Below are 70,346 nucleotides of genomic sequence, written 5' to 3' on the forward strand. Positions count from 1 at the left end.
TCTATTTTTCACCGTTTTCAGGATCTCGAACAGACTATAAAAGGTATGTAAACCAAATAACCACATGACTCGTTCATTACGCCAGTAAGTAGTGATTTACAGTATTATATCACTTGTTGAATGTCAGTCACGTGGTTTTTTTTATTGCATTACCAAAGCATTCTTGAGAAGAAAGGACAGCCTGGGCTGGTAACACACGCTTATCTAAAATTCCAATGAAGTATCCGAAGTGTCATAGTTAACTGCTGAGCAACATGTGTTTCTGATTTAAATCTAATTATTTGCAAGTACAATTAATACATAGTGTTCAAAGTTGTCACTTCCAGTACCGTCATAATGGACTTATTCGGAACTCAGAATCATAACTAGTAACAGTAGGGTAAACAGCCCAAATCAAAGAGTTATTGATTGTATTGTAAGTGCCAATTTTAAGTACAATCAATCAATCAATCTTTATCCCTGTACATGTTTCACTATACACATATTCAGAATTAACACTTTCGCAACCAGGCAAAATTTCAAACAATACCCCAGAAACCGACAGTACTCGCTAGTCGGGCAACGACGTGCAACTCAATGCCGCACGCCGCGAACCCGCTAGTCGGGCAAGCGGCGGACGCTCAGGGCTGTGCCAAGTAACTTTCGTATAAGTACGTGAATAAAATTAAATCTGCTGTGTCATCTGTTTAGGCTCCCCGTTTTGTTCTTCTCCTAATTCTAACTCCTATTGATACATACCCGTGTATGCAATTTCACGTAACCAACTAATAAGAATTTTTATTTTGTAATCGCATTAGGTAAAGTAAATAAAAATACAAAGTGAAGTAATAAAATATAATAATCAACTGTACCAACTTTTCGACCACATAATAATCAGAAGACTTACAATTTTTTCTGTTAGTGGCAGTGGCAGCCCTGAGGTAGTGAAGATGCAATGCTTGCCCGCCTGTCGGGCACTTCGGCGTCGCGTGTAGGTTTATAGCTCTTGCCCGACTAGCGGGTATGCCGGCATCTGAGTAAAGTTTACGAGTGCCCGAGAGTCGGGTACGCGGTGTCGAATGTGTTAAAAAGAGTAAAATGACACCAGTGCCCTGTTTATCAAAAACCGGGCAAGTGCGAGTCGGACTCGCGCACGAAGGGTTCCGTACCATAATGCAAAAAAAAAAAAACAAAAAAAAAGCAAAAAAAAAAACGGTCACCCATCCAAATACTGACCACTCCCGACGTTGCTTAACTTTGGTCAAAAATCACGTTTGTTGTATGGGAGCCCCATTTAAATCTTTATTTTATTCTGTTTTTAGTATTTGTTGTTATAGCGGCAACAGAAATACATCATCTGTGAAAATTTCAACTGTCTAGCTATCACGGTTCGTGAGATACAGCCTGGTGACAGACGGACGGACGGACGGACGGACGGACGGACGGACGGACAGCGAAGTCTTAGTAATAGGGTCCCGTTTTACCCTTTGGGTACGGAACCCTAAAAACTTGTAACTTGTAATACAAGTGGAAGTCCCTTTTTGACAGCTTTTGTTAGAAAGGGACTTCCACTTGTATTACAAGTTACAAGCTTTTCATAAACAGGGCACTGTTCGAAATAATATTTGTTTGATTTAGACTTATTTATATACACAACATATGACTGAGAGGGCATGGGACTATGGTTATAAAAAGATCTATATGTGGTAACTGGTAATCTTATAAAAACACACGCTCTCAAACGCCAGTTTACTATTTCAAATTCAAGAATTATGTGGAATTTATTACTTAAATGTAGTACAGCTTAAAAATTTTCGATCCTTTATTTAAATAAGTAGTATACAATTGGATGTATTTGAAATAAAATATACCGGAAATTTAATCGCATTGTAGATTTAGTTCAGACATGTTTTTATCTGCAGATAATAAAGCTATTTTTTCCAAGTTTTTTTTTGTTTGTGTTGTACCCACCGATATAAATCTGTCCATCGAGTGCTCTTATAGATAACTTTTTGTTATAATCATTTATTTTGATCCCACACAAACAACTCGAGTAATAGGGATGTTGATATGAATCGCGAATATATAGCATGTTGTTTTTGCCATAGCAGGAACCCTTATAATTTCGCCGTGTCGTGTTAGTGCTAGAACTGCAATTTGATATGGGTATATAAATCAATCACTCTGACAAAGTGGTAAAAAATGGTTTTTAGATTTAAGTTTTGTATTGTTGTCATGAGTGACGCAGCTTTCTGCAAGATTTGTTATGAGAAGAGGTACGTGAGTAGATATATCGGTAGGTAGGGAGTTTCCGCAGTCGCTAGAGAATAGGCCATAAATCCATGGTAAGGGTAAAGGCGTACCAATGGTCGTCAATTAGTAGTACAATTCCTTCGATGATGGCGTTTTGCATGGTTTTACACACGAATAAATCAACTGTCTGTTCCTAACATCAATACTTACGATATTCATTTCTTTGTGTCCGATATGACTCTCAACTTAACTAATCGTAGTTCTACTTGGTATTTAACTCATTATAGAAAAGGAAAGATTTTGGAAAAAATCAAACTCCGACTTGCAATTTGGCTTTTATTTTAATACTTAATTACATATTATTGAGTACACTATACATTTGTTTCATTGCTATAAAATGCTATCTATTCAAAACTCCGGTAGGCATTTCACAAGAAAAATGATAATATAAATAATTTTAACTTTCGTTTTATAGAAAATTTCCTATATTCAAGATATTTTGCGTTTTATCATGATATTAAAGCAGTATCACTAAATTTATTATTTGGACAATTTAATTTTTATTCTGATGATATAGGTTGCTCAAACGTCTTAAAGGAGGTGGTAAACCTCCGTTACTGAAACAAGTAAAAAAATACATTAGGACGTAGCTCGGTAAACAATAAACTCTACCCAGATTACTATTCTATATCGCATTCAGCATGTTGGATACGTATATTACTGACTTTTACTCAATGCCTTTTAGGTATTGTACCTATAGTCACAGAATAAATAACAGTACTAAACTAACATACAGAAAGGAAGGAAGTATACTCTTTGAATTAAACTTTCTACAAAAGCGAAAATTTTCAGCGATTCAGGGACATATTATGTTGTCCCTTTCTAATGTATGGAACTATGCCTTTCGGCTATTTAGGGTTGTCAAAATTTACGTCATTGTCATTATCCTATCTGTGGTTGTATACGCAAGGGAACGTCAGGTTTTGCCAACCCTAGTAATTGCTCGTAGCAACGCTGAGCGGATCGGAGCCGAGAACGCCCGAACGCTCTAGCTTCCCCCCACTGGTATAGTTCTGTTAGTTGATATGTTGCTACCATGTTGTATAATGTATACGTTTACGGCACTGAGCAAAAGTTGGAAAACATGCCAACACTGAACGCGCTGTCAAGACGTGCGGTACTCACCAAAGATACAGTCCCGAAGAGCTTGTACCATCCTATAACAATATTGGAAAGGTTGAGGTCGTCTAACATAATCTGCGCCACGCCCATGAACACCTTCTTGCCTTCGATGCGCCCATAGTCGCCCCAAACGGTCACCTAGAACGAACATCGTTTGTATCGCAACTTGTATTAACCGGCAGACGGCTTTTGACGTTCAATGTGATTTGTCGCCATTGACACTAAACGTTTATCAATCTAGAATAACTAAGTAGGAGTTTACTAATACACTCACTTGCAATACACATCCTTTAAAATTTTCCCGAAACGTGAGCGTCTGCTGATAGAGGGGATCGAGGGTCCTCCGGGCGGTGCTGGTCTTCGCCTTAGCAACGCAACGCTTGCCGTTGACGAGGTATACCTTCACGTAAGGCGCTGGAAGAGTGCGGCAGCCCTGCCGGGCCTGAAGACCACGAGCGCGAATTACCTCCACCTGAATGTATAGAATTATTATGTAACCGTGCGCGTCCGTTGGCCTCTTTGGCAATCAAAGGATTAAGACGGACGCTTTATCAGAATATTCAGAGATTTTTGCGGAACAGCCTTATGTAGTAATTTCCATTCCACATAAACGTGTCATAACGGACGGGAACCGTACCTCAAGGAAGCCTTTTTGGTAGCACATGGAAAGTTGGACATCGCCCAACGTAGGCGCCCCGAGCAACTGGCGTCCAACTAGTTGTCCGGGACCTAGGCCGTCGATGAAGTCCGACAGGCCACCGCCGTCCGACGAGCCCGACCCACGCATGCCGGGTGACCATCTGCCAAAATGTATATTCGATAATATCTATTTTCGATATACTTACGTTTTTTACTCTCAAAGGTAGTTAATACGCTTACAAGGCGGGGAAATACGCAAAAATACTATAAATACGTTATTTAGATTTACACCTATCCACTAACATCTATATCGCATGCATAGGATTTTAGAATAATAGACAATTTTATTAAAATGAAGGGCGAAGCGATAACAAAGCTATAAGAATACCAATTTTAACTTAGGTAACAAACCTATATCGTCACAATCTCGCAGGAAGTGTGCCCTGTTTCATGTACCACTGGTACCACTTCTGTCTGGCATGCACTTTCAAACATCTAAATCAGCCTTTTACCGCGTGGTAAATTATCTTGTTTGAATAATCTGTCAAACAAGACTGGCCACAAAAATCGGCAAGATCGCAAGGTACCGTACCTTGAGATTGTGATTTTATAATTTGTTATGGTTTTCATCATGTTATAATACGATCACTGGCATTTACTGGTGCAAGGTCATATCATATCAATATCAAAACCATAAGGTTCCGGTGTGGGGCGAACACATCGCGTAACATACGCACGCCCCATTGTCTCTCGCTGCACATGCGTGCTACGAGGGCTACGCTGTAGCCTGTAGCATGTCTTTCCGCCATGTAGCGAACGCTCTGTGTAGCTGGCTCATTCTTCGATTTGGTATAAATTGGCAAGTCCACGGTAAAAAGTTAAAAAATATTTATTTTAGGTATTAGTTTGACCATAATCAAATGTTTAGGATACAATAATAAAAAAACGTCTTGGTCCTCTCTTGGTCCCTTTCTGTGAAACTTATCTGCGAAGATATAAACCTCGCAATTTGAAAGTGTCATGGTGATGACATTTTATGTGCTTAGTATGGCGTTAATACATGGTAATGACAACTAATCATTTTCGCCATATAAATAATTAATGATAGTTTTATCATTACCGTGGTAGTCATTACCACGGAACCACGGTATTTTTCCACCACGGTAATGACTATTCTTCCACGGTAAGAACATGAAACGCTTTTTTTATTGTTTATGTTCTCTTTTAACAAAATTTTCCGAAGGAGAGTTATTTTTTCTTTGTTGTATTTTATACAACAAATCATTATATTATCATTCTGTCTCTTAACCCTAAACATACTTAGGTAATGTTCCAGAACATTCTTCCAATTACATCATAAAAATTCGAATAAGTTATCATATCAAATAGGATTCGTATTAAAATGATTCCACTTACCGAGAAGTAAGACACACGGAACTGCATTTTTTTTGGACGAAACCACGGTAATCTACTTATTATTTAAAAATAAAATATATGTGGGCACAAATGTTGAAGTGTGTTCCCACTGTCGATTACTAGGCGACGAAGGGACCGCGGGGGCAGCGGCAGGATCTCAGCACGGCCTTCTATTGGACAGCTATATGATGTGCAAGTAGCATCCACGGAAGTGACGGTACCGCGAGGCCGGAAAAGTTTGATGTTGCCATTTAGTTCTGTACGACATAAATTAATTTGTGCAATCAATAATGAATGTAAGTACTAACCAATATAGTTTGAGGCACTTAGTAAATACTAGCCATAAAGTTACATTTAAATTGACTTTTAGCTCATGTTTTGATGAAATCTGGTCAGGCGACACGCGTTGGTAGTGACATTTTGATCCATTGGAGCCTTAAAAAACATAGATCTTCTGATATCGTGAAATGGAAAACGGCCTGTATTGATATTTTTTTATTTACTACTTATAAGTATAAGACACGGTAAAGATCCAACTTCGTTTAGTACCGAAAAACGCGAGCGACATGCGATTTACACCAAATCGAAGAATGACCCAGCTGTAAAGCATTGGTTCAACGTCGGTACTTCAGTGAAATGAATGGTTAGATTGTTTTAGAGTTTTGTTACTTGGTTTCTCAACCATCTAGGGACAAATGGGAATACACCATTTCCATAGGGATGTGTTTTGAAACAGTAGGTAGCTATCGGTTCGCCTTTTGTAATTATCAGGCCAATTCGAACGTTCATTGATATCAGAATGAGATCTAACTGATGTCGTTCAGTTATCGTGCTTATCGCTCGTACTTGTCCGTACATGTATTGGCGCAGGCGAGACGCACGATAACTAAATAACATGATTCAAAATATCATTCTGTCAGCTTACGTTAAAATTGGGCTGTAAGTTTAGTGAATTGTTAGTGCTTAGGTTTTGGGTACGGATTCAAGAAATTATATAGACATTAGTTATGTGTAAGTTATTCATTATATAAAATTTGCTATGCATTGGTTTTATATTATATAATGACCAGGGTGCATAGACAAGATGCCAAGCGCTTATTACGCTCCTTAGCGAACGAAACTGTCTCTGTCGCACTAATATGGAAGAGTGATAGAGAGACATAACTACGCTACGCTACGGAGTGTTAACGATTTGCATGTTGTCTGACGCATCCTGCTTAGTCACTTTTCAAGACGCAATGTTAGGAGTCACTTGAGTATTTTTTGTGTTACTATTACATTCTATTTATAATAAAATAAAGTCTGGAATGTGTTTTTCTTCAATACTCGCATGTCATAGCATAATAACTTTGTTAGAAAATACGTCATTAATATAATGACATGACATCACTCACAACAAAGTTTCGGCCACTGTTTAAGAACAAGCACGTGTGCGTGTGTGTTTCTGTGTAATGAACTTTGTGCGTTTAACCTCATCTGTCGCATTACTCGTAATGTGTGTAGGTGTAAGTATTTTACCAATGCATAACAAATTGAAAACCGAGGCTCAATAGTTAAGATTTCAGGTTTACTCAAAGTCACATTTCAATTAGCTTGCGTAAACTGATTTATTGAAATGAACACATATTGATGCGACACTGCTGTGAGTACTGTTTAAGTGCAATACTGTTACTATACATACCTATGTATAGTAAGTATTTACCTAAATATATCTCCACTTGTCATTTACATGTTGATTACTTTTATATTAGTGGGTAATGCGTTTAAATTAAATGACTTAGCATGAAAATGTATATCAATCAGTTTACAACGTAATTAAAAATACGACTTAATTTAATTGTTTGATAGTGAGTTACAACTGGGTAAAATGTAATACCAAAGCCTTTTTTTATCCACCATCAGACCTCGATTTTCAAAACTACCACAGGATCAGAATAATCATAAAAAAATTACAACATACAATGACAACATTGATACAATAGTGAAGAAGAGGGCGGTAGTCTTTCAGATGCATCGAGTGGTAAAAGTCAAGGTTCTTCCTATGTGGAAAGTACGGTAGAAAACTGAAAGAATCTAGGAGGAAAAACTGAGCAAGTGCTAGACAGTAACTAAAGCTTCGTAAACAATACAAGACGCCTTGATTGTGCGTTACTCCAAATAAAGGCTCTAAGATTATATTACTAAAGACAAAGGTAAAGTTACTAAATGTTTGTAACTATCTTCTTTCCCCTGCCCTTATCCCACGTTATGTGGGGTCGGCACAACATGTTTTTCTCTTCCATTCTCCTCTGTCTTTCGTCTCCTCAGGACTCACTCCTTTCTTTCTCATATCCTCTTTCACACAATTCATCCATCGTTTTTTGGGTCTACCATACGCTCTTCGTCCATCAACATTCATCCCTAACATTCTTTTGCCTATATGGCATTCATCCCTCCTCATTACATGCCCATACCACGCTAACCTAGTACTCCTCATTTTCTCCGTTACTGGAGCTACTTTCAAACTTCCTCTTATATACTCATTCTTAATACGATCCTTTCTCGTCACTCCACACATCCATCTCAGCATTCTCATTTCCGCTGCGTGCACTCTTCTTTCCTCCGCTACTTTCGTCGCCCAGCATTCTGATCCATACATTACAACAGGTCTCACGATCGTTCTGTATATTTCCCCCTTAAGTTTAAGGGGCATTCGTGGATCGCAAGTTGTTCCAGAGACCTGTCGCCATTTCATCCATCCCGCATTTATTCTATTTTTCACGTCTCGGTCGATGTTTCCGTCACTTTGGATCAATGACCCAAGGTACCGGAAGTCAGAGCAGACTGGTAGGGATACACCATCTAAGGCAATATGGGAAAAACTGGATAGACCACCGAAATCGCAGAACATGTGCTCCGTTTTGGTTCTGCTTATTTAGAGTCCCACACTTTCCAGCTTTTCTTGCCATTTTCCCAGCCTGCTCTGGACCTCAAGTGCATTTTCTCCGACAAGAACAATGTCGTCGGCAAACAGCATACACCAAGGTGCCTCCTCCTGTATGTTCGATGTCAGAGCATCCATAACCAGGAGGAACAAATACGGGCTTAAGGCCGACCCCTGGTGTAAGCCTACCGCCACATTGAACTTGTTGGTTACTCCTGCTTCCGACCTGACGTGAGTATTGGCTCTGTCATACATCGCCTGAACAAGCCGTACATACTTCTCTAGCATTCCTTTCTCTCTCATAGACCACCACAGAACCTTACGGGGGACTCTATCGTATGCCTTTGTAACTATATATTTTTATATATATTTATATATTTATAAGGGGCCTACCTACTATTAAATACTGGTACTGGATTTTACACAGGTACATAGTTTAAGAGTGGTACATATTAAATTATGACTAACTAGTATAATAGAACATCCGAAAATTAAAGTGGAGACTATGAAACCAGCCATTTGCCATAATTGTAAGAAGTTCAGAGGATTTACACTACAACAGCGCCCCAAACGTACTCCTTCTCATTATCAATGATTTATGAAATGTATATATCAATCATAGTGAAACATGCATGAAAATCAAGTAATAGGTGTGTGGTGTGAGTGGCGGTGAATGTAGGTACATTGATCAGACATAAATATAAAATATCTCAAATAATCTGAAATAATAAATTAGTGCAAACATCATAAGGCGTTTAGATCAGGCAACATTTAAATTCCAACGACACTCGTGCAACTTAAAGGTAGGAAGGATTTCCTGACCCCAGTAAACAGAGTTCTGTCTCGTTATCGACTCGGAAACTGTGCCACGAAGCTTGTGACAGGAGGGATTAATAAAAGTTCAAACGTATCACAATTTCGAAAGTGTGCGTTGCCTAAGCGAGAGAAGACTGATGCGTGCTGAACGTGAAAGAAAAGAATGAATTGAGAAACACCAACACAGTCCCAGTTCATGCGCTTACAAGACGAGAGGCATAACAGAGGGTTAGAGAAGAAGACGCGAGCAACATCAATGCGCACATAGAAGAGTCAAGTTCGGCAGGTAATCAGCGGATGGCGGCTTGGGTCGGAGTGGACAGCGAGCGACTTACGAGGATCCCTCCGAGCTAGATATGGAGGCGAGGCTGGCGGCGTACACCTCGTGCGAGCGCTGGAAGGTGGTGGTGGTGGGCTGGGTGCGTTTGCGCCGCGCGCCGCCGCCTTCTACGCGGACAAGCGCGACGTTAGCGGGCGGGGGGTCGCAGGCGGCGCGGGCGAGGGCGTGCGGCCGCGGCACCGCGTCGCCGCCGTCGCCACGCGTTGCCCCGCCGCCCACGCCGCCGCCACCGGCACAACACAACGTCACAACACATTCAGTACCCATACCCACAACATTGTACATACATTTGTTTAACGGCCCCATTTCCTAAACATTCTAAGAAAATACGTAGCACACAATGGTAGTGAATCTTGTACTTATGACCATTGCACATGATCTGTGATAAAATCTGGTTATTTGATGGTGGCTGTAGGAAATGTATATTATAGAATGAATTCGTACTTATGTAAATATTACTGAAGTGTGTGTTGTGGTGCCTTGATATAAGGAGTGGCTTTTTGTTTGAATTCCGTAAACTTTATATTTGTTTGTTTTGAATATAGGGGTCGATCAACTTTTTTATGTCATCGATAAAGAGTTTAATCAAAAGTATGTGTTGAATTTATGTATGTGTTTTAAAAATATATTTCACGTAGAACTACATATAATCAAAGTTTTGTATGCAAATACGAGCAGCACATAAATTTCATTATTTTTACGATTTTTCTAATAAAACTTCATTTACTCCGAAGAAATGGTTGTTTACTATGTAAAAGAACACAAAAGCATTTCTTCTGGTAACTTAAAAATGAGGAGATCCTGTTTTATTTTCCATAATAGCAATCAATAGTGTCTCCTGGGTCACTAATGACAAAAATCCACGGAAAGTTTTTATATTACTAAAAAAACGCATTAATTCATGTTCTATCTATATTAGTCATATTAGGTTAGTACCTAATCTAACGTTAAAAACAAGTCTGAAATTATCTACAATTTCCAACGTTTCGTTATTTAACAAACTTAGTATGTCGTTTAATGGTGGACTTGGTCACTTTTTCTTTATTATATTATATGACATCTATTTCTATTTATGTCGTATAAGTTTAATAATGTATCAAAATTATGGTTTTAATATTTTATGAGGCAATACGTTAAGGTTAAAAAATATATGGATTAATTGATTTGTATGATACCATATCCATTCCATAACGTTTGTAATTTTAATACAACGGTGTGATCTATTTTTTTATACCACATCGGTGGCAATGGCAAACAAGAATGCGGCCCGCCTGATGGTAAGCAGTCACCGTAGCCTCTGGACGCCTGCAACTCCAGAGGTGTTACATGCGCGTTGCCGACCTTTACATCTATTATTAAACTTATTTAGGATTAGGTACCTAGTACCGTGACCTTACCCAGTAAGTGATTTTTATTAGCTCGCTTTAAACTAATAAATAGCTGACCAGTGAAAGCTCTAAACATATTTGGCTGGTTTATATACAAAAGCAACACCGCACATAGAACTACGGTCTCTGTAAATTTGTTTGGCATGCTGTGTTTTCTGAAGACCTACTCGAGATTTTGGTAGTATGTAATAAGTAAATCGATTTGAGAGGCAAGTGGTGTTAGTGGTGGATAAGTCAGTCGCATCGACAAGCCGCCCGGGACCGCACTATTGTGTCAATGTCGCCGCTCGACGCGACGGCCGCCAACCTGTCCTCGTCGTTCTCGCTGGAGGCGGAGGAAGCCCGCGACACACCCACAGCGCCTCCTCGCATTTCTCCTGGCACCACTTCTTCACTGCGTTGTACCGTGAATGAATTTTTTCCACGTTTACCGAACCCTAACCTCCGTTTTCGTCCTGCCGATCATTGCATTACACACTTCAGTCATTAAGTTACATTAACACGTTAGCCTTTGCGCATTAATAATGTACCTAATTAGCTGTTAATGTTTCGAAACGAATGCAGAAAGGCCAGCATGTGTGACGGAGATGCACATGTGGTGGGTGTAAGCGAGTAGTAGGGTTCACCTGTGGCGGAGAGCTGCGATGTAGAGTTGCTCTTCTTGCCCATGCCGGGACCGAAGTAGTCTCGGGGTTCCGCTTTCAACAGCACGTCGTCACTACTGGGCTCCATTTCGCTGGCGCCGCCCAGCGCCGTGTCGCTCAGGCTGCCGTCTTCGCAAAGTTTTACGTTATAGTGGAAATCTTAAAAAGTATAACTCTCTGAGTATATTGTAATCGTTACGCAAATAATATATATCCGTAAGTTCCGGATATTCGCCTGCGCTACCTATCTTCGACTAATTTTATGAAAATCGAGGAACCAGACTCAGTCAAAGTTAAATAACATTTTTCTCAAGATACCAAACCGAAAAACCTTCTTGGACTAAGATCGGACTAATTGCTAATTTGAACTCTAAAGCAAGGAGAATAAATTGCCTGCGTTGAAAAAACCGTTTTTTTCCTTTAAATTTTAACTTTTCTGCACTTTTTTTTTTAACTTTCGTAACACATGATTGACACGAATGAGCGGTTATGTTACTAATGTGGCAAGAGGTGCGGGATGAAATGACGTCACACATTGTATTGCAAGTGATGTAAAATAACTCCTATTTTGGAAACAATTGCGATCGTATGATCTTACCCACCATCCGATCCTATCCGGGTATACGTTATAGGACTTAAGATGTTTAACCCGTGGAGCGCCCTACACAGACACGTGTGCTGGTAACTAGTTCCATACTACGGTAATTCTGGGGCGCTCCAGGGGTTTAAAAATAATATGAGATATAGCTGCTTAATTTTTCATTTATGTTTATGTATACTATCTAGCTAGACTGCCGTGATTATTTTACAATATGTGTAGTTGTAAGTCTCTGACTGACTTAAAAGATTATTTACTATTTTTTATATTTTTTTATCTCTACTATTAGGCTGGCTAGACGGCTGTGTTTATCTTATTAGTCCCTGACTGACTTAATTGGTTGCGGTTAAGTATCAAAACAGTTAAAAACTATCTTACCCTTCCTTTTTTAGTCGAGCAACTTAACTACTAAGATGTAGGTTAGCTAAACTTTTATCTATTATTGACGTCATGGCGATATCTAGGCGAAGTCAGCGAGTTATACCCCGTCTTAACCTACTACATTTGGAGTCCAATTTCTGCCACATGCAGTAGAGTGTAGAGCTTTTCTCGATAGTCTGAGATAAGTTTATACATTTATAATTGCGATCCTAAATACGTGTAAAGCTGAGAGAATTATTGATAATCCTCCCTAAACCCAGGCGAAGCCCCGGAACTCGACACTGATATATACGTACCTGCTTTTTCATCCGGCGGTACGTCTGCGTTGCTGAGGCTTCGCGTGAATTGGCCTCTGCGCGACTCTCTTCTCTCCAGCGGCTGCGTCTGGGTGCCGCTGCGCCCGTTCTCGCGCCCTCCGTAGTCATTACTGCGTTTGGACCCCCGCCGCGATGAAGATTTACCGCGTTGATTTTTTCCAGATTTTACAGATGATTTTTTGGGTTGATGAGCGGCGCGTCGAGATGCAGGTGCCAATGATTGTATAGTTTGAAATTCGGGATGCGCGGATGGTGCGTTGAGCACGGGTTCGACATCCGGGCGTAGCGGCGAGTCGGCAGTGGTTTGATGGGTGTCGTCGGATGGTAGATGTGGGTCGACGGGAGTGAGCGCGCGGCGGGGCGAGCCGAGGTTTGTAGGAGAGAGAGCAATACACATAGAATTAGCCATCATACTAAATTTTTGGTCTAGATGATTTGTTGATGCTAAAGAATACGAACGGATGCGAGCCTTTTTAATTATAGACGTTAACGGTTCTCTGAACGATATATCTAAGTCTGGTGGAGGAGAGAGGGAGTTTGGTGAGCGAAAATCTTGGAAGGTGGGTTTGTCGTTAATACTAACGGAGCCTTGCCTCTTTGTGTTCATGCCGTTTGATTCATTCTCCTTATGTGTGGAATATTTTGCGGCAACCTCTTTAAGTGCCTCGGTGTCTTTACACGTTATGCTCATCTTCTTAAATATATTATTAACATTTTCAGTGGTTGTGACATCATGTTTTGTGATGGAGTCTATATGACATTTAGTTACGACCAGCGAATCGGAATGACGCCTTTGGAACCTTTTATAATTATTGGATTTGTAACTATCTTCATCTTTTTGTTTACTATTTGTCAAATCGAAAGAACGTCTCTGATCAACAGATTTGGTTTCGTTTTCATTGTTTAAATGAGATACCTCTTCTTTACCGTTAGGTGCGATATCTGACTCATGCTGTTCACCAGGGGAGTCGCGCGCGGATTTTATTAGGGCAGTATCGGCGTTTTCCAAACTATTTTGTTTATCTATGCTTACGTGAATAGTTGTTTCCGCTGTGCTGCCGTCACTGTCATACCCATGGTATCGGGAATAATTCTCACAGCTTTGTGTTAGGTCGGTACTTGATCGTTTATGCAATATGGAATTGGATGCCCTTCGTTCATGGTGGTGTGAATCTATGCTACAGTTATTATTTATGCTTGAATTAGGTGTGGTGCATTTGTTTAAGGTGATGAAATCATTTACAGACACCTGTGTTGCTACAGTACTTTCTGATCTAATGAAACTTACGACACTAGGCAGTTTTCTTCTAACGGGCTCTTTAGATCTGAGCATATAACTATCAATAGTCGCTGAACGTCGATAATCCCAAGATGAGTATTCTAATTTTGGTTGTGGTTTTCTCCTAGTTGGTACAGTTTGGAGAAATGGGTGGCTAGGAAGATCAGGATGATTTCGATTTGAGGACAAACTTCGTTGTTCTTTACAAAATGGCAAGTGTTTTATATTATGTATCTGTCGAGGAGTTCGGAAGTCCATTTGATAGGCATATTCGCTATACCCTTCGCTCATGTTGGAAGCGTGGGCGTGATTGTAATACTCAGGGCAACTTTGACTCCTTTCGTATGAATGACGGTGTGTATATTCTTTAGAGGATGAACCAGTCGAGCCGCTACGAGCCAGAAGCCGTTTGAGGCGTCGGGTAGGGCGTGCACGGTGGCCCGTGGGCAGCCCGCTGTGGCCGATCTCCGGGCGCAAGCGAACTCGGCGGCGCAACCCATTCGACATGAACACGTAAGGCAACAATCGATCAGGAAATTCGCATTGGCGATAGAGACTAGGGATGAGGGTAGCACTATCACAGGAGGATGATGTACTATGTACAGGAAGGATGCGTTTCCTGCAGTAAAGTTGTTTGAATCAGTAAATGCTGGGCTCGTTTTCATCAAAAAGATAATTAATATATTTTATGGTATATAAATTATTAATAAGTACCTGAGCATGCGCGTAGGGCGTGGCCGCTCAGACTGCGTGCTGAAGGCGCTGGAGGTGACGGAGGCAACGGACTCGAGGTCGGAATCGGCGGCGGCCGCGTCGGGCGACAGCCGGCGTCGCGGCCAGCCGCCACCGCGCGCCGCCAGCTCGGAGTCCGACAAACCCGCGTAGTGCCGCTCCCAACCTAACAATACATCAACTCTCGTACCAATTAACGTCACACGCTCAATGGATTTCAATTAATAAATAGAATTCAGGTAAATAACACATCATAATCTTAGATTATGTTAACACGTATATGATATCCGTGCATTTCGGGAAAGCCTCAATCTACCCGTGAGGGACCGCGTGCCGTACCTATCTGTAGGAAAGCAGGGAAATAAAATAGATCCATAAACAAGCAAGTGGGAGATGATTAACTCCCAGAATCAAGCTGTGCAAATGTTCATCTGGGCGGCAGATCGATCCGGGGCAATCTCGTAGCTCAGATGAAAGAAATGCTCTCTCAAGAACAAACAATCCATAAACCAGTCCTAAACGGACACGTGAGGAGAACCAACACAGATTACCTAGAACCGCACGGTGGATATAGCCCTAGTTTGGCTACCAGAAGAAGCGGTTTATCTATCCTAGGGGCTATCCAATCTTTATAACTCTACACTTTACATATAATATCTGGGAGACCGAGCTTTGCTCGGATAACATATAAAAACTCAAAAATGCGCGTTTCCCCAGAGATAAGACCTAGCTAGATCGATTTATCGCCCCCAAAAACCCCCATATAGCAAATTTCATCGAAATCGTTAGAGCCGTTTCCGAGATCCCCGAAATATATATAATAAAGTAATAATAATAAATAAAATAGCCTTTATTGCTGTTTCTTTCCTTATAATTAATATGTGCCTACTTACTAATAAAACTAACTAAATTAATTTAATCCTAACTTATGTCAATGTTATCGGCAACTGGATGTTTGTGTAGAACAGCTTGTCTGTCGACAAAGGCCTCCTCTAAAGATTTCCACGTATTCCTGTCTCTTGCTAAACGGGTCCATACCGGACCAGCGATTTTCTTAAAGTCGTCTTCCCATCTTTTGGTTTGTCTGCCTCTATTTCTTTTGCTGTCTCTTGGATACCATTCTGTTACAAACTTAGTCCATTTCTCTTTACTTTCTCTTAGCATATGCCCCGTCCAATGCCATTTAAGCAGTCTGTAGACCGTCTGTGCATTTTTAAATTTCGTTTTCATTTTAATTTCTTGTAATTTCACTCTATCCCTTCTTTTTATACCTAAAATACTCCTTTCTATTGAATTTTGACAGACTTTTAATTTACTTTCTTGTCTTTCTGTTAACCCCATGTCTGGCACCCGTATAGTAAGCATGGTATGCATGTTTCGTATACTTTCTTTTTTCCTTTCATGGGCATATCCTTATCTTTCATTATTTCCTTAAGAGACCAAAACCGTTTCCAAGTATTAGTTATTCTCCGTTCTATTTCTTTATTCATGCAGTCATCTGTAGATGGGCCATTTTATTCAAAGTTGTACACCCCGAAAAAGTTGTGTTGAAAATTAATCACATAGGAAATGGATGAAAGCTATTTTTATGGATACTTTTATGAGTAAATTTATGTAAAATGTAAATAATTTACTTGATTATAAACGTTCAGACAAGTTGGTTTCGGAATGGGACCCTCGCTTCGCCCCTACTCAAGGGTTTTTCTTGAGTAACTTTATAAACAAATTATACAATCTTATAGCAAATTAAAATATTTCTAGCACGGGACAGTGACAGAACAATTTCTAAAGACGCGTCAAGAAGTAATAGCACAAGTCTAATTTTTAACACAATGTACCACCTCTGGAGTTGCAGGCGTCCATCGGTTACGGTGACTATTTACCATCAGTCGGGCCGTATGCATATTTACCACCGATATAAAAAAAAATCTACAGCCTTTATTTTTTAAAATTCAACATAATTAAACCTTTGTCTAAAAACCGGACGAGCGCGAGTCGGATTTGCTCACCGAGGGTTCCGCATAGATTAAACTTATAATTTTTTTATTTTTCATTTTTGAGAATTTTCCCTGTACTTGTAGTGTAAGACGACATTACTTGAGAATTTCGAAGTTCTAGGTCAACAGGAAGTTATAAATTTTGATTCCCTTGAGAGTGTCGATATATACATTTTTTTGTGGCATAAATGGCCGTATATATTTTTTACGTTAACTTAGAAGTTTGATTTTTTCACAGTCACAGCTTCAAGTCTTTAGATGTAGTGAGATTTGGCTTGATACCCTTTATTTTTCCTTTATAACAGAAAGTTAAACCAGGTCTGGTTTAACTTATTCCTCATATAAGTACCTAAACTAAAACAGCGCCACATTAAAACAATATGTATGCCGCGTTGTACTTCCATACCGTAGACTTTCTTCGTTCCGCTTATACAAAACCGACGATTGGGTTTCGGAATGGAAGTTTCAGAATACTACCTCCGGCGACATTTAACTAAATATTCCATTAAATAATCTTAAATATCGTTTTAAATAAGATAATTTTGATTCTGTATACGTTATTTGTATAAGTACCGAATCAATGTAAAAAATATATACATTACGTAATTACCAGCAAATTTGGTTTCGGATGGTGGACCGAAAAAATGTTACCACTGCGTACATGTACTTTCGATGAGTGTTCTTCGGGCAACTATTCCATGAAAAATTGCGGATATATGAAGTTTTAGATTAATTTTGCCACGCAGAGTAAAATTATACCAAATAGTAGCAATAATATTTTAAAGTACACAATCAAATAGCGGTTTCGAAACGGAAAATTCCGCAATGTTCAGATTCCGTCTCAACAAATTTTAATAATTTTCAAATAGTGTGTTAGTTTTTAACATCATATGTTTTAATAACATAATAGCGCATATATCAGTCTATATATATTTTGCCGTCGTTAAGTTCTTATACGAATAGTTTTTGAAAAAATACTTAAGAAGTTCAACAATAGAGTTGGGACAGCAAAAAACATGACGTTTTTTACCACACAATATTTTTTATTTAATGTATTATTATACTACATGACTAAATGAATACGCTAAATAACTAAAAACTAAATGTGGATTTCATTTAAAAAAATCTTCATTAAATTAAGCCCTATAAACTATAAATATGCAAAACATTATATCAAAAGTATGGGACAACCCGAAAACACTGTGTACAACTTTGAATAAAATTGCCCAGATATAAGTTGGCCCAAATATATGTATGTAGCTGAGATAATCGAGAGCAACTTACATAAATCCAGCAGCACCTTGGCGTACCACGTGGTGGTCTATGTATGATGATTGGGAAATCCTCTGCTTTATCGACAGCTGCATATATCCATAAGGGGCACTGGGTCACTAATTAGTCTCTGGTTGATTTTCACTTAAATCGCAGCGACGGGAACCGAAATATGAATTATTTTAATCGGAGCGCGGGTCGAACGCGGCCATTAGTTTTAACGGCAGGTGAAGAGCTTTTATCCTCGCTAGGTGGCGCGGTTGTGTCGCGCCGGAAGGGCTTTTGAGATAAATGCAGTTGCCAGTTCAAATATCTAGCTACTACACGAAAATATATTCTTTCCTAATTGTGTTGCTTTGTATGTAAGAAAAATACCTATTTAAATATGCATAGAAAGTAATTAATACTAATCTGTTCCTCTACGGAACATGCCGCTCACCTTAAAAGCACGTAGTGTCTTTTAAAAGAACATGCGAAAGTTCAACAAGATAAAGAAACTTATACCTAACTTAAATGCTAACATTAAAAGTCGTAACGATTGTAGAAATTATTCTAAGGGTAAGGGACAGACCTTAACTACGGGTCGTTTGAACAATGTGTTCCCACTTTTTAAAGTTACGACGCGAATAACGTGATCAGTGCCCGGATGGACAGCATGAACGCGCGCGAGTTTCCACTGTAACGGCGGCAAGTGGTCATCGCATACCACAACAACAGTGCCTTCACGGATGGCGGGACCGCGATCTTGAAGCCACTTTGTACTCTGCTGCAGTTGATGGAGATATTCACGACTCCATCTACGCCAGAAATGCTGGACAGCTTGTTGTACCCAGCGCCAGCGCGTAAGACGACTAGGGTTTTCGTCGATCAAAGAAACGCCCGGTAGGGCCGTTAAGGGCTCGCCGATTAAGAAATGAGCCGGCGTAAGAGGTAACGGATCGGAAGAGTCTGAACTTAACACGCAGAGAGGACGACTGTTAAGTACCGCTTCGATTTGACAGGTCAGCGTGTGCATAGAATCATATGTTTGCGTCTGTGTACCTATTACGCGATATAAATGGGTTTTGAAACTCTTAACAGCCGCTTCGAATAGTCCACCGAAATGGCTAGCATACGGTGGCTGAAAATGCCAAGTTAATCCTTGTTTTAAAGTTTGTTGGTTGAGAGCGCTCATGACCGAATCGTTACGTAAGAACGCGTATAATTCTTTAAGGTAATTATTACAACCAACAAAGTTACGTCCGCAATCGGTATATATATCTGTACAATATCCTCGGCGGGACGTGAAACGTCGCAACGCAGCTAAAAAACCTTCTGTGGAAAGTTCGGAAACTAATTCAAGATGTACAGCCTTAACGCTCATACATACGAAAACCGCAACATAACATTTTATTATTTTTGCATTACGAACTTTATTAGCGCGAACGTAAAATGGCCCGCAAAAATCGCACGAAGTTTTACTAAATACGCGCGCGGGGCGCAAGCGGACCGAGGGAAGCATGCCCATGCGAGGTTGCACGCGGGTAGGGCGTGCGCGGAAACATGGAATACAACGATGCACGCGTAGACGCACAATATCGCGACCTGAAATAATCCAATATCGCTGTAAGAGCGAGTTTTGCACGCACTGCGGACCGGCATGCAATTCGTGTATATGAGTATCGTCAATAATAAGATTTGTAAGAGGATGTCTTTTAGGTAAAATTAATTGATGTTTTGATTCATAAGGTAAAAATGATTTATGAATACGTCCGCCGACGCGTAATAATCCCTCACTATCTAGAATAGGCGCGAGACGCCGCAAACGTAAGGAAGGGGATTTATTTGACGAGATATTTTTTATGTCGTCTTCGAACACTTGTTGTTGCGTAATCAATATAAGTCGCTTTAATGCAAAGTGGTACTCTGGTACGGTGATGTACTCAGGGAGCGTTTGTTTATGTTTTCTACATTTGTGGTAAAAACGAAATATTAATGCCGTGACGCGAACTAATTTACCTAGCGACGAAAATCGCGTAATAAGAGTATCATCGTCCGGAAAGTAGGCAATGTGGAAACACATGCGCGATTAATATTTGTTGATTCAATTTTATTCCGTTTTTCTTCCGTTGTGTTTACTACCGGTTTTTGTATAGGCCAGGAGTCGTGACTTTGTTGGAGCCATGTAGGACCATGGAACCACAAGTCATTTTGTACGAGCGCGGCGGGCAGCAGACCGCGCGACGCCGGGTCAGCGCTGTTGTCAGCTGACGGGACGTGACGCCAGCAGCTCGCCGGGACACGGGACAAAATCTCACTGGTGCGGTTAGAGACAAACGTTTTCCATTCGTGCGGGGGTGACTTAAGCCACGCGAGCGCGACGGAACTATCTGACCACGCGTACACTTGATCGGGGCGAATGCGATCACCGTAAATGCGCATTACTCTTTCTATCAATTTTGACAGGATCACGTATCCCATTAATTCCATTTTCGGAATAGTAAGGCAAATCCGAAGTGGAGCTACGCGGGTTCGAGCTATGACTAAATAAGTTTGAACCTTACCGGTATTGTCCGTAAGACGTATATAAACACAGGCGGCATACGCAATTTGACTTGCGTCTGCAAATCCGTGAATTTCGATTGAATCGAAGTCGTCAGTATTAAAAATATGACGAGGAAATGAAATTTGAGATAAGAGCGGGAGCTCGCTAACAAAACTCGTCCATGAGTTAACTATATCGATAGGGGCTTCGGAGTCCCAAGGAACCTTTGCTAACCATAGCAATTGAATTAAATGTTTGGCAAACAATGTCACCGGAGATAATAACCCGAGTGGGTCGTAAATTTTTGCAATTTCCGAGAGAATAGCCCGCTTCGTACAGGCCCGAGAAGTACTTTGTACTTTGAAACTAAATGAGTCTGATCCCGGATTCCATTGAAGTCCAAGGACTTTGACCCCTTTGTCATTTTCCATTTCGGCAAAATGAACATTTTCGCGCCGCTCACCATGAGAATCTGGGGATCGCGTAACAGCGAGAATAGCTGGCGAGTTACTTTGCCATTTACGTAATTCGAACCCGGCCGTGGCACAAATACCTATCAGCTCCTGCTGCAGAGCGAGAGCCTCGGCTGTGGTATCTGCACCGGTTACCACATCGTCAACAAAGACGTCATTGAGTAAGACTGGGGAGGCGCGCGGGAAACGCTCACCTTCGTCGTGAGCTAGCTGTTTAATTGTGCGCAAGGCGAGATAAGGGGAACTACTTATACCGAAGGTAACGGTACGAAGCCTATAATCGCGCAGAGGCTTCTCGGGCGATTGGCGCCAAAGGATGCGCTGAAAATCCCTATCACTTTCACGCACAAGAATATTGCGATACATCTGTTTGATGTCGGAACAAAATGCAATGTTATGCACTCTGAATTTTAGAAGAACGTCAACAATGTCTAAGTGTAACTTAGGACCTGTTAACAAAGTGTCATTTAACGCGTGTCCACTTGTCGTGCGACACCCAGCGTCGTAAACTACGCGTGTGCGTGTAGTTTCGGAAATTTTTGACACACAATGGTGGGGTATGTAATAACTCGCGCCAGCGGGGGGGTTATCGTCCGCGAGCTCCATGTGGTTGAGATCCACGTACTCCTGGAGGCAAGCGTGATAATCCGCCTTCAACTGGGGGTTACGTTCTAGACGGTATTCCAATTTATGGAATCGTGCTAGGGCAATTTGCCGAGACTCGCCGAGCGGCGGTGCATCGGGCTTGAATGGCAGAGCGACCACGTATCGCCCTGTTTCATCACGCGTATGCGTCTTTTGAAAAAAGGATTCGCATAGCTTTTCTTCGGGAGTGTAACTCCGCAACTCTGGTACTGACTCCAGCTCCCAAAACTTCTGAAGATTGTCGTTGTCAAACGACGTAAAGCAAGTATGGCGTGGAGTCGAAACATTGGAAGTAAAGTTCACTTTACCTCCTAGCAAATAACCAAACACACTATTAATTGCGGTGGGCGTGCCAGGTTTACCTCTGACAATGCCATCGCGAACAATATCCATGAAAATGTCCTCGCCGAGTATCATGTCGACCGGCTGAGGTTTGTGAAATTCAGGGTCGGCTAAAGCGAGTCCCTGCAAATGAGGCCAATCAGCGAGAGGTGCTAGTGGTACACTAGGCATTTGACGGGTTAACTTCGCCAGAATAGACGCCTCTAACGGAATGATTGGATTTTGTTTGCCCTTAGGCGAAATTGAGCACACGAAGGTACCCCTAGGTTCCAGCGGCAAGTCGCCGACACCGACCAGCGGTTCGCTAACATGTTGTCGCGGTAAATTGAGTCGTTGCATACACGATTCTGTAATCAGAGCTGCTTGTGAACCCCCATCTACCATACATCGAATCGTCGCAACTTTGTTGCCTTCGTAATAAAGGTCAACCAACGCCGTTGATAATAAAACCGTGCTAGGTTGTTTCCCTAAACTACCTAAACTCTGTTCATTCACGCCGTGAACTGCTGACGGGCTGCTAGGGCCGGGCTGCTCCGTAAGAGCGAGCGAGACGGCAACTGATTCCGTAGCTTCATTGATAATCGGCTGCGGAATGTTTGATTCTAAATGAATTAAAGTATGATGTCGTTTATTACACTTACGACATTTAAAACTTGATTTACAATTCCTTAAGTCGTGCCCGGGGCATAAACAATTGTAACATACATTATTTGTTTTAACAAATGCAAATCTATCTTTCACCGATAGGTCTAAAAATTCTAAACATTTATTGAGGGAATGCATTCCTTTACACTTCAAGCAAGATCGAACCTTATTTGTATCGTCGTAAGGTCGACTTTGAGCTGACGCCGTACTTGTTGCAAAAACACGCTTGGGTGTTCTTTGATTTGAATTTATATTTGTATTATTTTTACTACTTAAGGAATTGTTTCGAGTGGACTGTGTATGGGAAACTGAAATCATCTGTTCCGCTGAAAGTTCGCGTTCGAGGAAAGTAATTAGGCCCTGAACTTTAGGTATTTCGCCCGGGTTGGTTAAGGAACGTTCATATTCTTTTCGCGTATTCACGGGAATCTTACGTAATAATAAATTTAACAGAACGAAATCCCATTCCTTAACCGGAAAATCCATTACTTCGAGCGCCTTTATATTTTCGTGATAAACATTAAGTAAATTTCTCATGGCAACAGCTGATCGCGCGGAACAAATATCTATATCGAACAACTTATCTAGATGTTGTGATGCAATAATGCGTTTATTGTCATAACGGGATTTTAGAATATCGAGCGCAATTGCATAATTACTTTCCGTTATGGGAATTGATTTAATTAAATTATGTGGCTCGTTTTTGACAGAAAGGAGCAAATACCTAAACTTCTCCACATCCGTGTAAGCATTGTTATTGTGTACCAGCGATTGAAATAAATCGAAAAAGGCAGGCCAACCAGTCGGTTCGCCGTCAAATTCGGGAAGCGATAATTTTGGTAAATTTCGACGATCGTTGCTAAGCGTTTCGTTGGGGGTAAGCGCGCGGCTCGCGCGACGCCTTTCTACGTCTACCTCCTTTAGGTTATTTAAATGTGTAACTATCGCGTAATACAAGTCATTAAAATCGTTACGAATCTTAATATTGGCTTCTTTGTTGAAGCTTTGCAATTTAATTAACGCTTTTTCGATTTTAGTTTGAATCTTAGTAAACTTTCGCTGATGCACTGTTAAATCTGTCGTTCTTGAACGAAATTGATCTGTATTTGTCGCTGCGAACTGTAACGTTCTCTTTAATTCGTCGAGAATTAGATCTCGTTCGAATATGTCTTGTGTAATACACGATGTGTCGGCTTCAGTATTGCCGTCTGTAGGGTTAGGAACCATTTTGCGAGACAAAGATGGCGACAATGACAATACTAAATTGAACTACAAACGTGTCTAAACGAAAAAACTGGGTACGAAATACCGCAAAAATCGCAAAATACAAGAGCAACACAACCAGAGAAAGAAAAATCCGGATCGAACGGATCAAAAAACTATGTAGCTGAGATAATCGAAAGCAACTTACATAAATCCAGCAGCACCTTGGCGTACCACGTGGTGGTCTATGTATGATGATTGGGAAATCCTCTGCTTTATCGACAGCTGCATATATCCATAAGGGGCACTGGGTCACTAATTAGTCTCTGGTTGATTTTCACTTAAATCGCAGCGACGGGAACCGAAATATGAATTATTTTAATCGGAGCGCGGGTCGAACGCGGCCATTAGTTTTAACGGCAGGTGAAGAGCTTTTATCCTCGCTAGGTGGCGCGGTTGTGTCGCGCCGGAAGGGCTTTTGAGATAAATGCAGTTGCCAGTTCAAATATCTAGCTACTACACGAAAATATATTCTTTCCTAATTGTGTTGCTTTGTATGTAAGAAAAATACCTATTTAAATATGCATAGAAAGTAATTAATACTAATCTGTTCCTCTACGGAACAATGTATATTCATTTACATACTCTATTTTTTCGTTATTTACTGTTATTTGTTCGTTGGTTACCGTTTGTTGGGAATTCGTCATGATTTTGGTTTTGGTTAGATTCATTGTCAGGCCGGCCTTAACACTTTCATCGGATAGTTGCTGCAACATTAGTTCCAGAGTTCCTGCGTCCCCTGAGAACAAAATCAAATCATCCGCGAAGCGTAGATGGTTGAGATTTTCGCCATTTATATTGAGGCCGTTTTTCGTCCAGTTTAGACTCCTGAAGATCATCTCCAGCACTGCTGAAAATAATTTAGGTGATATAGGATCTCCTTGACGTACACCTCTTTTAATAGGAAATTCGTTACCCGTAAATTCAAGTTTAACTTGTGCTGTGCTCGCTGTATATACGTTTTTTATTATTCGTATGTATTTTTCTTGCACCCCTTGTCTTTTTAGAGCGTCCCATATATACTCATGTTCCAATGTATCGAACGCTTTGTTAAAGTCAACAAACCCTATGTAATATGTTTTACTATATTCTCTATATTTGTGCAGAATTTGCCTTAGAGTGTGTATATGATCTATAGTTGAGAATTTGCTTCGGAAACCAGCTTGTTCCTTAGGTTGGTTTTCGTCTAGTGTAAGTGAAAATATTTTATAAATATTGGACATTAAACTGATCGGTCTGTAGTTTCCTACATCACCCTTGACTCCCTTCTTATGCAGCAATATGATTGTCGATTTAGTCCAGTCTTCCAGAATGGTTTCCGTTTCGAGGATTTCATTGAACAAATCTGTAAGTCTTGGTACTTGGTACTGGTAACGTAGTTTTTAGTAGTTCATTTGTGACTAAATCGGATCCAGGTGCCTTATCTAGTTTTTGTGTTTCAATAGATTTTATTGTTTCTTCCTTTAGAATTGGTTTAATCTCCTCTTTATTTAATGAGTCATATTCCTTTATTACCTGTTCCCCTTTTCGACTTTGGTATAAATTTTGGTAGTATTCCGTAGCAATTCCTAGTATTTCTGGTCTTTTGCTGGTCTTTCCCCTATCTTTATTTTTCATATTTGGAATCCAGTCCTTTTTGTAATTCATTTCTTTTAGCGCCTTCTTTATTCCTCCTGTTTTTTCTATATGTTTTCTTAATGTTGTTAACCTTTTTGTTTTCCGTTCTTTTCTAAGTTGTTCGCTAATCTTTTTGCTTATTTCTGCTATCTTCTGGCCATTAATATTATTCTTTTTTCCTTGTTGTATTAGTTCTCTCCGTTCTTGTAATAATTGCTTACTTTTAAATGATAGTCGCTGGCTTACTAGTCATGTTTACTTTTTAGTTTCTGTTTTTAATTGATTGATCAATCTGATGTATTTTTCTTAGGTCGATAAACATTCATTTTCCACGCCTTGCAAGCCTATTTCGAGGTTGTGCAGAAGTAAATCGGTGCTACCGGTGCATTCGATGGCTTTCATACTATTGTGAAATTGTCTTGCTCTTTTAGCATGGGTCCCTGACAGTTTTGCTCTCACCATTCTATGATCAGAGTTAAAATTAAAATTGTTTATAATAGACAAATCTTTAAAAACTTTTACCTTATTTGACATAATATAGTCGATCTCGTTTTTATACCGGCCATTAGGAGAGATCCATGTCCATTTCTTCGATGTTTTTTTTTTGTAAAAACTGTTTAGGATGCTTAATTTATTTTCAATAGCAAAGGACACTAGTCTTGAGCCGTTTTTACTTCTATTGTACATACATATATATATATATATATTCAGGGACAGGAACCGGTTACCTTAACCGGGGTTTTTCATAGGGTTATTTTAGAGGTGTTTATAAAAACCCCTACCATAACGGTAACCGCTTAATAAGGTAACACTTTGATTCGGTAACCGTATCAGATCGAGTTAACCTCTGTTACCGGTAACCGAAATAAAAACCCAGTCTATTCAGTTACCTCATTATGAGGTTTTTGACCAGTTCAAACGATTGTAATCTTTACGCACACTTAAATTCAACTTATTATTGAATAACCGAGGTTGGCATGGGCGGTCTATGAAGCCTCCAGCACAAAGTTTTTTTGCCTTTCCTTTGTTTATCTTTATACCTACTTGTGTGGTGTGTTCTTATTATATTATTATATTATAACTAAAATAATTAAAATAAATAAATAAAATAAATTAAATAAATTAAATAAATTGAATAAATTAAATAAATTAAATAAATTAAATAAATTAAATAAAGTAAATAAATTAAATAAATTAAATAAATTAAATAAATGAAATAAATTAAATAAATTAAATAAATTAAATAAATTAAATAAATTAAATAAATTAAATAAATTAAATAAATTAGATAAATTAGATAAATTAGATAAATTAGATAAATTAGATAAATTAAATAAATTAGATAAATTAAATAAATTAGATAAATTAGATAAATTAAATAAATTAACCAAATTAAATAAATCAACCAAATTAAATAAATTAACCAAATAAAATAAATAAAATAAATAAAATAAATAAAATAAATAAAATAAATAAAATAAATAAAATAAATAAAATAAATAAAATAAATAAAATAAATAAAATAAATAAAATAAATAAAATAAATAAAATAAATAAAATAAATAAAATAAATAAAATAAATAAAATAAATAAAATAAATAAAATAAATAAAATAAATAAAATAAATAAAATAAATAAAATAAATAAAATAAATAAAATAAATAAAATAAATAAAATAAATAAAATAAATAAAATAAATAAAATAAATAAAATAAATAAAATAAATAAAATAAATAAAATAAATAAAATAAATAAAATAAATAAAATAAATAAAATAAATAAAATAAATAAAATAAATAAAATAAATAAAATAAATAAAATAAATAAAATAAATAAAATAAATAAAATAAATAAAATAAATAAAATAAATAAAATAAATAAAATAAATAAAATAAATAAAATAAATAAAATAAATAAAATAAATAAAATAAATAAAATAAATAAAATAAATAAAATAAATAAAATAAATAAAATAAATAAAATAAATAAAATAAATAAAATAAATAAAATAAATAAAATAAATAAAATAAATAAAATAAATAAAATAAATAAAATAAATAAAATAAATAAAATAAATAAAATAAATAAAATAAATAAAATAAATAAAATAAATAAAATAAATAAAATAAATAAAATAAATAAAATAAATAAAATAAATAAAATAAATAAAATAAATAAAATAAATAAAATAAATAAAATAAATAAAATAAATAAAATAAATAAAATAAATAAAATAAATAAAATAAATAAAATAAATAAAATAAATAAAATAAATAAAATAAATAAAATAAATAAAATAAATAAAATAAATAAAATAAATAAAATAAATAAAATAAATAAAATAAATAAAATAAATAAAATAAATAAAATAAATAAAATAAATAAAATAAATAAAATAAATAAAATAAATAAAATAAATAAAATAAATAAAATAAATAAAATAAATAAAATAAATAAAATAAATAAAATAAATAAAATAAATAAAATAAAATATTTAAATTAAATTAATTAAATTAATTAAACAAATTAAATAAATGAAATAAATTAATTAAATTAAATTAATTAAATAAATTCAAAAAAATAAATAAATTCAACAAATTCAATAAATTAAATCAATTAAATAAATAAATTAAATTAAATAAATTTAATAAGTAAAATCAATAAAATCAACAAAATATAAATAAAGTAAATAAAATAAACAAATTTTTTAGTATTTTTTTTAGTTCTGACGGCACATCACTGAAACTACTTTAATGTAGCAAACCAGTAAGCAACCGATAATAAAGGTTACCATAACTGAATGAAAACCTGTTAAAAACCCTTAACAAAAACCCTATCGCGATGGGGTTTTGAGATTAACTCGGTTAAAGGTTAGGGTTACCGTTTCAATAAGGTTACCATTACAATCAGGTAACAGTATGATAGGGTTACCGAATGATACGGTAACCGAATCGATTGGGTTACCGAATTGATAGGATTAAGCGTAAAGAGGGGTTTTCCGGTCCTTGTATATATTTCTATTTTACCGAAATATATATACATATAAATAAATAAACAAGAATTGCTCGTTTAAAGGTATTAGATTAGATAAAATAAACGCGGGCAAAAACTTGAGTTTTATACTGCGGGCGTGACCTTCACTTTTTCGCTTCCTTTCCACGGGCCATATTGGACGGCTTCGCTGCCCGAAACTAACCCCGGCTGTAGTTTGGGGAACCATCTTAACAATGTGCTAGTTTACACATAGCTGAGCTGAGCAACTCATTACTTACAAATTTGGAGACCACACCACATAGATATATAGGATAGAACTCCTAGAATTAAGTGGTGCAGTCGCGGAACTGAATTATTTGAAGGAAGGCTTGAGAAATCGGAACACTAATGAAAAATCATTGGGATATCTTAAAATCTTTAAAGCAACGATTATTTTCGAAAATATTCACTTTATCTGAAAATGTTTGCTATAGACCCCTATTCATTTTAAAAGACCTATCCAACGACACCCCACACTGTGGGATAGAAGCGACAAAAAAAGTACACCCCCATTTCACGTCTAGGGGAGGGATTAACCTATTAAAAGGATTTTTATTTTATTTTATTGCACGGATTTATTTATTGATTTAGAATATATATCCATGTCAAATTGCAGCTTTCTAGCACTAATGACCACGGAGCAAACCCTCGGAGAGACAGACAGACATGACGAAACTATAAGGGTTTACTTGACTACGAAACCCTAAAAAGTCCAATTGGATTGCTAAAATGACGATCGGTATCAGTAGGTATCAAGAGTCATCATCATCGTCATCAGGCTATAGTAGTCCACTGCTGGACATAGCCCTCCCCTAAAGGGCGCCATAGCGCCCTGTCTTCAGCTACCAAGAGTAGGTATCAAGAGTGCTCGATATAAAACGTAAAGGTAATAGTTTATTAAAGTTTATTAAGATGATAAGTCTTTCGTCAGACAGAAATGAAACGAAACTTCGCTCGACAGAGATGAAGAGGGTGAGAAGGACCAAATTTTACAAAATCCGAACCGAGTTCGAAAGGAACAGCTTTAATGTGTGTGGCAGCATTCACAAAAAGACTACACGGTACGAATATCACGTTCGCAGGGGCAATGATCGTATACCTAAATCACATTAAATATCAACATCAGAAAACAACCCAAAATTATGGAAAAACCGTCAAAGGAATCTCCAGCAGACTCTTCTAACAGAGAAGAATATTTAGCTGAAAAATACTCGGTTTGATGACCCCAAATGCACAGTTACTCGTAACAGACAGAAAAAAGTAAGCAATATCTGTGCAAAACTAAATGACTTGCTACATGTAGTTTACTACAGATTACAGATCATTTACAAGAATGCAACTAAAGGTGATGAAGGCAAATACTAAGGCTAAATATAACTTTTAAAATTTTGATTTTATTATTACCTAGAAGTTTTAAATAAATGATGGATTCTAAGGGCTACATCAGCTACGTGATAATTACTGTAGGTCAAATGATAAGGTCTTATTTTATTATGCTCTTAACCAATTTGCGTAGATATCTTAAGGCAAAAGGAAAGTACTGGATTTCGCTGCGAATGTACATTTAGAATTTTAGAATTCGTAGAGATTAAAATTTGTTATTCCGTAGATATGAACAACCACATTTTAGTGGTGTCCATGGGCAGGGCATTTTCGTGTTATTGACCTTGTGGCGTGCTTCGGTAGGTGAGTGTGGCGCCAATGTGGTGCGGGGCGATCCACTTACGTTCCTCGAGGTCCGCCGACACCTGCGCGCGGACCGCTCGTTGGCCACTCTGCACAAAAAATACATTCCTTACCGTATCTTTTTTATAATACCTATGTAGAAATTTAAGGTACATATTTTTTTTACGATGAACTTACGAATTTACGATGAACATAAAAGTAAAGCATTGCATGGCGTGGTGTTTGGTATCAGAACGAGGCTTGGTTAAGTTTCACACTCAAAATGAGGTCGTGAAGAAAATACCTACTTAACTAACAAAATTTATTGAAAGTTATTGTTCCGTTAGCTTAGAGACAAATTAGGCAAGTCCGGATTCTCCCAAGATTTTTAGCATATACTTACTTGTAGGCTTTTATACTACACTTTTGTATTATATACCTAGGACTTTTGTGAAACACCATGTATGTGTATTACAAAGACATACATTTGGCATTAAACTTGCCAAACTTGGTTACATTTTCCCCATGTTATTACAAAAATCGAGAGTCTAATATTATAAGCGAGTTGGCTTAGAAGTGTACGGTATTTATTTTGCATGGGACGCTACGTAAACTTAATCTAAGTCGGTAGGTATTACAAAAAAGAATCGTGTTCATGAATTCGCTTTGCCACCTTTTTATTTTTCTTATCTCACATTTAATATTACAAATACAAAATCGCATACTAGGTTGGAACACGAGCGGGTTGCTTGGCAGAAAATCAATTTCCGTTATTTTAAATTAAGAAAAGGGTTTTATTTTATTTCTACGGATAGTAAAAAAATATTTTTTTCAAAGAAATAAAGACTTGTTTGTTAGTATGTAGAACTAAGGAACAAAACAATACCAGAGCATGGTTGAAAAAAAAGCTGTTGATTTATTAATACCTGGTGGGGTATTTGAGGAAGCTGTCGTTTCTTGGGGCTGGTGGTGGGCGTGGCGGTGGCGGAGCGCGACTGGAACCGCGGCGCGTACGCGTGCGTCGGGAGGCGCGTCGCCTCTCGCTCCTCGCACACTGCAACACAAGTTCCGTCAGCACTCGGCCGCTCCGGCTCAGCCGAGACCACTCTTTCACTAATCACTTTAGTAGTTAGCAGTAAAAGATCATGCAATAGATCATGATGAAGGTTCGTTACATCGGTGCGATGTGCGCACGATTATTATCGTAATTCCGTGTGCACAACGCAATCTAAAAAGTAGATACAGTTAGCGTGCTCGTAGTCAAGTACGGGACGAGGGCAGTGGAAGATGCGTGAAAACAAAAATAAAGAGGAACAGAGCGAGGAAGTCGATAGTAAGTGGTAGTAAAGTGATGATGAGCGGAGGCGGCGACGCGGTTGTCCCGGCGGTAGTGTTCCGTGCGGGGTGGGCCCGCGTATGAGTGAGGCGTGGGCACCTGGGACACCTGGGCCACCTGTGTAGCGCCACGAGCCGTCGCGGTCTGCCGGCGGGGACAGCGAGCGCCGCGGCGACTTGCTGCGCGCGCGCGCCGGCCGCCCCCCCGCCCCCGCCCCCGCCGCCGCCGACTGCGACCGCCCCGTGCTGTAGCCGCCGCTCTGTGTACAACCAACATATCAACTACTTGCCGGGTTTTACCAAAACTGGTATCATAGGGAAAAAAACTCAGATCATATTCTGTGATATGTTTAGCTTCCCTCTCCGTTATCTTACTACTTTTGAACCGGGCTGTTTTATGATATCTAATCTATAATACCTTTAAACGGGAATTCTTGTATATTTATTTATGTATATATATTTCGGGGATCTCGGAAACGGCTCTAACGATTTCGATGAAATTTGCTATATGGGGGTTTTCGGGGGCGATAAATCGATCTAGCTCTAGCTAGCTCTTATCTCTGGGAAAACGCGCATTTTTGAGTTATTGTGTTTTCCGAGAAAAGCTCTGTCTCCCAGGTATTATTTATTACCTATAACTGTTCAAATTAGGCACATGAAATCCTAATCTAGTTCATATACGAGTATACAGTGTGGAAAGATATGTCGGGCCCTGGAGGGTAGCTACCTTAAATCCTTAAGCTGGCTCATTTTACTTAAAGGAGACATTCCTTTATTTTTAAAAAGAAACAAAACTGCATTTAAAGATTTTTCTTTTTTTCTTCAATTTGGCTTGTCTAAAAAAATCTTGAGTACTAAATATTAGATTTTATGGATATTTTGTACGACAGACGAGTCTAGACCTAATGTTTCTTGGAGAAATGTTATCATTAACATTAACTGTATCGACTAGTAGAATAAAATTGCGAGTGTTTATTTTTTTGAATTTTTAGTCGGTTCGAGTCCCGGGCGAGGCAAGCGAGTTTTAGAAAATCTTTGAATGCAGTTTTGTTTCTTTTTAAAAATAAAGGAAATTCTCCTTTAAGTAAAATGAACCAGCTTAAGGATTTAAGGTAGTTTCCCTCCAGGGCCCGACTTATCTTTCCACACTGTATAGGTACTCTCATTAGCGTGGACACAAGACGTGATTAATATTTATGCAAAAGAAAAATATTAAGACTGCTATAAGTATTGACCAAAAGTCCATTATTAGAGATTATATGTGTGCAGTCTAAGCCCGTGCTTCTGTCTGACAAATCTGACAGCTAATGTAGATGGCGCTATACGGTTCCGTACATTATGCGGTAACTCTAGTTGGCATAAATTAACGTTAGACAATTTAGTTGCGACAAAACGGAAGAAAGCTCTCAGAGCCATCTTCGGCTGCCATAGTCGGGGGCACGATTTTTTCTTTGACCTTACACATTTTATACAATACATGAATCTTTTTGGTATTCACATCTATGAATTCAGAAAATGATCTTATGAGCTTATGACTCTAAAGGGGCCTACTGATTAACAGTCCGCCGGACGGTATCGGCCTGTCGGTTAGAACAAAATTTTGAGAGTTCCGAACAACTGACAGGCCGATACCGTCCGGCGGACTGTTAATCAGTGAGCCCCTTTAGGGCCACTTGCACCATCCCACTAAGGCGGGGTAAACCTGGAGTTACCATGGTTACCAGTACAATTTGACACTTGGTTAACGCTTTAACCGGTTAACCCCGGGTTAGTGGGATGGTGCAAGTGGCTCTAAGTGGAAATGTCAATTTACGATTACGATTATAAAATGAACATGCAACTTGGATAAGGCGTAATCGGATTTTAACATGATGCCACAATAACACCCCACCTCCGACAATAACACCCCACCTCGGCCGCGCGACGTGCTGTTGAGTTTGGTGTATAGCAATAGTTATCAGATGTTTAAAATCTGAATAGGTATGCTTCGCTGTGAGAAGTGGATAGTAAATAAGACAAAGGGCTGAATTCAACTTGTTTCCTGATACCTTTTCCCGTGGTCACTTTATGTCCATTTATAAGAAAAGTAGCGATATAAAACTATTATATTCTTTTAATTTGCTTGGTCTGAGTTGCATCATTTGGTAGCAAAGCGAGGAAATTACTCATAAGTCATAGAAAGTTGGAATGTTAGACAACTTATAGCAAATATCAGAACCCCCAGATTCATTAATAAACAGTTTTATATTTTTGTCTTATTGGCGCTGTTGCTTATTATCAAGAAACATTGTCGAATTATGACATGAACACGCATTTTTATTAAAAAAATAGGTAGATCTTTGTTTTTAAAATGCGGCTTAAGATGCGTTCAGATCTGGCGAATAAACTGCGAGTACGCTCGCATGTCTGCTGTAGATCGCGGGCATTGCATGAGTTGCGCAATCTGAAGCAGTGTGCACTCACGGTGCAGTCTGGACGCACCTGAAGTGTGCATACTGAATGGACGCTCAAGCGGGGCAACCAGCGGAGGGTACAGTGCGGCGTCTATGTTAAAAAAATTCAAACATGTGAACGGTTTCCGTAAGCCAACGCGCCGCTGGACGCCCGCGACGGAGTACCTACACTTAGCCCCCATTCGCACAAGAGCTTTTTCAACGCGCGTTAAAAAAGCGCTTGAATCTGTCCGCACTCTAAATTCGATTTAACGACCAAGGCTTAAAGTGGCAAATCCAACAACGCTTGATAAAAAGCGCTACCGCTGTCGTGTGAATAAATACTCATGTAGGTATCCATTTGTGTCATTCAAACGCTTTTTTAACGCGCGTTGTAAAAGCGCCCGTGGGAATGGGGGCTTAGCAAGCATGCGACTCACTCTGTCCCTGGTCATGCCGGCGGCGCGCACGCGCCCGGCGGGCGACATGTCGCGACGGCTGCAGCGCGCGCCATCCGTCTCCATGCGCTGTCACCAACAAAACAACTAAAACTCTACTGGTGGTACCTACTACTGGCGAGGCGCCCATATGAGTCATGGCGTCTTAGGTACGCCTCCAATTCTACCGACTTGCTTGTACAGCATCTGATTATAACTAAGCGTTTATACTAAGCGCCCACGTTTGGGAATAGCAAATTACTGATACCATCAATATAAGACCGAATGAAATGTCCCAAATTAGCTGTATTCAGATACATCGGGTGTTAAAAGGATAGCGGACGACCGCTTCTCCATTCTCAAACGGAGTCCCCATTTTCCTCCCAGGACCAGGACACTTAAATATTGTAACTAACCATAATAGTTATGGCTCTTCGTTTGACTCTTTTTAGATTATTTGTTTACTATAAAAGTTAGGAGCGGAAAACAAATATCATACAAACTTTTAAAAGCTTCTAATGCCTCTATAATTTAAAAATCAAGTAAATTCAAACGAAGGGGTAATGCTATGGTTAATATAACATCAAACCGCATAATAATATTTTCCATAATGTTACTTTTACTGTATCGAAAAATATGTTAAGCCTTGAAGTGGGCTCGATGGACGCCTTGCCACTGCTATTCAGCTAATACAGAGCCGGATCAACAATAAGTCACAATAATTTTTGGGCAACTAACTGGAATTTGGATAAAAGTTGGGTTGTTTGTTATTCAGAAACATTAAATGTGTCGACGCATAACAAACTACGTCATAACAAAATACGTCAAATTAAGTCTTTAATTTGAAGTATGTACTTACTTTAGCTGGTTTGTTAGTGCACACCGTTGTATGGGGACCTTGCACTTTGAGACTATGCGCTGAAACTTGGCACAGTTGGTTCTTAGCTGGTCTTGACCAGATACAGACCGGGTGACATCGAGGAGCACCTCTCATTTGGTGGGGGGGAGAGGGGGGGGGGGGAGTTCGACGCTGCCGCGCTTCACTTGGAGCAACATTTCTCTGAAACTATACCTATTAGGGCATGTGATATATCATTTTCGGATAAATTAAGGATGAGGAATCTATTTTTAGATCAAAAACAATGCATTTTCTAACAAAAAAAAGCATAAAGTAGCAAATAGTAAAATACGTATTTTTGTTTTTTTTTATAATAACCAATATTTTTTTAAAGTGTTGCAGGAATCTGAAATCAAAAAATATAGTCGTAAAGCTACACTTATTACGTTTAAAAAAAATATAGTTAATTTTACAATTCTGTTGATAAATGGGAAATAAAAAATAATATTAAGCGTGGGTCAGAGTGATCTCATATGAAGGTTTCAGAGAAATGTTGCTCCAAGTGAAGCGCGGCAGCGTCGAACTCCCCCGCTCCCCCCCACTAAATGAGAGGTGGCTCTCGACGGCTCCCGGTCTGTATCTGCTCATGACCAGCTAAGAATCAACTGTGCCAAGTTTCAGCGCATAGTCACAAAATGCAAGGTGTCGTGCACTAACAAACCAGCTACTTTGGTAGGTACATTTGACAATGGTCACGTTGTCATATCGGCACTGCTTTGAAAAAATCTCGTATTTCACACTGCTACTCAAAGTTGAAAGGCACTCTTTCTCAATTGACGACCGGTCTGGCCTAGTGGGTAGTGACCCTGCCTATGAAGCCGATGGTCCCGGGTTCGAATCCTGGTAAGGGCATTTATTTGTATGATGATACAGATATTTGTTCCTGAGTCATGGTTGTTTTCTATGTATTTAAGTATTTATATATTATATATATCGTTGTCTGAGTACCCACAACACAAGCCTTCTTGAGCTTACTGTGGGGCTAAGTCAATTTGTGTAAAAATGTCCTATAATATTTATTTATTTACTCTGTATGCATCCTATACCTATGTATACCACAGTTTTCTTTTGATTGACAGAACAACATACGACTAAATTTTTTCAAAGTAGTGCCGAATTAAAAATACGTTCGTAATCAATAATCATTCATAATGTGTAAGTACCTATACCTACTATACATAGGTATAAGTACGTCATGTTATACTTGTGCTACTCGATTTGTCTAATACCCGATGATCTTCAAATTTTGTGCCGAATTTTAAATTATATTCTTGTAGCTTATTCCGGCCAGATTCCGTTTCTTGAAAGCTTGCAACCTTGCATCTTGTATTAGAGTAACCTGAAGTTATGTTTTATTAATTGTCATTTCCATTTGTATTATGACTAATATGACAGAAGGGAGTTTGGTATGGACATCCCACCTCACATTTACCTTGTACTTAGACTAATGCATCATTATGAAATAAATAGGTTTGCTTAATATTTCTCTTTTAGGACCAGTCGTTTTACCAAGCGGGAAAGGTAAAAATAATGTGCTACTGTACAACAATTATACATATAGCCGTAGACGTCCGGGCCAATACTGCTGTTCCAAAAGATCTGCGTTAAATTGTAAAGCTAAAGTGAAATTACACGAAATTAAATGCATTATACTTGAAGCGGACGAAATTCATTATCATGATCCGCCAAATATTAAATATGGAGAATACATAGCTTTTAAGTCAAGTTACATGAGCTAAATTGTGTGTAAGATTTTAATTATTTTAAAAAGTTATATTATGAGTTACAAGCTTTCCTATAACGGGCTCCAGGTTTACTTAAATACATGAAATGCTAGTCTGAATGATTTGTGATTTTATAAAAGTCGTGGTGGTCCTATTGTTTTGGGGTTGCTAGGTATTATAAAGAATGTAGAGATGTTGCTGCAAGCTATGATAAAATTAGCGAAAACTTAGCGCGACGAACGTAGGTAAACACTATCCCTATCTATATATACTTTTTAAACGCGTATTTATTGATTCTATTTTGTTTGTTATGTCACGCTAAGCAGTCGCAAAGTATAATTGAAACATGCTAAATACTGATAAGTTGATAACAGATTGAATATGCGAATATCAAAAAAAGTGAAAGGAAGTATTACGTCTTAGTTATATATCTACAGGTACGTACGTAATTTATAGTTTGTCGAATCGAAAAAAAAGTCGTATTACTACTACGAAAACGTTACTATCAAATGGAGACACGCGCGGGGTCTACGGAGCTTTTTCACTTTGTAGCGGAAAAGTGCTACAGGCAACGTAGAAGTGTATATTCGACTTGATTTTTTATATTTATTTGCAAGCAGTGCATCTCCCGCGCTACTAACGGAAGAACTAGATTTGTTGCAATTAGTGTCATTTGTCAACACCAAATAAAGTTAAAATTTTCAAAGAACGACTGAAGCACTACCACCAGTTTTAACATTGACATATTCACTCACGTTTAAGTAACTTACTTTCTATGCATCTCGCTCGTACTCGCATATTAGTGCAAGCGAGATGTATAGAAAGTAATTTACGTAGACGCGAGTTAATCTGTCAATGTCAAAACTGGTGGTAGCCGTACTGGTATGCCTCCAAGTTTTGTCTGTTTTACCCAGTGTTTTACCGCACTTCGGCGAAAACGTGTGGTCCGTAGCAGCAAAATGAAGAATATATTTTTCACCACACCAGCTCGTTAAGGTCCTCTTTACATGTATTTCAAAAACGGATGAGATAGTTGCGTTTTATCCACAAGAGTGGCAGAGTAATCTGTTGCAAATTTTGAGTGTTGATTTTGATTAAAAAAAATTATAATAACGTTTATTTTAATTTGATTTGTAATATTTCACAGTTAGTATTTTCCTCGTATTGGTGTAGTGAATAATGTTACGTTTCACTCGGGAGCAAAGTTGATTTAACACTCGTTCCGTCGAACCCTCGCATCGCTTAAGACTCCTCATTTCGATGCGATGCTTCTGCGATAAGTGGAGATGACTAACCTCGTGGGGCGGCGGAGGGCTGGAGCTGGAGGCGAGGCTGGAGAGCGAGTGGTGGCGGCGCAGGTCGCACTCGCTCGGCGTGTCGGAGTCCGACAGCCGCGACGTCGACGTCGACGGCGGCGACAAGTGCTCGCCATCAGCTTCCTCTTCACGGTAGCGCTGCATCACCGCATTTTATTAAGTACATCATATTTTCCCTTACACTAGTTAGTATGAAATTACTTGGTAAGCTTACTTTGCGATCGTATACAATTCATTTCTATTTGTGACAGTTCCTAATAAAATCCTAGATAATTAAAAATAAAAATATTTATACTCGTACCTACACAACATTTTTACTTTGTATGAAGAGTTTGGGTGTATTTTTTAGATTTGACCGTATTTTTGGTAGTATGCAAGTACATAAGTAGTAGGTATCGACTCTTAGGTTTCCATGTAAAATGAACAACTATGCTACAACAGTTAAATTGTAAATGTCAATGTATAAGTTGTACGGGATCCAACTGATGCCACTACCGGCAATGCTGAGCACGTTCGTAGCATTAGGTATATCGCTGCGCTGCGGTGTGATGCGGCCTCTGTTTGCTAAGTATTTACATATGTTTGCATACCTAATTACAGTCAAATACGTTGAAATACCTACAATGCGACATTAATACCATGTCCAAAAATTTTTTTTTTGTATACGAAACCTAGTAGTTCAGTATTGTACGTTTTAACATTAATTTTTATTATGTATGTTACTAACATATATATAGGTTATGCCTGAAATAAATGATTATTTAATTTAATTAGGGGTAGTTATTCTGGAAAATCACTAAGTACCTACAAACTAATAATATCCATCATATGATTTTGGAAACTGTAGGTAGGTAATTGTCAGTTTTTTCGGAAAAGGGACTTCTTTCCGTCATGGTGTTTTAATTTTTATCGTGTTTCGACTACAGCGTCAATAGTAACAGATGAAATAACGCACTAAAATCATCTGCAACCCTCGAATACTCCAAATATAATATTACCAAAAATTCCATTCCCATCAAATTCCAGGGTCTAACCGTTCTAGATATACACAGATACATCTTTTTTGTAAGATATTTAGATACTTTTGTTTGACGCAGTCAGATACGCTAGTTTGAACTTAATACCAAATAAATCAATATTATTAGCAAACTTACGCTAAAACTGGAGTTTTCTTCATGTGGCTTCAAAGGGTACCAGCAGGGCTCGTTGTTCATCACGACCGCGTCCAGGTCCAGGAGCGCTTCACCCAGGAAATCGTTTGGGCCATAACGGTTCAGATCCCAAACTGTTACCTACGTAAAAGTATTCTTATAATTTTCTTTTTGGTGGCGTTTGCGTTAGAGAAAGCTACTACTGTGACATATAAGACATATTTGTGATGTGTAGATAAGTTTCAGTTGAAAAAGGTCCCACTGACACGAGATACGGAATATGATTATTTTTGTTAATCAAAATCAAAGAAACGAAGTGTAAGTAACGTATACCTCCAATATCCGTTTCTTTATATCGGTGATACGTATGCCGCAGTACACGAAGGTCTGGTTCCACTTTGGTTCCAGAGTGTTGGCCAGAGTCTTAGTCCGTCGCTTGCTCTTCTCGCTCTTGTCGGGCAACAGGAAGATCTTCGCGTACGGGCAGCGCGTAGTGCCGTCCGGCCGGGGGCACAGCCCGCTGGCCGACACTACTGTTAACACCAGCTGCAGGGCGCTGATGTCGAAGTATACTTTCAACTGGACGGAAACAGACACTCAATTGAACGTGGGATATTTGCACGTGATTTTCTCAAACATGCTTTCCTCATAATCCTTGAAGTTGCTTTTTAATTCGAAAATAGTTTAATTTACTAATAAAAATAATACTATTACAAAATCCTAAAAGAAAATAGTCACATAAAACCCATTTTTCGGGATTAGGTACATAGTAGTTGTTATTTTGGCAATTGCTAATAAAATGAAATAACAACAAAACTACTCCTACTACGAGTAAGTATCCAACCAAGCAAACCGCTCGATAACCAACATATTTAGTACGTTGCGTTTAATAGGTTTTTCATATTTACTACCTATAAAAAGGTTTAAAAAGGTGGCAAAATCTACAAAACTGTATTGTTCATAAAATCGCGAAAACATTATTTATTTATAATTCTGTCTTGCGTTTCAGTATAGGTACCTAATCAAAGAAAAAATGAAGGTATACAATATGATGACCAAATGGTTACTCCGATATAATGTCTATTACCATTACTTGAGACAAAAACTTTGGTGAAATGAGTAAACGGCGTATTCGACCTTTTGCGAGTGTATACCATGCATCTGCATCAATAATGTGCTAATTATTAAGTATTAAAAAGGATACCTGTATCCGTCCGGCGACGTGCGCGCTGTGGTGGTGGCGTGGGCGGCGGCGCGCGTGCACGTCGGGCGAGCCGGGCGATGTCACCAGCACGCTGGGGTTCTCGCAGCCGCCCATCACCTCCGTGTACACTTCTGCACGGTACAACAATCTCGCTAGAACAAAGTCTCGCTACAACCAACTTAATTAAGCAGCCCGTGCCCGACCCTATATTGCCCTTCGTAACCACTTCTGCCTCGGCCATGAAAAAACGCTGTAAGTACTTATTGGTAAAAATATTTACTAAAGCCCCTATTGCATGTAAGTGACGTGTTCGAATAGTAACTCCATTTATGAAATTAATGCATACCAAAACGAAAAGAGTTTTGTGTATTTTTTACAAATAAGTAATTCCAAGAGAAAAAATTTAAACACTCTAAGGCCTAAATAAATATAACCGAAAATCACACATTACAGTTGACGTTGAGTTGAAGAGGTGATAAGGAGAATGATTTATAATTTCAGAGTAAGTTATTATATTTAAATATTGCTTATGTTTATGCGTTTTTGCAAACTGTACACAACTACACGCAAGAAGGGCTTGTAGGTTTTTTCTTATGCTTCGCGTTAAAAAAATCAGTTTTTTAAGGTAATGGCCTGTGTAGGTATGTGACAGTGGTACTTCAAGCCTAGCGGCTATGGCACACATTAGTTAATTTGCCAGTGAACTGATAGCCAATAGTATACAAATATGATATCTATAAAATTCACGTTTTTATCACGTCAAGCGCGATCACTGCTTCTAGTTGCTTCATAATAATCATAATGAAAGAGTTTGTTATGAACTCATTACGTTAAAAACATATTTTGATCTTGAAATATGTTTCCTTGCAGGACTAATATAGATACAGTACTATGGGTTATAAATTACTTATAATGGTTATATGATTATTAGTGGTGCCCGAATAATAATTATTATTAGTCTAGTAAACTATTGCAAGCGTTATGAATGAGGGGTGGTGACTTGCATTAAATAAGGGTCGGTTGGTTTTGTTTTATATGATTCACTCTGATATATTTATTTACTATGACAAAATGCTCTTGTTAAATTCCAGTTTCTGACCTCAAAGCCCACCGGGTCATTGTCAAATACGCTTGAAAAACCATGAAATTTTCGGATCTTTTATTATTTTGACAATGCGGGAATATGTGTGCCGAGCACTCTTTTATTACTTTGGCAATGCGGGAATATGTGCGCCGGGTACTCTTTTATTATTTTGACAATGCGGTAATATAAAAATGTATGTATATGTAGAATATTTAATCAGCTTTCATTTGATACTACACATAACTATGTATCTGAAAAAGTGCATTGTTTTGTAACAAGGCGGCAGGCATTTGGAGACATCCTTACTCAGGAAATAGGGTACCGTAAAACGGGGTCAACAGAAATCGCGGGGTGAATAGAGAAATTTTGAACTTTTTCTTTCAAGTCTCTCTAATATTGGATTTTTTGGAATGCGTATAATTATAGTAGACTGTTTATTCTCTAAATTGATACCAAAAGAACTTAATCAAACTGCCTAAAAGTTAGATTTTTTTGACTCTAAAATAAGGTCTCGCCGAGGTAAGAAATTAAGCCTGCCTGAACTTTGTTCTAGCGGTAAATGTTTTGACATTAACTAAGTAAAAGTTAGCTAACCTGGTAATATGGTATCTGTAGTACCTAAATAAGAAATATTATCACAAATTTTCTCGATGAAGAAGCATTTTTTTTGCAAAAAACTAATAACAAGCTATTTTACGTGATAAAGGGGTCAGTGGACACGCATATGGGGTGAATAGTTACGCCATAGGGGGTGATTAGATACAACAAAGGGGTGTAAAGACACGCCTTGGGGGTTAAGACACGAAAAAATAATTTTGTGTGAAATAGCTGTTTAACAGATATATATACCATTTGCCAATAGAGTATCAGCATAATAATGACCAAATTTGATGCCTATAACAACTAAAACTTAATATTTCTATTCACCCCTTTCTTGTGTCTATCGACCCCGTTTTAAGTTTCTTTGATTTTCTCTGAATTGGGTAGGTAAAAATTTATTTCACAAATGCAAAATTGAAGAACTAACCAAGACTCAAAAAATGATATCAAAATTTTTACTTTTATCATTTGGATTATTGGCGAAAATCGTCCTTGAAGTTGAAAATCGTGTCTTTTCACCCAGTTTTACCAGTCTGTTCGAGATCCCGAAAACGGTGAAAAATAAAGATACTACTCCTAAAAATACGTGTGATACCTCATTAGATTCGTCATGATGTCTAGAAAAATGTATTCGAAGCGTGTATTAGCACACAAAAAATATCAAAAGTTATAAACAAAAAAGGGGGGGAAAAGTAGTTATTTTTTATTTCCCCAATATCTTAAAAAGTATTCATATTTAAGAAACCAAAATTAATATTATAAAAGAGGACGATATTTCCAATCAAACATTCCATACTTGCAGAACTGTATCTCCATTATTTATACTTTTTATTCAACGCTGAACACAGCCCTCCGCGCCTCATTTTCGAGAATCGCGCGCGACGTGAAAAACGATTACGTAACATTAAACATAATTTTAAAGGTATTAAATATTAATTGAAAAAAAAAATGTGGTGTATTTAAAACATGTCATCACATGTAATACTTGTAGAAATTTATCTTAAAGTTATTTTTTCAACAAGTTAGGCAATTGTTAATGAACTAAATTTTCTCGATATTCCTTCTTTATTGAAAACAAAAAAAAAAAATTATAAATAACTATAGTAAAATTTTCTCGCTATCTAGAACTCTTCTCATATACATGCTTAATAAGATCACATTATAAAAGATTTCATAAAGTTAATACTTTGCTTAAAATAAGTTTTAGAATAACATAGGAAATTGACGAAAAACGAAAAATCAAGGTAAAATTGTAAAATATAAAACAATATTATAACCAAACTATTATTTTTTTCAGAACTTTTATAACGTGATCTTATTAAACATGTATACGAGAAAGGCTCTAGAAAGCGACAAAATTATATGATAGTTATTTATACATTTTTTATCGTTTTCAATAAAGAAGGAAGTTTCAGAAAATTTTGCTAATTAACAATTGCCTAACTTGTTGAAAAAATAATTTTAAGATTAATTTCTACAAGTATTACATTTGTTGACATGTTTTAAATACACGATATATTTTTTTCATTTATGAATGAATATTTAATACCTTTAAAATTATATTTAATGTTACGTAATCGCTTTTTCACGCCGCGCGCTTTTCCCGAAAATGAGGCGCGGAGGGCTGTGTTCAGCGTTGAATAAAAAGCATAAATAATGGAGATACAGTTCTGCAAGTATGGAATGTTTGATTGGAAATATCCTCCTCTTTTATAATATTAATTTTGGTTTCTTAAATATTAATTGTTTTTGAGATATTGGGGAAATAAAAAATATCTACTTTTTTCCCCCTTTTTTTGTTTATAACTTTTGATATTTTCGGTGTGCTAATACACGCTCCGAATACTATTTTCTAAACATCATGACGAATCTAATGAGGTATCACACGTATTTTTAGGAGTAGTATCTCTATTTTTCACCGTTTTCAGGATCTCGAACAGACTATACGGTATTTGGAATTTTTTAATGAATGGTATCAATCGATCAGGTTTGTTTTGAGGATCAAATGTCTGTATGGGACCCATTGTCATAAAGCATTACAAAAGTCACAAATGATGGTCAAAGTCTGGCACCCACACATTACCTACTAACGAAACGCTTCTAACAAAATGGCAATAAATACATCGTGACATCACCATGTAACTTTTGAGGCCGTTTTGATGTATGGAAAACAAGGAAATTGCGATTTTATCGATGAAATATTGCGTTTATGTATATTGTTGTTATACAATATTTTTTCAAATAAAATGTAAGGAATCCAATCTATTATTTTTTTCCTATTTGGAAGTTGAAAAAAAATATTTTTTTAAACTTTGAGGTCTTGTCATTTTTTTATTATTCCCATATATTTTTTAAGTTTCCAATTTATTGTGATAGATTGCTCATTTTCTATCTATTTAACTAAATTTAGTTATACAATTCAACATTTGTCAACAACCCTCTTGTCTTTTTAGAGGCTTAAACCTGTTTTAGAGGCTTAGTACCATGCTTAATAAAATATTTAAAGTCGGTTCTGGTTACCAGGTCTGGATTATGTTTTTTCTTAGGTACATCATAATTATAATTATTACTGATAATATCTGGGAAACCGAGCTTTGTTCGGAAAACATATAAAAACCCAAAAATGCGCGAAAATTTCATGATGTTTCAAGTATTGGACAATGCATGACCCAATGGTTCTTCGAGTTGAATCAAACTAGAGCATTTTTTTTCACTATTAGGTAATATATACAAAAATAAACAGCGAATCCTTATTTAATGCAAGGCGGAATGTAGCAATTAAATAGGCTTTAGGTACCAGTGAAGTCATTGTACAGTCACCATCAATAGTAACGGATGAAACTAAGCGTCGAAAGCATAGACATATATTGGTCGAAAGTATCTAATAGCTTCTCTAATAGCTTTACAAAAAGGGATGAGCAGATATATTTCTAGTTGTAAAATTCACTACTATTGATGCTGCCTGTATCAACCCAAGATACATTTTTAAGAATATATGTAAAAGTTGCAGTACCTTTGTGTGTCCTCCACTGAGGGGCTGGGGGGCGCGCGGCGGGCAGCGGGCGCGCCACGAGCAGCTCCACGTGTGAGTCGTGCTTGCTATCCGCCACCACCGCCGCCACTTCCTCCGCGCTGCGGTTCTGCAGCGGCACTCCGTTCCATTGCAGCACCTCGTCGCCTGGTGATCGAGTCCAGGTAAGTATACGTATTGTTTCATATGACCTTTTTATGCAGGGATGCAATATGGCCCATGATAAAAAATTCACAAGCATGATGCAATTTTTATCTACCTGTCCTCAGTTGGCCCTCCAAGTCGGCGATGGAGCCCTTCTTGACTTTCTCGACGATGGCGCCGCGTGTGCCATCGGACAGCAGCTTGCCCCCTACGACCTTAAGGCCCAAGATGGCGGCGGAGGAGTGCCCGCTGCCTTCCACGACACTCTTGCGTAACACCATGTGTCCGACCATGCGCGAACCATCGGTCGACACCTGCCAGCTCAGCGGGAACTGCCATAGGTAATGCACAAAGGCATTATAATAAAACCCTCTAATCACGAGGTAATATTCATTTTTATTGTTGATATATTTTATATTAATAGACATTGAACTACTAGAGCCGTGCTCACAAAAGAACTCTGAAGTTACACGCAAAGAACATACATTTTATTCAGAAATAGAAATAATATATTTAAATTGTTTAGTAAGTTTTAACTTGAAATAAGCCCGATATTTAGTCTCGCGAGCGGGCGGGCTTAGAGCAGAAACTAATAATAATAAAATGAATAAATTAGCAACACAATGAGTGGGCACGTGCAGTGTATAACATCTAGGTGCACATTTAATTTGTAACGTGCATGCGTGGCAATGCAACCGTGCTACAGCCAAACATAAACGAAAAACAATCACTCACGAATCTTGCGCTCACAAGAATATACCCTACTGCCATTTAGTTATCGTATCCAAAAAGTATTAACTATATCACAGGTGACTAATACATATATAACAACCTTTCTATCCATAGCATGACTTAAATGATTTGAGCGAAGAAGGCAAAATCAAGGTTACTATTTTACAACGACGCTAGACGCTATTTAACTAAATTGTACCTTACGGGTAAATCATAAAAAAGCAACATAATGTTGCAAACTCTGGGTGGACTGAATCAGGCGCGAACGGCACTGTTGTTAAACAAAATGTGAAGCGGCTATGGGAAATGAATCAATATGGATTCACAAAGTACCTTAGGGCAGTCGCCCCTGTTCGAGTCTTCGCTGGAGGTGAAGGTGCTAGAGGTATCGATGCCCGAGTCTTTAGTAGCGGAGTCCTGGCTGGTCTGGCGCTCAGACTCCCAGCGCAGCGAGGCCCAGTCGTGGGGTGCGCCAGACGCGTCGCGACCGCCCCTCGGGAATGTCGCAGCGCCCTCGTGTCCGTCGAAGCGGACTGTTTTTTTTCTCCTCTCGGTAAAGCGTCGGTTGTCAGAGGAGTCTTCCCACAGATAGGCACTCTTATAAACAGCTCGGTCTGGGCGCGGGCCCTCGCCGAGCGCGAGCGGACGCAGGTAGGCGCCCTCGCCGTCGTCGCGTGCGCGCCAGCGGCAGTCCGTGACGGAGTCGAAGCTGCGTCCACCGGCGGGCGCAGGTCGCAAATCGAACATACCGCGCGCCTCCGCTTCGTATGTGCTTGCAGCATGATTAGTCAAATTGTAATAATTGTTGGCTACTACGCTGGCGCTGCGCAGATGTGGGTGCCGTAGCGTCGCGCACGCCTCTAGTTGTCCTAAGGATAACATCGTATAAATAGCAAAGGTACAATTAAGTTACTAACTTGCGTCCGAATAACGAGTAGAACTGCGCGCCCGTACGCGCCCGGAACCGTTGTTATAACTGCGATGTGACTTTTCAATAGTAATTCACGACCTGACTAAGCGCATGATCAACCCATCGATTGGGATTCAAACTTTGTAATGAGTGCAGTCCTCTGCCGAAAAAGAAATCAATTGAAAGCGGTGATCACGCACAAGCGGAAAGAATGTGTGTTTACCAGATCATACAATAAAACAACAATCAAAAATAAAACACACGTTCACACAATCTAACGCAAGTCTGTAGTCAAATGTATATTACACTTCTTTTCGCTCAAGCATGCGATTTTATTTGAACCATAAATTGGATGACAATGATTGTATACTGTAAGTATCTGAACAAAGGCAAACTCAAAGGATGTACGACGTGACGTATAAAGACATATTTTAACTACTAAGTATTATAATTATTATTATAATAACAAGAATTTATTAGATTTTTTTATAATTACTAAGTGGGATTTGAATTGCAAATTATACTAATCATTAAAAACAATTACCGGTAATAATTTAAGAGTATGACTAAGAACAGTCTATTAAAATATGTATTAAGTTTTCTGCAGTATAAGCTTAATGTTGTTGTACAAGGCACTATTTTATTATTTGGATTTTGTAGGTACGTATATGTAATTGTGTTGTTACTCGTGAACATTTATTTTTGGTTCAAATAAAAAGAAACAGAAGAATGAAACGGGCCCAACCATGCTTATGAAGGAACTTATCATTTATGTGAGCACTGAATTAAGAAGTACTCTTTCTTTAGGTAAATTAGAAAGCGGGTATTTTTAACAAACGACTGTTTGTTACAACTTATCATAAGCACGTTTAGGTATAATCAAACGAAGTGACAGTTTTTCTTGAATTATAGGATAGGGTTTACAGAGTTTAACAACCATCACAGTTGATTGGTCAGAGGAGGAAGTAATCAAGATGTTGCGCTTAAGAACAAATACGAATACGGAGACATCTAAGAGCCAGCAATATAATACAACGCATATCTTCCCAAAAACGTCCTCACCGAAAAGAACGTATTCATTTTCTCGTTTAACATCACCCGTCGTTGACTCGTGGAGCTCTCGGAGCCGCTCCTATCTCTATTACCTGCGAACAGTGGGATGCAAGGTAAGGCGCGATTGGGATAGAGCGGCCGCGACCGCGACCGCGACCGCGGTGCTGCTCCGGGCGCGTACGGGCGCGCGCGCTCTCAGCCACGGCACGCATTTACTATCATAATGATTTAAGCGCGGTACACACATCATGCATGCGTGTGTGCCAAATTTACACTTCGTTCTGCACCTGACTAATTCTGAAAAGAAACCTAGTGTACCTACTGGGTAAAGTTGGCGAACTTCAAACTCGGGGTGATGCCGCCATGATACCGACATGAGACAATGAGTTTACAATAAGGACTAAAAGGACAGTCATGATGATAACAATGGATACACGTGTACGTAGATAAGTTTAGGTGCTCTACACTAGCCGTTTCTGTAAAAATATATCAAATTATAATTAGCCTTAAAAATAATTACCTGAAGCTACCACTGCTAATACTTAAAAATAATTATTTGAATACCTCGCACGGAACACCTTAACTTTATCATTGCGTAATGAAATGACGGATCAGTTTATGTGCACACGCATTTATGTCAGACAGTATTGTGGGCCGGTTAGTGTACCGAATGGTGGTCAGAACTGGTATCGTATCGATAGCATGTAGTGTTGTGTTGTAGGTATGTGGGGTGATATATAAATAAAATTAGCTCAGGTTGTCGGGATCAGTGGTGAGACGGGCGGGATCGGGTGGTGGGTGAAACAATGGCTTATCGAACGCGATGACTCACCACGATCGCGATACTCGTCGTTCTCGTCAGAGATGCACTCCGGGGCCTCGTCGTCGGAGGAGGAAGAGCGCGGCGGCAGCGGGTGCGCGAGGGAGTGCGGCGCGAGCTGCGAGGCCGAGGGCGGCTCCTCTACGCCGTACGCCGCCTTCTGGCGCGGATGCACCAGGTGCGGGTGCGTGCGCGCCAGCCCCTCCAGCTCACCGTAGCAACGCGGCTCCTGCTGGCTGTACTGGCGCCTCAATGCACTTCCCGAGCGCTGAAGCGGCAGGTTCTCTTTCTCCGCGGCGCTGTGGGCTCTTTCCAGTTTTGGTCTCTTGTCAATGGTGGAATCAGCGGGCGATATTAGCCCGTGTAGGTCCGATTCCATGCGCCACAACATGGCATCTTGTCCGGCGCTTTTGTGTATCCATTGTCCGGTTTTAGATAGCAGTTCTTGTTTTTTGCGACATAATATACATACCCAAATTACCTGTCAAAGCAAGAAGTCCACTAAGTGATAGATATTTTCAAATGACGTTCGGTATTTATTCCTGTTTCCATATTTATAGTCATCATTTGTTTACAGGACTAATTACGTCATGAATTAACTATGTTCACCGTAAGGAAGCACATTAGCTACTTATATGACGTACCTTGTTAGAGCGTAAGGTAACTTTTCCGCCACAACGGGCGCAACATCTGACGCGGCAGTAATGGCACGAGTGGCCCACTCCGTCCGCGAACTTGGTCTTGAGGCAGATGTGGCACGTAGCGGCCAGCTCAACACCCGCCGCGCGTTGCATTTCGTTCCTCGTGCGTATGGTCTGCTCCAGCACGGCCACTTCATCTTGTTTACGCCTGTCATCGAAGTGAATTCATAAGTTATGTTTAGATTTTGGTGTTGATAATAGCGCCGGAATTGTGTACTATTGATCGACTACACGAAAAAATACAGGTTTAAAAATAGATTTCCGTTTATACAGTACGGAAAATTGGGCCCTGAAGGGAAAGTGCCTTAAAACCTTAAATTAGCTCATTTTACTTAAAGGAAACATTCTTTTATTTTTAAAAAGACTGCATTCAAATAGTTCGCTTGTCTCGCCCGGGAATCGAACCGACTAAAAAATCCAAAAAATAACCACTCGTTATTTTATTCTACTAGTCGATACAGTTAATGTTCACGATAACATTTCTCAAGATAGTAGAGTTAATGAGCGCATTGAGTATGCACTATGCACTTTAGTTTCAGGCGATGCCGCTTGGCACGATTGTTCCTTGGGTCAAACAAAGCTGATTTGGCCCGGTAGCCACGTGATCGTACCGTGCATACCCCCCAAAAGGGAAGGGGTGAAAGGATCGGCTCCCCAGGTCCAATCTATGCTATATTTCATCCTGTTCATTGACCTGACGAGGAATTCATTTTTGAAATAATTATTATACCTTTCCATACAAAAAAAATGTTTTTTGTACAAAAAATGAAAAAGTTATGTAATTTTTTTTAGTGACATTTTTGACTGTTACAATCACAGTGTGGCGATTTGCACTATATAAGCGGCGACGATTTCCATACAAATGGAACCATGTATGCCCAAAGTCAAAAACTAAAAATGTTTACAAAAGCACTGAATTTGGCATTTTAAAAGTATAAATATAATGTTTATAATGATTTTTCCATACGTTTTTGCCCTTTTTGGTACAAATTTGTTGTTTTTATTTTTCTTCCATACAATGTCTATTTTAAAGTGTTTTTTTTCCAGAATGAAGAATAAATGGGCTACATTATCCAATTTTTTATTTAGTGCAAATCACCACACTGTGATTGTAACAGCCAAAACTGTCACAAAAAATTACATAACATTTTCATTTTTTGTACAAAAAACATTTTTTTGTATGTTAAGGTATAATAATTATTTCAAAAATGAATTCCTCGTCCCTAAATTATTCGAAAACGATATATAACTTACCCTATAGTTCGTTTTTTTTTAGCATTAGAAAGAACTTGAAAGAAGGTAAGCGATCTAGACATGTCTTTTAACTGAAAACGCTTTTTAAAAATCAGTAACTATTACTTATGAAAGCAGAAGAATATAAATGATCGTATTAGATTCATAATAGTTACATATTTGCCCTAATTTATTTTAAAAATGTGTTTTTCAATTAAAAGACACATCAAGATTGTTTACCTTATTTGTAATGCTAAAAAAAACGAACTATAGTTGATACGAGTAAGAACAGGAAGAAATATAGCATAGATTGGACCTGGGGTGACGATTCTTTCACAAAAATTCATCAAAAATTAAATTTTGAAATTAGGTACAGCCAGAAGAGTTAAATTGCCGTTGGGACAGCATTTTTTTTCTGCTTTTTTTTTATTTAATTATAAATTATTTCAAATTTAACCCTTAAATGCATAGTGTTGCCAAATGTCTACAAAGCATTAGACAGCTCACAGATTAAAAAAAAAAAGGCTTACGTTCTTGAACGCACCTTTATACCAAACGTCAAGTAGAAGGGTGATGATTTAAGGGTTAAATTTACGCAATATTTTTAATTTATAAAAATTACATTCGTTTTAAGACGAAAAGTCGGAAAGCTTGGAAAAATCCAGAAGTTGATATTTTTTAGTATGTGATTTTGAACGGTGTTTTCGGGGTTTGTAATTATTTTATATTTAAAAACTTTATCATAGGTATATCACAAATAGTGTACCTTTCTAATGGTAGTAAAAAAATTCATATATCTATTACTGAAAATTACATATTTACATAAATATGATTTATCCCATTCAACTTCTAACACTAATTTCGCAGTGAAAATCGAAGTTATATTTTTCTTTACTATTTTTCCTAACATCGGCAAACAATTATGTGATACATATATTAATTTCGGGCAAAAAGAAAAAATCATGCATTTAAGGGTTAAGCTTATTTTACATATATGTATGTAATGTAACTGTAATAGGTTGCCTTATTAAAAAGTTGGGCCAGTCCATAGTTATAGTTATACCAAGAAAAGTCTGCAGCGATTTTGATAGCCCACGCAGTGCAAGGGTTATTTCAAACGTCAAACTTCTATCAAATTATGACGGGCTATCAAAATCGCTGCAGACTTTTCTAGGTCTAACTCTACCTATATTTTTTAGATGTAAATTTTGAAAATCGGTTAATATAAGTAGACAACGGTATGGACTGGACCAACTTTTTAATAAGGCTACCTATTACAGCTAGATTATATATAAATGAAGAGAAAAATAAGCTTTAGTTTAAAATAATTTAAGATTAAATAACAAAAAATGAAAAAAAAAAATCTCCGAACAGCAGTTTAGATAACTCTTCTGTAATTTCAACTTTATAAATTGAATAAATTAACCCCTTAAAATGTTATTTGAAATTACTATGATAGATCATTTTATATGGAGTATGTAGTTGTCACATAAAGTGTTTGCAGTTGTACATTAGGTATATGTTATTATATGTATACTAGCGAAACGGGTTACACCAAACCTTAACAAATTATACACCTAAACCTTCCTCAAGAATCACTCTATTGATAGGTGAAATTATACACCTAAACCTTCCTCAAGAATCACTCTATTGATAGGTGAAATTATACACCTAAACCTTCCTCAAGAATCACTCTATTGATAGGTGAAATTATACACCTAAACCTTCCTCAAGAATCACTCTATTGATAGGTGAAATAAAAATCCGTTCAGACGCGGCGGAGGACCTTGTTTTATAAGGTGTGTCTGTAGGTACAAAACTAAACGAACCCTTATGGTCTGCCCGTCTGTGACATCGCTAAATATCTCGAGAACTAAGTACTTAGGCTATCGATTTTTATTGGTATAGTCATGGGAAACGCTAACCCAAACCATAGACTAGGAATCCTCTAGACCGAGTTTAGAGCAATTATTTCATGCAACCGATGATGCCAAAAATGCGGGGGTGCGCGGGACGAGGTGAGCGAAGTCCTGTGCCGTGATTGGTCCGTTCAAACGACGAACGAGTTCACGGACGTCACACAAAGACACTTTCGACTCGAACATGGAGTAAAATTACCGTATGCGTAGGGGGTAGCGCGACTATGCTAAGTCTGGAGGATGTTTTGTCTGTGACCCAAACACATCGAAAGATTCGACAGTATTATTTTTTAATTTAATTTTTATAAAGTATGGAAAATGATAAATATTAAAAGGGGGAAAATTTCAAAGTCTAAATACTAGGTCAAGTGGGATATCATATGAAAGAGCTCAAATTGAACATTCCGGAACAATTATTTTTGTCATAGTAAAAAAAATATTTATGAAGGAAAATGTGAAAAAATATTCCATTCCCCGCCCCTTATCTCCGAAGTTTACAAACGAAAACTTATAATTTTTTTTTTGGCTACAAATATAATGATCACCAAAAAATACTTTGGTACCCTAAATAAAAAAAACATGCTTACCAAAAAAATTTACTGAACACCATAAAAATAAGGCCTAAAATTACAAACGTACCACCGTTTTAATTACGACTGCACTTCAAATTGTATTCAAATACCAAATATATTGAATGATCACCAAAAATCATTAATGATCACCAAATCTTGAAGACCAAATTCATGCGATATTTTCACCTAAATAAACCACTATGATTATCAAAAAATGTATACATATTACCAAATAAAGTAAAATGATGCCATAATTACTAGCCCCTCCCGCTCAACCCCCATACCCCGCACCGCATAGTAGGTTAGGTTTACCTAAACTACTTTTCTAGTAGTAATGTTGTTGAAATGCATGTAGTAAGTAGGTTAGGTTAGGTTTGAACTGCTATCAGTTAAAAGTGGGTTAGGTTAGCACTGCGACCCTTACAGAAATGAAATGTTACTAGAAAAGTAGGTTAGGTTAGGTTTGAACTGCGACTCTTACAGAAACGAAATGCTACTAGAAAAGTGGGTTGGATTAGGTTTGAACTGCGACCCTTACAGACACAAAATGCTACTAGAAAAGTGGGTTAGGTTAGGTTTGAACTGCGACCCTCGCAGAGACGAAATGCTACTAGAAAAGTGGGTTAGGTTTGAACTGCGACCCTTATAGAAAAGAAATGCTAGTAGAAAAGTAGGTTAGGTTAGGTTTAACCTGCGACTCTTACAGGAAAAAAATGCTACTACAAAAGTGGGTTAGGTTAGGTTTAAACTGCGACCCTTAAAGAAAAGAAATGCTACTACAAAAGTGCGTTAGGTTAGGTTTGAACTGCGACTCTTACAGAAAAGAAATGCTACTAGAAAAGTGGGTTAGGTTAGGTTTGAACTGCGACCCTTACAGAAAAGAAATGCTACTAGAAGAGTGGGTTAGGTTAGGTTTGAACTGCTACCCTTACAGAAACGAAATGCTACTAGAAAAGTGGGTTAGGTTGGGTTAGAACTACGACTGTTACAACGATGAAATGCTACTAGAAAAAGGTGACGAAGTGGATTCATTAATTTAATTGGATAACGATATATTAAATATTTGCTCATTTTTAATTAAAATGTGGTTAAAATTTTGGTGGTCATTTACAATTTTTAGGTTTACAATGATTATTTTGGAATCATTTGCATTAATAGGATAGCAAGATTTAAAAATGTGGTTATAATTTTACATTAAAATGGAGTTATAATTTTGGTGGTCTATTACTATTTTTGGGTTTACAATGATTATTTTGGTGTCATTTTCTTTAATAGGATAGCATGATGTAAAAATTTGGTTATCATTTCACATTAAAATGGGGTTTGTTATTTGGTAATCATTTACTATTTTTGGGTTAATAATGATTAGTTTGGTGTCATTTCCTTTAATAGGATAGCAAAATGTATTAAAATTGGTAATCATTTCAAATTAAAATGGGGTTATAATTGTTAAATCTGGCGTAAAGGAAACTATGATGAGTCCATATGAAGAGTATATTGTCGAGGATTAGGCATTGATACAAATTTAGTCTGGTTAGCAGCAAGGTCGAAACGAATGTGACGGCATCACGCACGCGAACAAAAGCTGTATATTTATTCAAACATTTAAACTTGTTCCACGTGCGTTTATGCAGTTAGATTCTTTAAGTTGACGAAGACACTTTCCAACAATAATTTTGGTGATCATTTATTATTTTAGGGTGGTAAAATATATTTTTTTGGTATTAAATTTTACTAAATCTGGTGATCAGTTAAATAGCAGCCATTTTTTGTTAACTAACCCCAATAAAAAGGGTCCAACCACCAATTTTTAAAAGATAAATCTTGATAAAACGCTTGATCTTGTTAAAGCGGTGGTGGCCGAGTGGATCTGACGTCTGACTTTCAATCCTTCCGGAGGTCGCGGGTTCAAATCCTGGCTCGTACCAATGAGTTTTTCGGAACTTATGAACGAAATATCATTTGATATTTACCACTAGCGATTCGGTGAAGGTAAACATCTTGAGGAAACCTGCATACATCCGCGAAGCAATTCAAAGGTATATGTGAACACACCGTCTCGTGCTTAAGAGGAGGGCTGTGTCCAGCAGTGGGACGTATATAGGCTAAATTATTTTTTTTTTTTTTTATATTTTGATGCAAATTCAAAACGCACCTTTACGAGTAATAACTTCCTCCTTTTTTGGAAGTCGGCTAATAATAAAAACCCTACCATTCGTGTTTTTAATAAATCAAAATAAACATGAATAATCCGTGATTCTACTGCAATACTTACATATGTAAAAAATCGTTAGCTATTAAGTTTTTACCTATAGGATGTTTACAGTAGGTACAAAGAGTAGTATTAGTAGTAGGCATCCCGAAACGAAACTGAGTAACGAAGTTGATAGGTATGTTAGTGAAAAGTATGTAAGGTTTAATAATTTAGTAAAAACTTTGCGACTACTAATTTCATAAAATTTAAGTTCAGCATTAAAAATGCTATGTAGTATCCATATACGTAAGTAATTAATACTTTTTGAACCAATTGCTACGTGGTTCTCAAAGTAGAGCTTTGAGCGTTGCGAGGGTTTTAAGGCGCCAAGGTTATACAATGCTACATAGTGAAACAAAAAAAAAATCAACACACCAACGAGAAAAAAATATTCGCTGTTTAAACAACTTTAAATCGTATCCAAATAAATGCTTTCAAATATTTATCATTCAAAATCATTAGCAGTCCATCCAACATATCCTAAAATATCTAGACATGCATTTTAACGTTTTTTGTTGTTGTTTTGTTGAACGAGCCTTCAGATATTTGTGAACACCTTGGCCGCTCCTATACATATGTATATCTGATGGCGACTGTACCAGTCACCGTGAGGAAAACCTCAAAATTTGCAATCAATTACTTTGTCACTTTCGATGGTAAAATACATCTTTGCTAACCTGTTTTGAAGAATAAATGGAGCCTTGCCGAGCTAGTCTGGTAAAATAGGTAATAATGTTTTGTTCTTTGCTATCAAATTTTTGTCTATGCAATTTCACTCCGTAAATATATTCTGTTAATACTTACTACTCTAAAGTTAAGTACATAACTATCAAAACAATAGCACGGTATGAATATGTAGACTGCCCCTTTTGATACGATTTTCTCTCAACGTTACCTTAGCACCCTTAGCAGGTTGAACTTCAGATCGAGGTCGTTTCGATGATAAATATCATCCAAGACTACATATAATTAACACATAATTCTATAAAGTTCCATACGTTCTTCAATATGAATAAAATCGTACCCATAATACGACTCTAGAAATACGGGAAACACCGTGTCAAAATACTAGTAGGAATTTTAACTCGCTCAGCCAGGACGAATCGAGTAGAAGGGTTCCTTAATTCAATTATCTTATTATTTTCTTAACGTGTTGCTGGTACGTCAGCAATATGTATTGCATTAAAGATGCCTTACAGAACTTCTACTTAGTTGACCTTATTTTTGAGACTCATAATTTTGTACCCATTTTATACGAGTAGACAATTGTACAACATAACACTATTTAATGCAGCAGTCCAAGCCACGTACGCGTGTAGCGCAACGACAATCGATTATTGTATCATAATAATTTTTTAGAACTGAATACCAAAATTCATCACAAATAATTTTATGTGGGTAGAAGAAAATGAAAAGAGGGCGGAGGTAGGAAGGTGGTGGGGTCGGGACGCGGCGGCGCACCTCATGATCTCGTGCTCTCGTTGTTCTTCCTGCCGCTGGCGCAGCATGACGCCCTCGATGATGGCGCGCTCCTCGGGCGTGAGGTGCGACAGGTCCGGCATGTCGGCCATGGCGTGCAGGCGGCGGCAGACCGCGAGCGCTGCGCGGGTGCGCGGGCCCGCCGCGATGCGGTGCTGTGCCCGCGGCGCGACGTTCGAGCGCCACTCCGTTCGGAGGTTTATTTAATAATGCCGGACGGGCCAATGGCGCGCGCCCGCCGACTGACGTCAGCGCACTTATTGATCGCGGCGGTTCGCCGGCCGCCCTGCCCGCGCCCTCGCTCCCCTCGCTAGCGCCTCAGCACGTTGCGGCCGTGGTACCTCTCTCCAATATCTTCAAGTGCGCGCGCACCCCGGTCTGCACCTGGATGTTGCCATGTCATAACAAATAATATTTACTATTTTTACTCGTTACTACAACTATTACAATAAAAAAAACTCATTACTGTATAATATTTTGCTTTATTTAGTTGGTTTATTAGACATAAAAACATACAAATCTAACTTTGCAAACTAAGGAATGAATAATTATTGCATGGAGTTTATTTTTTAAGTCCTTTCAATTAATTACTTTTACCCAGACTCGCTACTGAATTGTTACAAGTTACAATATTTAAAAAAATATATCAAATGTGAAAATCATTGTATATCTTTGTTTACTGTTGTTACTCAAACAAGATGCAAATTTATCCTTATAGAGACTAAGACAATATAATGTTTATACCAAGATGAGTCACTTTTCTGAGTAGGTATTAGATAGCGTTAGGTACTTTGTTGACTTTGAAGATTGAGACGTGTTTAGAGGCCTTCGCGGCTGCACGGCAATTATTAAGATATCGCGGCGCAGGTTTCTGCCATCTACCACCCGACGACGGCACATTTCAATCGCACTCCAGCGGTGCGGGCGTGCATTCTGACGGCAGATGGTTAAATTCATCGTTATGGAATAAACTCTTAGTACCGTCGCCCCATGGGAACCTTTTGGTGCGTCTACGCATGTACTCGTATTCACGGCACTCTCCTTTAGGTGGGGGACAATGCCCAAAGCAGTTAAGCGTGTGGGCAATTATTGCAGGCAAAATGAGAAGGAATAGGTACTTGTATTTTTTCCAGGTTTCATGACCATGATGGAAATGTGGGCAGCAGGGGTTGGGTGCGATCTTGTCGGGGCGGCAGTCCGGCGGGGGCGCGGGCTGGCGGCCACCGCAGCCGCACTGGCCGGGCGGCGTGCGCGGCGGGCAGCTCAGGGTGTAGGCCCGGTAGGTGCTCGCATTTTGCATCCATCTTATTGCATGTTGGGTTAAGTTCATTGCAAATTTTAATATTTTCTCTAATCAAAATATCATGCCAAAAGCTGTCATATTTTTATGACATACTGGATCATTCATTTGTTCCAAAGGTTTATTTGCAGAATATAAACAACCAGTACAGACAGGACAGGACAAACAAAAAAGGTGAATAAAAATATTATTAAAAGTACCTACTGCTTACCTACTGGTACCTACACATATTGAAACAAGTAGGTATAACAACCAAATTAAACGGTGATACGGCCAATCTCTTAAATATATTTGATCACCAAAATTTTACCCTCATTTATTTAATAAATGTCATGCGAATATTAAACATCTCGTTGTCCTATTGAATTAATAACCTAATCCAAGTATGCAGTTTTAAACCTTACCCACTTTTCTGGTAGCAGTTCCGTTCTGTGATGGTAGTACCTATGCATAGGTTTATTATTTTATGGCAACCATATGGTTTATATAGGTGAAAATAGCGCATTAATTTGCTCGCTAAGATTAAGCGATCATTAATTATATTTGGGGTTTGAATACCTCCGATTTAAGAGTCCGCAGCAAACTCGGTTCTCCATACAAACGTAGTTACGCTCTCATTTTAACGACTATTTAGATTGCCCTGAAAATTTGTACTTACAATAGGATAAGGTATATCTATGCCTGTAATTATGTTATGTAGCTTAAAATAGCATAGTTTAAAAATACAGCTAATTTAAGTTTTTCATGCAATACTCGTTTTTATTTTATAAGCTGGTGCTATGTAAACTAATTACAGGCATAGATAAACCTCATGTCATTGCATAATGTGGAAAGTTTCATTACAATCCAACGCGTAGTTTTAAAATGAGAACGAAACTCCGTTTTTATGGGACGTTGAAATTCGGACTCTTAAAGTGCAGTTGTGAATAAAATAGCTAGAATTAGTGTAATTTTAGACTTGGTGTTACGTATTTTAAGCAAGAGAGCTTGGGGTAGGTATGTAAGTATTTAGTGGTTTTTGGTTAAAAAATTGATTAAAATCTGGAGAGAAACGTCAAAGTTTAAGTAGGTCACCGGAAGTGACCTGCGTCACTTGGAAGACTTATCTAAGTTTTATCCTAGGTAGGTATTGATTCACCCTAGAGTTACACGAGAAAGCATACATCTAGGCAAGTACATATCCCGTAAGTGCAGTTTCAGCTAGTTCTTAATAAAAAGATAAGAGAGCGTGGTGGCCTATATTGGTCTCGGCAGTAACCTAATTACAAAAAACCGGTCAAGTGCGTATCGACCCACGATATGGAGTTCCGTAGTCGACGGTACGAAGATGAAGCGTCTATTTAGTTTAAAGTCGTTAAGATGTAACTACTTATGTAGAAGTTTGACGTTTAAAATAACACTTGCACTGCCTGTGCTATCAAAATCGTTGCAGATTTGGGCGGAGGTTACCAAATTCGGAATAGGTTCAATCCCGACTTTTCCCGTTTCTTATTTGGTCAGCTTCTGGGTAGATCATGTTTTTATTAGGTCGGATTCGGAGTGAGTCAGTTTCTAAACATGTCTCACTCTATATTCACCAAATTTTTATTTAGTCTTTTTCTGGGGAGGTCAGATTCTCAGTAGGTTAGGGAGTTTTTTCGTAGTAGGTCAGATTGGATCAAGGACAAATTCAAATGAGAAACATTTCGTTAGAAACCGAATTCTAACCAAGTATGTTTCTTTATTATGTCTGAACCTAATTAGAGGGGATTCTTAATGAGTATGTGTCTTCATTAGTTATTTTCTACATTAGATGGCTTCTGTGAAGGTCCAGTACTACTAGAAAGTAAGATCGTCATGGATGTCATTGTATGGGATTTAGGAGTAGATTTCAAAAATGGTGACCATTTTGGAATCCCAGATGGCGGCTACGCATTTTGTCATAAAAGTCGCCATGGATGTCGTTTTATAGGTTTTAGGGAGTGCAGATTTACAAAATGAGGACTGTTTTGGAATCCAAAATGGTGGCCATGCCATAAACTATGTCATAAAATCATCGTCATTCGTCATGGATATATTTTTTAAGTTTTACGGGGTGCGGTTTCGAAATTGATGATTGATTTTGATTCTCAGACAGCACCATGTACTTTTTAGTCAAAATCATTAATATTATCCTCAGGCTAGTCGATAAAAAAAGATGACATTTTGTTTATGGACTGACGTTTATCTGACATGGTTATTTGTACGTTACGTACAAATCAAGTACAAATAGCCATACATTTGGCGTGCCCCTCCCCTGCAAAAATCGGCAGACTGTTTTGTATAGAAAATTACAGCCAAGGTGTTTCCAGTTACTAAATGCTCTAAGAATTGCAAAGATAATCGTGAAAAATCTGTGTATTTGTTGTGTTTACAAATTGACAGAAACGTCACGTCGGAAACGCACGTATTTTTCGATATACATAACATGACATGACATGACATCTGTCACGTGTCACGTTTATTCGCGTAAAGTATTTACCTAGAATAATTCTGGCTGTTTTTTTTTGTATAGTTATAAAGATAGCATTTTAGGTGTAAAGTTAGGCACGTATGGAAAACTAACGTAAAAACGTTTGTGACTCATAATAATTAATAACATACATAGAAAAAAATAAAGATACGGTCGAATTGATAACCTTCTCCTTTTTAGGGTTCCGTACCCAAAGGGTAAAACGGGACCCTATTACTAATTTACACTTAAGGACTGTATCGTTTATTATGAATACAACTTTACTTAGCCGTTTTTTCTGGTATTATATTTTTATTAAAAAATTACACATATAGTTTAATTAGTGATTTAATAATAAGTAACATTTCGTCCTGGGAGATTACGTAAAAAGCATATGGTTTGGACAATATTTACCCAATCCTCCCGAGTAACTACAACGATTTTGGACAAATACTACAAGAAAATTTACGGTTTGCGTACAAGACGAGTTATTACACAAAAAAAAATCGTACTATGTAAACAGCAATTACATATGATTCGTAAAGCGAAACATCTGGGCATAGTCTAATCATGTCTTTTAGTTGGAAAAAAGTTTTGGATCTGTGCTTGGTGGCCTTTTAGAGAATATGGCATGTTACTTACGACAACCCCGACTTTGGTATACAATATAACCATCATGGAGCGTTTCTATCGACCTGTTCTAGCCATGGTTCAACGCCATGAATGTCCGTTAGGATTTCGGTAGATTCTTTTAGCTGTTTCCCTCATTTCGCTGGCGTCAGAAATTGACGGGAATCCAAAATGTTGCATAAAAAGTCGTTTTCATGTAAAGATAAAAATTCACCACATTTATTCTGTGGATGTTCAATTGAGCAATCATGAAAAGGACACTTAGATGGCATATTTTGGCAGCATATTAACCTTTTGTTTTTTAAATCGTACCAAGGAATCGGTGAAATAGTCTCAAATTAAGCTCGATATGCTTGTCCAAATTACATTTGCTAGACGGTATTAAAATCATCATAAAGTCCCTAAAATAAAATAAATGTAAAACCTTCTTATATCAGATATGGCTTAAAAATACCCCCAGATTATACCTTAAGAACATAGTAATACAAAATAATACACACGTCAACAGTTAGACCAGGTTTTATCTGTATTTATAATAAACGATACAGTCCTTACACTTGTCCGATTTTTTTTTTAAGCCGGTTAGTAAGTAACAGAAAAAAAATACTGTTATTGCATTTCTCGTTGAAATATGCTACAAATAATTGTGGTTGACTGTGTATCCGCATGACGGACCACGAAATTGACTTACACTAGAAATGTCACTTGCGAGAGTCTGACGTAATCAAAATCTATCTAAATTAGAAATAGATTATCAATGAATTACATGTATGCAGAATCTGACCTCATAAGAAAAGGGTTCATTATTGAATTTGACGCAGTTATAATTTGCTTTCGTTATAATAGAACTTACTTAGAATCTGACTTTCTCATAATTTAATATTTAGCGAATTAGACATACTTAGTATTTAACTTATTACCAATAGGACCTCATGTGAGTTGGACGATTAAAGAATCTGACTAATTAAGAAACTGAAAAAGTCATGATTGAACCTATTCCGAATTTGGTAACCTCCGCCCAAACCATTTTAAGATTAATATTTAGAAATATAGGCGTTATTGGTACAAGCGCGGAAAACCTGAACTAAGTATAGATCCATATATTAATGGCTTTGTGTGTGAGAAGCCGCTGTTGGCCGGCTGGCTTGTTATAGAAAATTAGAACACTATAAACACGTCTCTCCGAGGGCGCCAATTGATAATAAATATAACAATAGGTATATCTCATAGAAGGTAGGATCCTATAGAAGTGGTATACGCGTGCCTCCGTGAGGGACAAAACATAGGCAATGCGACACTATGATTGGTCGAATTTATTTGTTGCCCACCATAACCCATACTAATTTATAGTGGGGAATAAAAAAAATGTGAGACTGTGACAAGGACAAACAATAATAGCGCTTTCGCTTCTACTCCTACTGAAAGATACATAAGACATGCATAAGACTATCCTCATTTCCCCCACCCATCATGCCTTATCCCCAGTTAAATACAGGGTGATTTCGGGGTCGTGATCCAGAACCACTTTTTCTGACTCTGTAAATGATCCACATTATCATATGGTAGTATTTGATTAAAAGATAATTACTTGAATTATTCTTATTTTTCAAGTAAAATTAATGTTATACTAAGTAATTATGGTCACCCTATGACTTTTGACATACGCTGTATGGAAAGCGACAAGACGTCACATTGAGTAGGGTCACCAAATTGTATGCAAAAATGTTTTTTCCTACTTGTCATCTGGAAAATAATCATCATTATTGGTGATAAACAATAATTAACAACATCATTAGGCTCATCTTTGGATTCTGTATGATGTCTGGCTCTCTTGCTCCACGACCCCGAAATCATCCTGTATACGTGATGAATATTTTTCTTTGATACGATTACAATTCTTGAGAAATTATTTCTTTGTTAGGTTTAATTATCGGCTTATTTCGGCCTAAAAACGACATGGCTCTAATTTGAGGATCGCCACAACCTAAGTTCTCATCTAACGGTCCCCTGGATCTTTAAATTGCATTTAAATTTTTGTAAAGTAAACATGGACCGTAGGTAGGGCTTGCATTCCGGATATCCGGATAACCCTTTTATCCGGATATCCGGCCAATTTACTATCCGGATTTAGATCAGACAGCCATCATCTTGTTTGTTTACATTCTGAATCGATTCTATTTTAAGAGATATTTCTGCTGTGTCACCATTAAATACCAATATATTAAATAAGATTGTGCTTAATCAAAGCTAAAGTGCCTACAATGCCTACAATGCCAACTGAGAAATCTAATAAAATATTAAAATCCAGTAGGACAATCTACCTGCTGAAGCAATGATTTCATTCATACATTCTTATTTAACGGCATAGTCCACTTCTAATTTTATTTTGAGATCTTCAAATTAGTTAATCATTTTTATCAACATCACACACCGCTTTTAAATTGTCCGTCCATACCTATTAATAACAATTTCAAAAATTTTCAATAGAGAATCCGCGTGTGACAATTTGATATGACGTACGTAATAGGGCGCGCTCAGCGGAAAAAAAGTTTTGGTTTCGATGTACATTGTACATTGCTGCTTTTCTTAGCGCAATACTACTCTTTGGGTGTTGCCCTACTTTAGTTTGCTTTACATTGCTACTGACAAGATTTGCTTGACCCACATATTATTCATCATCATCATCATCTCAGCCATAAGACGTCCACTGCTGAACATCCCCTGAGCCTCCCCCATGGACCTCCATACGTGCCGGTTGGAAGCGACCCGCATCCAGCGTCTTCCGGCGACCTTAACAAGATCGTCTGTCCATCTTGTGGGTGGACGTCCTACGCTGCGCTTGCTAGTCCGTGGTCTCCACTCGAGCACTTTTCGACCCCATCGGCCATCTTCTCTGCGTGCAATGTGGCCTGCCCATTGCCACTTCAGCTTGCTAATCCGGTGGGCTATGTCGGTGACTTTAGTTCGTCTACGGATCTCCTCATTTCTGATTCGATCACGTAGAGAAACTCCGAGCATAGCCCTCTCCATAGCTCGTTGAGCGACTTTGAGTTTTGAGATGAGGCCGATAGTGAAACATATTATTACAACATTTATAACTATAGCTGGTCAAGCAAATCTTGTCAGTAAAAAAAGGCGCGAAATTCAAATTTTCTATGGGACGATATCCCTTCGCGCCTACATTTTTCAAATTTGCCGCCTTTTTCTACTGGCAAGATCTGCTTGACCAGCTATATTAATAGATATTAACTACCTGTGACGCGCAAGTGCGATTTTTTTACTTAGGTATACTTTTAATTATGGCGTGTCTTTTACGCCTTTGTATGTTATTGTAAACAATAAAGCTATTGTGAGTATGTGCTGCCTAGAAGTTGGAAAGATTTTTCGGATTGCTATCTTAAGGCCCCGTGGGTTCAGGTTCTTCTCTCACTCTCACTGAGCATAAGCGTGAGCAAGATGGCTGTGCGTGCTCGGGGTCGCGGATATCATAATTTTTAATTGTTATTTTTAACAAAAAAGTAATCGATGAGTTTGATCAAATTAAAATAGCGCATTTATAGAAGCAATTTTCATTTGTTTAGCTTTTGTGCAGAAAATGTTATTAATTAAGTATTAGGTTAATTGCGTTTGCGTTGCCACCTATGCTCGTGGTTTTTTTTCTAGTGATTGAAACTCACGAAATCAGGTTTCGATACGAGGGAGTTACTAGAGAAAGGCCTCAAATTTGCTATTTATATTTGTGACAACGGTACTTATTTATGACCTAAACAAGCGCTACGATTTATCAAAAACTCTGCTGGCTGAACTTACTGCACCTTAAGGTACCTACGCCATTTCTTAGTTATAATACCATTGATTTGAGTTTCAGGTAGATACTTTAGATACAAGTAATAATATACCGGGTGTGGCCTGTAACATGAGCAAAAAATTAAACTGTAGGCTGTACTCCTCATACTGACCAACAGTTGTTCAGCGACTTTTAAAAATAACTTGTGGTTTTATTTTTAATACACTTTAAAGTTTATTCTAAGTCGCAATGTATTGCGAATTTTGTTATATTTAAGACGTCATGACAAGCAACGTCAATCACAATGATATAGCGTGGCGATGGCGTCCATTGAAGATAATATTTATTTTGTATGAAAAATAGGGAGTCTATTTAGACCAGGGATGTAACGGATGTGGTTTTATCGGAACCGAAAACGGAAACAGATGTTTTCAATTTAGTTTAACGGAACCGAAAACGGAAACGGAACCGAAAACGGAAACGGAACCGGAACCATAATCGGAGCCTGACTTTTTAACGATGTAGTCGTTTTCCCCTTTCTAGAATAAACCTTCAGACAAAGTTTACACTTAGCCGTGTCCCCACTAACTTCATCAAAATAGTTCCAAATCGAACTTGATTTCGGCTTCATTGTGCGTTTTCACTAACATTCACCACACACACTACACACAGTCAGTAGTCAGTACACAACAGAACACAACCGATTTTAATTTTAATAACACGAATAAAACAAAGTATACAAACAAACAACAAATTAGCGTAGCACGTGGCAAGCGGGGCGATGAGCGAATGACTGGTATAAACCTGTTTGTTTTTGATGTACGCCGCCGCCACGCGAAGCATTGACATCCGTTATAACTTCCGTTTCAAACATAACGGAACCGGAACAGATACGGATGTGTAATACCAAACGGAAGTTCCGCCTTAACGGAAACGGAACCGGAGCTCCGTAACATCCCTGATTTAGACTTCATAATTTTTAAAAGTTGTTGAACAAAAGTGTCACCGTTTGAGGAGTACAATCTATGTTTTAATTATTTGCTCGTGTTACAGGCCACACCCGGTATAATATCATTGATTAGTTATCTTATCCCGATAGGTATGCAGAACGTAAATTTACGTCATCAAAGGCAGTCAAAGGATACCGCGGATGTAAATGCATTCGCCTTCGTAGCCGTACGAGCTACGCTCGTAGATCGCTACGCCGTAGCATTCGTTTCGACTCCTTCCCTCCCTAGGTCTGTTCACGGGGAATGAAATACATTATTTAAGCTTGTTGATTGAAGCCATTTGTAGAAAAAACTAATAAAACCGGCCAAGTGAGAGTCAGACTCGCGCACGAAGGGTTCCGTACCATTACACAAAAAACGGCAAAAAGATCACGTTTGTTGTATGGGAGGCTCCCACTTAAATATTTATTATATTCTGTTTTTAGTATTTTTTGTTATAGCGGCAACAGAAATACATTATCTGTGTAAATTTTCAATGGCCTGGCTATCACGGTTCATGAGATACAGCCTGGTGACAGACAGACAGACAGACGGACAGAGAAGTCCTAGTAATAGGGTCCCGTTTTTACCCTTTGGGTAAGGAACCCTAAAATGGCAATTTTATTTGTGTTTTAAATTGCTTGCCTTGTTATTTATTGCTTGTAAACAAATGTGTATATGTACAGTCACCTGCAATACTACCCATGTTACACAACAAAGGTCGCAAAAACGCCTCTCTTCGATCTTATTTGTAGAGCCATAAGAGCGTGTCACATATTTTTGCGGCCTTCGAAGAGTAACATATTATTGCAGGTGACTGTACTTATTGCTTTGATATTGTATACGTTGTGAAGTGAAAACCATTATTTTAATTTTAGTTTACTAAGAAATATGGAGGACGGATGGATAATAATATTGATAATCAACTGTAAATATCATGTTAACAGTATGGCGAATTATATTTGTAATAGTATTTTATACAATCGTGATATAATACAGAGCTTTTCAGTCGAGTGCCGTGTTTAGGCAACGAAGCTTTGTACTGTATTGTACTGTCATTAAACTGTCAAATAAAGATAAAAATATTACAAATGAACAAATAGGTATAGTTAGTACCTATTATATACAGTTAGTAGGATAACTGAGTCAATGTGCATTGTGCATCACCTTGACATGCTTCTTTCATTATTTCAGAAAAGGCTAGTTATTCAGTATTTTATTATTGACTTATATTACTTATTACTTATGACTTATATTACTTATGACTTATTTTATTAACTGACTGAACCATTATGGTATTGCAGATAAAATAATAATTTTATCCATTATATATTATTTAGTATTTAGTTTTAATTTAGTATTATTTATAGATGTATTTAGTTCATAAGTTATTTATTTGTCTTTCTACTGTCTTTTGCCTATGAAATAAACATTCTGTTACTTTAGTACTGAATCAGTTTTGCAGCAATGTCGTTAAATGAAGATTAGTCTGATAAATCTACAGAAAAATATAAAACTTTTAGGTGATATGTATTTGTCTCGGTGCCAGCAATCTGTCCATATGTGAAACTGATTCCTATTAATTGCATTCTCATTCATTCATCTTGATTTTTTTTTCGTTCATTTATATTTTGACGGAAAAACTGTTAAACTTCCTTTTTATAAATCTGCCTAAAATTTATATTTTTCATTGACACGTCCAAGTAAGGTATTAGTTAAAAGAGTACATTACATGCTCTTTATAATGTGGTATATAATTAATATTTTATCTAACGTATTTTTATAGCTATCCCAGAATGAAGTTCACTCCAAAATTGAACTAATTACAAATTTGTTAGGCTATTTGCCTTGACTCGGTTTTGCACCGGACTATACATCGCCAGTAACTAAATACAAAAATAAGCCTGATTGAAATGATTAATAACTATTACAATGGGCATAGAATTCCTTACTTTAAATCAGATACTGAATTGGGAATGCCTAAGAAAAAAATTAAGTAATGCGAAAAATAAGTTAGGTCAAATTTTACAGTTTTCAGTATGAAATTAAGAAAAATGTATTAGACGGAAGAAAATCATTTGTAATAAAGTTTTGTAGCGGCACTTAAGAAGTAGATATTCTGCATATAGCTTTTTCAGGCAAATTTGTTTGTCGAATATTATTGACATTTTACTGAGGTACTGATATTGACTCAGTTATGCTACTAACTGTATAGGGTCATTGCGTCAGTTCACCGTCCAGTGCCTGTTTTCGTCCACTTGGCGTAATTGCCACAAATAATTGTGTATAAAATTTGAATATATATATATATATGCCTTTATATTCAAGAATTGCATATAATTTGAATATATACCTATATTCCTATATATCTAATACCTTTAGGCTCACTTGCACCATTCCACTAACCCGGTGTTAACCGGTTAAACCTGGAGTTACCATGGTTACCAGTACAATTTGACACTAGGTTAACGGTTTAACCGCTTAATCCCGGGTTAGTGGAATGGTGCAAGTGGGCCTTAATCGAGCAATTCTTGTTTATTTATTGACTAGCTGAGATACCCGGCTTCGCTCAGGGAGCTGACATGAGAATTGTGTGGTGGTTGTAATAAAAGGATAAAGTTTAAAATATATTTAGATTTTTTTTCTAAGTATTATACCTATAGGTACCTATTTCTATGTACTTTTTTTTTATTTCCAACTGTAGAGCAACCTACGCATAGTTGACCGTGAGAAAAGCATAGGGAATATATAATAACTGGAAGTGTTTGTCGACAGTATGAAGGCTTCGAATAGTCCACAATGTTCTAGATTTTCTAGATTATTCCACAACATTTGAGTGTGTTCTGGAACATTCCACAATGATCTGGGATCCTGAATCCTAGGCTATATTTACAAATATTTGATAACCTTCCAGAATATTCCGGAATGTTCTCAAACATTCGAACCTCACAACTGTCTTACCCCTAGGTATATATTTAAAGCAAGCAATAGAGAGCTCCAACCCTATAAAAAAGGCTTTGAATGGTCCAGAATATTCCACCTTTAAAAGTGTTCCGGAATGTTCCACAATGATCTAGAATGTTCTCGAATACTCGACAACTTTCCAGAATGTTCTGTAGCTGTGGAGCTACAGAACATTCTGTGTGTATGGGTGGCCATACAAAAAAGGCTTCGAATGGGCCACAATGTTCCAGAATATTCCACAACATTCGAGAGTGTCCTGATGGAATATTCCATAATGATCTGGGATGATCTCAAACATTCGACAACATTCCAGAAAGTTCTGAAATGTTGTAGAATGATCTAGAATACTCTCGAATGCTCTTGACTGTTCTAGAAATGTCTAGAGGGCAAAATTATCTTCAAAAGCACGCCTTTCAGGTAAAAACGGGAATCTTCTGCGTGGAAAGACAAAAAAGGCTTCAAATAGGCCACAATGTTCTAGAACATTCCACAACATTTGAGTGTGTTCTGAAACGTTCCAAAATGATCTGGTATCCTGAATTCTAGGCTATTACCGAACATTCGACATCATTCCAGAATATTCCGGAATGTTCTCGAACATTCGAGCCTCACGACGTTACCACAATAGGTAGCTATGATCCTACAAAAAACCTTCGAATGGTCCAGAATATTCCATAACATTCGAAAGTATTCTGAAATATTCCGCAATGATCTGGCATGTTCTCGAATATTCGACAACATTCTAGAATGTTCTGAAATGCTGTGGAATGCTCTCGAATATTTTCGAATGTTCTGGACTGTTTTAGAAATGTCT

General features: G+C 37.8%; 2 protein-coding genes across 15 annotated transcripts; both read right to left on the reverse strand.

Annotated features, from left to right (window-relative positions):
• Positions 1-2,554: 2,554 nt before the first annotated feature.
• LOC134804502 (regulating synaptic membrane exocytosis protein 2) lies at positions 2,555-57,706 on the reverse strand. Of its 14 annotated transcripts, none has more exons than XM_063777564.1 (22): positions 57,375-57,706; positions 49,879-50,083; positions 49,247-49,715; positions 46,785-47,320; positions 45,835-46,051; positions 45,558-45,722; positions 40,861-41,012; positions 39,990-40,235; positions 39,660-39,797; positions 38,485-38,643; positions 34,571-34,657; positions 31,817-31,958; positions 31,290-31,417; positions 30,365-30,473; positions 14,870-15,053; positions 12,856-12,986; positions 11,563-11,709; positions 11,244-11,391; positions 4,052-4,214; positions 3,689-3,886; positions 3,418-3,552; positions 2,555-2,849 (listed from the first exon to the last, which is right to left on the reverse strand). In XM_063777564.1, the coding sequence occupies exons 1-22, from the start codon at positions 57,482-57,484 to the stop codon at positions 2,847-2,849; spliced, it is 3,972 nt and encodes a 1,323-aa protein (XP_063633634.1). In that variant the 5' UTR covers positions 57,485-57,706; the 3' UTR covers positions 2,555-2,846. The 14 variants fall into 14 exon arrangements, with proteins under 14 accessions (XP_063633634.1, XP_063633635.1, XP_063633633.1 ...); XM_063777565.1 differs by having other exon boundaries at positions 40,861-40,991; positions 57,375-57,705; XM_063777563.1 differs by having other exon boundaries at positions 11,563-11,739; positions 57,375-57,705.
• On the reverse strand, positions 18,772-24,168 carry LOC134805046 (uncharacterized). The gene is made up of 6 exons (XM_063778334.1): positions 23,058-24,168; positions 22,591-22,742; positions 22,107-22,263; positions 21,727-21,926; positions 21,234-21,474; positions 18,772-18,953 (listed from the first exon to the last, which is right to left on the reverse strand). The coding sequence occupies exons 1-6, from the start codon at positions 24,010-24,012 to the stop codon at positions 18,772-18,774; spliced, it is 1,887 nt and encodes a 628-aa protein (XP_063634404.1). The 5' UTR covers positions 24,013-24,168.
• Positions 57,707-70,346: the final 12,640 nt, after the last annotated feature.

This window comes from Cydia splendana, chromosome Z, assembly GCF_910591565.1.
Source record: "Cydia splendana chromosome Z, ilCydSple1.2, whole genome shotgun sequence".
Taxonomy (NCBI): Eukaryota; Metazoa; Arthropoda; class Insecta; order Lepidoptera; family Tortricidae; genus Cydia; species Cydia splendana.

Coding starts and splice junctions, on each gene's coding strand:
- LOC134805046 (XM_063778334.1), bottom strand. CDS start 24,012: ATGGTTCCTAACCCTACAGACGGCAATACTGAAGCCGACACATCGTGT. Junction 22,264..22,590: donor TAGGGAAACAACCTAGCACG/GTTTTATTATCA, acceptor CCTCATTTGCAG/GGACTCGCTTTAGCCGACCC. Junction 18,954..21,233: donor TCTGCAGCAGGAGCTGATAG/GTATTTGTGCCA, acceptor TTTCTGGCGTAG/ATGGAGTCGTGAATATCTCC.
- LOC134804502 (XM_063777551.1), bottom strand. CDS start 57,484: ATGGCCGACATGCCGGACCTGTCGCACCTCACGCCCGAGGAGCGCGCC. Junction 39,798..39,989: donor TAAAGAAACGGATATTGGAG/GTATACGTTACT, acceptor ACTTTTACGTAG/GTAACAGTTTGGGATCTGAA. Junction 15,054..30,364: donor CTACCGAAGCACGCCACAAG/GTCAATAACACG, acceptor ATGTATTGTTAG/GTTGGGAGCGGCACTACGCG.